The sequence below is a fragment of the Chamaea fasciata genome, unplaced genomic scaffold, assembly GCF_029207755.1.
Source record: "Chamaea fasciata isolate MVZ Bird 193981 ecotype frontalis unplaced genomic scaffold, bChaFas1.0.hap1 SCAF_2, whole genome shotgun sequence".
Lineage (NCBI taxonomy): Eukaryota > Metazoa > Chordata > Aves > Passeriformes > Sylviidae > Chamaea > Chamaea fasciata.
The window spans coordinates 117,009,914-117,079,815 of record NW_027094087.1 but is presented as its reverse complement, the minus strand read 5'-3'; the positions used below and the strand labels follow the sequence as shown (position 1 = coordinate 117,079,815).

The window sequence follows — 69,902 nt, the reverse complement described above, 5'->3', positions numbered from 1 at the left end:
GACCTCCTCCCGCAGGCCCTTTCCAGTGACGATACCTGAGGTGTGAACGCAAGAAACAAACTTCACATCGGTCCATCTGCCTGAGACTTCAGAACATTCCTGTTTTAGGGTTTAGAACACAACTGTGAGACAAGCTGGCAATTCACAGATCTTCATGTCATGGGATCCCCAGACACACTGCAGCGAAGGCTGGCCAACCCAAGGCGGGAATCCAGCCCTCAGAGGGAGATTTCATCACCTAACCCCAGCACAAAGCACTGGTCGTGCATGGAAATATAAAATCTCTTCTATCAGTCTCAGCAACCTTGAAAAGCTGTGACCTACAGGCAGGACAAAGGACAAACTGGAGAGCAAAATACAGAATTTAACTCAACAAATGCTTACACCACGACAATACTTGCTCCAGACAATGGAACTTCACACTCATGTCTCTCCCTGCATCCCTGCTATCACCAGCTCATGAATAACCTCACTTATTCTTGTGACAGGTCAGGGAGCTCTCGCAGTGCAATCAGAACCTGAGCTGCCCCCATCTGACCTGACATCAGCAGCACAAAGCACTGGTGTCTGAGCCTCTCGGAGCCTGGGTAGGATCTTTGTGGCCCTCATCAGAGAAACAACAACACATTTTAAAAAGTCACCACCCAGGCAATCCAACAGTAAGACCAAACAACAAAAACTTAACAAATAATAAAAACAGAACAGAGAAACTAAAATGGGCTACTTTTAGAAAACAGTTCCTTTATCTCCACAGAAAAGCAAACCTTCCCTTCTGCTGTGGACTTTGTAGACAGCCAGAGAAAACACTGGAGGAAATACAAACCCCCATCACATACCTTTTAGCAGCTTGCTAAAATCAAAGTTGCTTTGTGCTACCAAGTGGGGCACAACCTTCTGATAAAGACATGACCTGAAGCAGTGCAGCTTTCAGAAGCAGCATCTCAGCATCATCTGAACCTAAACAAAATATTTCCATAATTGGCTTCTCCTTCCTTCACAGCAAGAGTGGAGTGTCGCACCTCCATTACCCAGCACAAGCATTAGCAACTTTATTTCCAGCACGCTTGCCTAGGAAATGACCTGCCGTCTTCCCAACAGGAATGAGAAAAACACCCACAGAATCCCCAGTTTCCTTCCCCACACCTTCCTGTATGAATACTTTCAAAACTAAATCCACTTATTCGGTGCTTAGATCGAGAGCTGCCGTTTCTAATTTGACTCACAAGTGCTCACACATATAAAGCACAACCTGAGCATCTGAATACTCCCTGTAAGAACCCCACCAGTCCCACTGCTGTTCAGTGCAGGGCTGAACAACAGGAAAAAGCGAAGGAAAGGATATGGTCGTGCTGCCGATTTCTGGGCGCGCTACTTTTAGCTAATGTCAGGTAGGTTTGGCTGGGGAAGTGCACGAGACAGTACACTACAGTTTGTGGCAAATTTATTATTTCACTTAAAAATTTCTCTCTTTCCCTTTCCCCTTTCAAAATAAGACTTGTGAGCGTAAGCTTTTGGCAAGAGGCAGACAACAAATACCTGTCTGAGAGAAACAGCAGTAGCACTTAATGCAACTGTTCACTTCCTAGGAAAAGCCATCTCAGGTTTCAGTTGTAACAGGAGGAGGCATAAAAGCTACTTGTTATCCAGCCATGAATGAAAGCAAGCAAAGCACATGGACCAAAACAATCAGCACCTAACTCTTCCCTGTTAACTTCATCTCCCTCAGGGAGCTAGAAAGAACTGGATGAAAGCCACAAATAAACTTTGTTTGCCTGAGTCTCAGCTCCCATTAGAAAGGAATTCTCTAGAGGCCACAATGCAAATAAAGCTGTTAAAGGTGAACTGGGAGTAAGTGACAGCATGATGACCACAGAATGCTGAGGAACTACAGCTGCAGTCCTACAGAACCTAGCTGCCCCACTGGTTTCCAAGACTTGGACTGTCAGTGCTGACATTTTGCTGCCCCATTAGTGCTCTCTACCTGGTTTGCATTTTAATTAGGTCATGTAAATGACCGTGCCTTAGAAAACAAAAACCCAAATGCAATTATGAAGTACCTTTTAATTCCAGCACCTGTGCCAAGACTGCATTGCCACCAGCAATGAGAAAGGAGAGAGCAAACTGAATACAGGCCATGCGGGCATCTGTTCTCCCCTGGAAACATAAAAATGTAAATATAAAATTTAAAAAAAAGCTGTCAGCACACAGGCGGTACCCAACTGCAGAATCAATACTGCAACTGCTGATTACCTGTACCAGTGCCACAAATGGGTAAATGAAACAACTTCTGTAAACATGCTGCATGCAGCCACAGAGCCACATTTACATGCAATACATCCACAGTGTATTCAGCTAAAACGCTTCTGGCATGAAGCAGATCACTTTTACCTAAAAAGGAAAATGTGCTAGTTCACGTGCTCTTCAATTCCAGAGATATGAGACCAGGCCACAGATCTAAAGAAAAAGGAAACATTAACAGCAGTTTCATGCCAAACCCTGCGTCACTGAACTTCCTCCCTTGTGCCCTGCTTAGTCAGGTCACAAAAATGCCCATTAAAAGGGGCAAGTATAAAACTACCAACTCAGGCACAGTGGAAGCAGCGACACCCTGACCTGTAACAGCACCACAGGATATGAACAACGGATCACGGAATGGTTCGAGTTGGAAAGGATCCTAAGGATCACCTCATTCACCTCCTGCCATGGGCAGAGATGGCTTCCACTATCCCAGGGTGCTCCAAGCCCTGTCCAACCTGACCTTGGACACTTCCAGGGACAGGGCAGTGACAGCTTCTCTGGGCAACCTGTGCTGGACAGCGTCTCACCACCCTCATGGCCAAGAATCTCCCCCCAATATCCTATGTAAATACACCCTCTTTTAAAAAAAACCTCATCCCTCATCCTATCACTACACTCCCTGACAGAGTCCCCCCATGGTTTACAATTTTTTTTAAACCTGCTGTGCAAAATAATCTGCATGTAAAGATGATTCTGTGTATGCAAAAGATAAGGCAGCAGGGACTCATGAAAAGGCTGAAAGAAGAAATATAGAAACAAACAAAATTTTGCTGGAAGCTTTGGGCCTGGTATTTTTGTGTTAAAAACTCACCTCTGATAACCAGCTGTGACACAATTTCATGGAAAGCTGTACAAGAGTAAGACCTTTTGGATGCTTGTTTCCTTGTACCTTACTGGAGCACTTGAGCAGCTTGTGGTCAAAAGACTACACCCAAGCACTCAAAATTAAGGGTGGAGGTACTCCTGCAGACAACTCCTGCAGTGAGGTCAAAACTCGAGGAATCTGACAGTTCCAGAACTATAAAAGGTGGTTCCAGGGAAAAAGGGATGTTTGGTTTTTTGCCTTCCATTTGACTGCTTAATAAAGAAAACGTCTGAATTTTCACCTCAGATGGCACAAACCTAACACAAACTTACACATTCACTCTGCAAGTAATCTTTAAAATCCAGAAACAATATGTCAACATTGCAAACAATACTGGATTAATTTTATACTTGCATTTGGAATGACACTTAGATATTCTTGTTCTGGTTTGTGTCAATCCTGACTATTTTTAGCAAACAGGGAGGAAACAAGAGATAGTTTCTTCAGGAAAAAGAGGAGTGACTTCTTCCCCTCACTCACATATTCCTCTTAAGGATTTCCAGTTAGAGATAATTTGGATTATTCTGTTTATGCTTTCAAACACAATTACCCTGTATTAGTACTGAGCAATATCCCCTCTCCAACTTCCATTTATTTCAGTGGGACCAAACCACAAAATGACTGACTAGTTTCCAGGGGTGTACTATCGCTTTCACTCTGTTTTAGACACCAGAAGGACAGTTCACAGAAACTGTACATTTATGTTTCTCCACAGCTCGTTGGCAACACGTAAGGCATTTTCATGTGTCCAGTTAGGCACAGTCAAGGACTTCAGCCTGACACAGGACAGGAAGGGAGAGTTAAGCTCTTGCAGATGAAAATACAACAAACATTGGCAACAGTTTGTTCCCAACAGTTAGCTAAAAATGCTGGTGGAGCCATGGCATAGCATTTCATTGCATGCAGGACCTTAATTTACCTTCTTGCATCTTCTTTCCAACAATCCAGGCAGGTATTTCATTGAAATCGAAATGACTATATAGATCCCTTGCTGAACCCGGGCCCTGAGCCACCATTGCTGACAGCAGTGTAAGGCACCCCTGGCTCATCCTAAAAAGACAAAGCAGAGGGAAAACCTGCAGGTTATTTCCAGGATCATGGTTATACTAATCACCAAACCAACAGATTAAAACTTCAAGAGAAAATAGAAGGGAAGTTAAATAATCAAAGCAATTATTTTAGGTAGTAATAACAGCAGCTGGGAAAGAGGGGTGAGGGAGGAAGGGAGAAGGAAATGCCTTTTCATATTCTTCCCCAAAATTAGGCCATAAGGTGAGGCTGGATGTTCCCTTTATCAAGTAGTTTAAAAGGGTGAAAGTGCCAAAACGAACAACTCTAAGATGACCTGTTCATGGCAGTGGGGCTGGACTACGCAAGCCTTAATTATGATTCTATGAACTCCTAAATTCATAGAGGTCTGCCATTTATTTCAACAGGAATACATAAGAGGACAGCAGACCTCCATCATCTGAACAGCCACTACCATGAACAGATTTGTAACCTGTCCATCGTGCATCTGTCATGGACAATCTGTAAAAAGCCGTGTGGTTCAAGCAGAGATCCCATCTAGACATGCAATAAAGAAAATCCCTCTGCACAGCAAAGAGGTTGCACAGAAAATGCAGAGCATCTCCCACCAGAAATCTGCAGCCCCCTCTGTGCAGGTTCTAGAAGGATTCCTCCAGAACCTGCAATCTTTAAACATTTCATCAGAAGTGCACATCTTGCACAGCCTCAAAATTTGTTTCCAGTTTACACATTTGAGATTCTTTGTCAGGTTAAAAAGCCTGCTGCAATAAGATCAACTGCACAGCTCAGGAAGCACAGCTGTGCCTATGAACTAGGCAAGCAGAGAAAAGGTTTTCCAGTTCTGCTCAAAGACTGAAAGATGAGTCATTTGCCTCGGCCAAGTCAATTTCAGTCTGATTTTTTCTCTGCTTCCCTCTTCCTCCCAGGTCTGTACTGAAATGTCTCTGGCATTTGCAACTTTTTTCCCCATCCACAGGAGCATGAGAAATTGTTTGGTCTGGACTAAATAACAACAGTTATTGAGCAACCTAAAATGACCTCAGTTTTAGGAGACTGAAAAAATTACAGAAAAAGCCAGTCTGAAAGAGAAAAATCTATTATAAACATGGCAACCTGACTCCAAAAAAAATACAGGAAAACAAAGAACTCAAGAGCAGCTCTTTTTGCTGTCACAGGAAGACTGCCCAGCCCTGTTCCACGCAGTACATTCCACCCCACAAATCAAGCAGCAATAAAGTAAGAGGACTCAAGGTACCACCAGTGTTAGCTCTCACCAGGGCAGGCCCAACCGATGAAAACTACACCTTCAGGAAATTATCCTACAGCACTGGATTGTATGATGCATCAGAGCTTTCACTTTGCAAAGACTTCCACAGGCAATTATTTTATGACAAGTGGAAAAGGATTATTAAATAAAGGTGGATTATTAGCAATAACTCAAGATGAATTTTGAAACGTCCCGTACAGTCCCTCCAGATCAACTGACAGAGATTCTCCAGCAGAGCACCAAGAAGACTTACTTGTGATTTTCAGAATACAAAGCAGCATAGACCAGTCTCATATAGGAATGAATCAACTTTCTGACGATGTTCATTCCCACAAATGTGAGCGGTCGCTGGCTGTCCTCAGTAAAATGGCTTCTAGGGCTTGAAAGACTAACAGCATCTGCCGGATAAAAAAGTATGTTAGTATCTGACAATATCAGGTAAGACTTGAAATTATTAGCTGAGCAAATAGTAATAACCACCATCGATAAAGGGTAACCCCACCCCAAGAGGAAAGCTTCCACACACGAAAGTGACATTAACTTTTAGATTCTCTCCCAAATTAATGCTTCCTCTCGGAAAAGATCACTTTGGAGAGCATGTAGTTTCAAGGAATCATTGCTTTAAGAGACGGCTGCTCCTAAGTGGACGACGAAAAACAAAATGTCCCCGAGAAAAACACTGGGGCTGTTCCGGTCTTGCAATTATTTCCCTGCAGAGGAATCCAGAAACCACACAGCACTGGGCTGCGCCCATTACAAACACCAGCCCCTGTGAGCAACGGGATATTGAGGGAAGGCTGTCACTGAACACGACACAGATAAAAATGATACTGGAAGACAAAGAATAGCAGGCGATGGTTAAAAAGCCACACAATACAGTACTATGTTGTAAGCAGTCAGCAATGCTGCACCAGCATTCAGAGTGAAAAATTATTGAACTCTTTGTTCATTCGTCATATTCTGATGAGGATAAATTGTGTCCAGCTAAAATAAGAAAAATGAGGTCAACTTTACCAGCGGCTTCCTAGAAATACTGATATATCAGGGAGATACCTAAGAACATTTACTTTCACCAGACTATTGTTTTGCTTACTTAACTGCTTTTATTGATCCCCTTATTTCCTAAAAGATCTTTTGATAACATTTAAAGAACCTTAACAGCTTGATTTGGACGGGACGATTGGCTGTGTGTGTCATTAAATCCAGGAACATCTATGAACTGAAAAGAGCATCTCCCACTCGGTAGGTGCTTCTGCCACTGCTACTTCCAGAAAAAAAAGAAAAAAACCAAACCAAAGCCATAATCAATTATCAGAGTTATCTACACCACAAAGCATTTATTCACAGAACCACAGAGTATCTTGAGCTGGACCCACAAGGATCATCCAGTCCAACTCCTGGTCCTGCACAGCCACCCCAACAGTCCCACGCCTGACAGCGCTGCCCAAACCTTCCTGGAGCTCTGGCAGCCTTGGCCACTGTGACCATTTTCTGGCAACCTTTTGTCGCTTCTTCTCCAGGGTGGGATTGTTGGGACTGCAGCCGCCAGTCCCTGAATTACAAGCCCCCTGTCCAACTTACTTCACTTTCAGGCTTCCTTTCTCCATCGAGAAGCTTGAATATCTCAGCACACTCCATGGAAATTTTCACGTATCTCTCCACGACATCGTACACTTGGGCCGATGGCAGCGTCCTGGCGACGGACACGAACGTCTCCAGCCCTGCAAAGGAGCAGCGTCAACCCGGGGCACCGGCGCCCCCTGCAGGGCCCGCTCCGGCCCGGCCGCGACCCTGAGGGGCCGAGCGGTGCCATGTGCGCCAGCCCCGCCAGCAGCAGCACCGGTGCCACCCACCCCCTGCGACGTGCCCCGGGACAGCCGCCTCCGCCCGGGACGGCGCGGCGCGGCCGCCTCAGCCCGGGACGGCGCGGCGCGGCCGCCTCTGCCCAGCGCAGCCGCCTCCGCCCGGGACGGCGCGGCGCGGCGCGGCCGCCTCCGCCCGGGACGGCGCGGCGCGGCGCGGCCGCCTCCGCCCGGGACGGCGCGGCGCGGCGCGGCCGCCTCCGCCCGGGACGGCGCGGCGCGGCGCGGCCGCCTCCGCCCGGGACGGCGCGGCGCGGCGCGGCCGCCTCCGCCCAGCGCAGCCTCCTCCGCCCGGGACGGCGCGGCGCGGCGCGGCCGCCTCCGCCCGGGACGGCGCGGCCGCCTCCGCCCGGGACGGCGCGGCCGCCTCCGCCCGGGACGGCGCGGCCGCCTCTGCCCGGGACGGCGCGGCGCGGCCGCCTCAGCCCGGGACGGCGCGGCCCCCGCAGCCCGGGACGGCGCGGCCCCCGCAGCCCGGGACGGCGCGGCCCCCGCAGCCCGGGACGGCGCGGCCCCCGCAGCCCGGGACGGCGCGGCCGCCTTTGTCCAGCGCAGCCGCCTCAGCCCGGGACGGCGCGGCCGCCTCAGCCCGGGACGGCGCGGCCGCCTTTGTGCAGCGCGGCCGCCTCCGCCCGGGACGGCGCGGCCGCCTCAGCCCGGGACGGCGCGGCCGCCTCAGCCCCGGGACGGCGCGGCCGCCTTTGTCCAGCGCGGCCGCCTCAGGGCGCGCCTTTCCCGCCACGCAGAGCCCCTCACCTTTGGCGGCGGCCGCGGGGTCCCGCAGCAGCGCCGTGAGGCGGGCGCCATCGAACTCCTCGTCCCGCGGGCCGCAGGCTCCCCGCTCCGCTTCCCGGCCATGCCCGGTTCGGAGCCGGCACGGCGGCACCCCGGAATCGCCGCTGCTCCCGCAGGCAGGGGCGGGCGGAGCGGGAGCGGCAGCGGCCCGGAGATATCGCGGCCCGGGCAGGGTGGTGCTCCCGCGGTCCCGCCCCGGCCGAGTTGTCGGGCCTGCCCAGCGACCGGTGCTCAGGTGAGCAAAAAGAGTTAAAAATAGTTACCATGGAACGGCACAGAGTCCCCCTCCGGTTCACAAATTCAGAGTGTGCAGAGCCCGTTTTTATACAGTTTTTGGGCTTGGGCAACCGATTACGTCATGGGTTCTTTGTGTGTATGATTCTTGATTCATATTCATCTAGGGTCTTTTACGGTTGCAAGTCAGGTGAATAGTTTTTTCCGGGGAGACAGAAGCTTTTGTCCGGGTTTGCTGGAACCGGGTATTGAGATGTATGTCCTTGACGACAGTCGGGATGATGGCTGTGGGGCGCTGAGCACTCGGCTGACGGTGGCTGATGGCGGTGCTCAGCTCCATCAGCCAGGGGTCACACCCTCCTTTCTCTCCGCGATGGGTGATTATCTTCCCTCTCGGCAGAGGAATGTCTTCCAGGAACCCCGCATTCCTTTACGCTTAAGAAAGTGATGTTATCCAGTAAAACACAAACTAACTCTAAAATATCTACTACACAGGCTTATAAAGTATATTATTAAAAAACCCACGAATTAATCTCAAAACATTCACCTCAATCTCGTTCCACCATCCCTTCCCACCCCCTGCCGTGGGCAGGACACCCAGGCGGCTTTACCTCTAGTTCAGTCAGGCCACAGGGATCCGGGGCAGCCACAGCTTCTCTGGGCCCTGTGCCAGGGCCTCGGCACCCTCACAGACGAGAATTCCTTCCCAGTATCCCATCTGCAGCGGTCTCTCTCTTTTGTTTCAGCCTTACAGTTTTCTTGAAACTTAAATTTATGCAGGTATCCAAATACATTGGCAATTCCAGAAATCGGTAAGCACATAATATGGAAAGTAAATAACATCCTCAAGAGGGAGTTGCTCTGTTTTTGAGGGGGTGAAAAGAAAGGCTAGTGCTAGCAGAACTAGGGGAAAAAAAATTGATTTAACTCTGTTTTAAAAGGCTTAAAGTACCCATACTGAGATCTTCAAGGTAAAAGTCCTAGTTACCAGGCTTACAAGCCTGATAGTTATCATCACACCATATTTCACGGTTCTAGTATTTTAAAAGTACTGCAGAATGCTACTGAAAATTATTTTTATTTCAACTTGAAGTGAAATTATTCTCTCCCCTCACTGCCTGTGGAGCTGTTAGAGGCTTCCAGGAGGCTGGGGAAGCAGACTACGGGTTTCATTTCCAGCCAGGTCACTTCCATGTTCTGCTGGAGTGGACTTTGAAGCCCGTGTCCTTTTCTTTCTCTATTATATCTGACAACTTTCCTCCCCCGAGTCTGCTTTTTGGCAAGACGCATTTACGGAGGGTCAGTCGAAGACCTCAGGCTCAGAAAAAAATCATCTGTTCTGCTGTGCTTACGTGTGCAACAGATGGGAGCAGCAATGAGTCGAGTAGTAACTTCTGAGCTGCCCGGTTTTTCAGTAAATCAAAATATTCTGTGATTCTTGCCAGATGAACTTATCATCATATCCAAGTTACACACACCCCTCTGGCATTTTCCAGGCTAAAAAGCAATTCCTGGTTCCTTGCATGAACCTCAGCTCCCCCCCTTGTTCAAGGAACAGTTCTAGATACAAGACTAACTGAGCCAAGCGACCCTTTCCTGCCTCAGTTACGTCCTCTGAGGCCTTTACTGTCCTGAACAGAAGGTAAACAGCCGAGCCCCAGCCCCGCAGTCCTGCCCAACTTGCCTTTGCTCCCAAACCTGAACCTTTTTCTTTGCTGTGGGATTCCTTACTCGTGCAATCCTGAAGACAAATATCTGATTTGGCAGATGAGACCATTTCTAACACAAAATCTTCACCGAGGTTTCTCTTCTGATTTCAGCCTTAAGCACTCCCGTCCTTCTCAGGCAGCCCCTATCTCCAGCCGTTAGCCATGGATCCTTGCTGTTCTATAGCTGACATTGCCACCCCTCAAGTCTCTTGATACGCATTTACATCACTCCGTAACCGTGTCCTCCTGACCCTTCCCAAACTCAGCCTGATCTCCAGGCCTACAGCCTCTCCCTGCAGATGAGGGACTATGAGAAGGGCTGCAGACAGACCTTTGCATGACCCCAGCTATACAGCCCATGCTAATCCCAGCCCAAACCTGTCCTGCTGTTGGGATACCCCACTTACAGTTACAGTAACCCCTGTGGTGGTTTCACTTCACTTCATCTGTGAGTTGCAATCTCCCACCCTTCACTCCTTTGGTAAGAAACGCATTAGTGTCTTAAAATAAATGTTTCTTTTTATGTATAAATTAAGTATAGAAAGCATTCAGAGGGAATACATTTAATCCAAAATCGCACCTTAAAACTGTAGCTCTCAGTGTTCGCTCTCAGTTTACACAACTATTACACAGAAAAGTTTCCTTCAGTTTTTCCCCAAATTTCAAGTGTGATATAGAGCTCTTTGTCAAATCTTCCTGCTTTCCAGCCTTTGGCACCCTGAGGCATGGGATGACAGAAGGAGAGAGGGTGACGCTGCCCAGGGATGGGCTGACAGGACCACCTCCTCGGCACAGCCTCCCAAGAAGGGAATGCTCCCAACACTATCTCTTCTTTGTCATCACATGTCCAAATGCCCTGTGCCCTGCACCTCCATGATCCTTGCTGGGATCAGCCCAGTGCCAGCTCACACACTTGGACACAGTCATTGCAGAGCTTGAATTCCAGGAGTTCGGCATCGAGGAGTCCAGGGTATGTGCAAGGTCCGTGTATGGACCCAGGAGACGAGTGGGCTGGCAAGGCTGAGGTAAAACCACAACTTTTTTTACTCTAGATGCTGTAAAACAAAATCATCTCTCCTCCTCTTCTTCCTCCTCCTCCAATCCCGTAGTTATTTCAGCTGGAGTGCAAGGAGTGCATTTTAAGCCTGACTAATGGCAATTTATCTTCCTCCCACGAGGAATATTAGAGCCTGTCGATATGGGAGGATCTGCCGACCAGGCATTATGAGCATCAGGGGTTTGAGTCAGAGCATGGTGAGACTCTGGAACTGGGCCGCATGCCCAGGTGCTGAAGATGGGTGGAAAGACCAGAAAAAGAGGGAAGAGGACAGAAAAGTGTCAATGAGCAGGCTGTGCATAGCCAGAGGAGGCATTTGCTGAGAGCACCTCTGAGTATCTACTGCGATTCTCGGGTATTTCTGTGTACTGAAATCCTTCCCACCTTATACACATGGAATAATCTTCAAGCATCATCCAGTCTGAGTTTGACAAAGTCACTGAGTCACAGAATTTACCAGGGAGCCCTTACAGTCTTGATGGGAAAAGCAGGCACTTATAAGCACTGCAATATCATTTTAAATTTTTGTTATATGCTTCTAATTTCACTGTGCTCAGGTCGAATTAGCCTGAGGTCTGGATCTCAAAACTATTAACTCTCACTGATTAGATATTGATACGGGCTATTCTTTTCTGAAACACCATCAGTTTTGCATGCCTTTGCATACCTAACTTGAGACATCTGGAAGCCCGATTTTTTCAAGGCTCTTGGAAAAGCCACAGTTTTTTCAGTGTTTTGACATTGATTCTGTGGCTTTGAAAAGCTTCTGTCTTGAATTTCAAGTACGTAGTCATTGGTCATTTTGGAAAATCTTGTCTTAAATACTTACGGAAGGGGAACAGTGTCATGATAACGACCCATCAGAGGCAGGCTCATAAAACCGTAGTAAAGCACTTTGACAAAGAGGGTGATTTCCCTGACCGTGCTCCACCCAGTAACTGTGGCCTAATGTCCTTCCTAACTGAGGGGCAGGACACACAGTCTTTCCTAGTGTGTCTTTGAAACATCATGTCGGGAAGTGACCAGGGACATTCTCTTGTTTGCAGCAGTAAGCTCTCTGAGATGGGCCATGCCTCTCACTTCATGTCTATACAAGTGCCAGGTGCACTGCTAGAAAAAACAATCTGCGTACAGGAGAAGTGCCAGCAAGACTGGCAGCATTCAGGGGGGTGGGGAGCGGGGACCTTCTGCTGCCTCTCCTGAGGAAATGGAGTGAGGTTTCATTCCAAATGAAACGTGAGGAGACTGGCTTTGCAAACTTCATGGGTCACATCTTCTGTCTCGTGAAGTGGTGGGGGTCTCTATGGTGTTATGGCTAGTTTGGCCAAGGAGCAGCTCATGATCACCAAACTCAGAACTTGCTTAGCTCAGCTCACTCTCTCTGAAGCAAGTCAAAAAATAGCAGAAAACAGCAAATCATTCCCCTCCTTCTAAACCTGCTGGGTGGAGTACTTCACTCAGTATTCATTCCAATTTCTATTTACACACACAAGAATGTTTCCTAACTCTGGCTCACAGAATTGGTCCTCTCCAGTTCAAATTACAGCACACTTGAAGCTCTTGTTAGATCGTATCATCCATAGCGCCTTGTGAGAACTTACAGCATCCAAAACAAATTCAGAATTGGAAAAAACTATGGAACAGGCTTCTCTACAACGATTTTCAGCTTGTATCCATAGAAATAGAGGTTGGATTGGGAAAACTGCGCTCTGTTATTTTAAATAATCAAAATATAGTGATTACTGTAAGGTATGTGCTTTGTTTTAAGTGGTCTGACACTCATTTCCATAGAAACAGAGAGAGGATAACAGCCCACTTGTTTGAACTGTCCTGTGGATTCTGTCTGTGTCAGAATGCAGGAATATAAAGCTTTTAAAAATGTGGGAAAGGCCTGGGGTTTTGTTCTTAATTATGGGGGTTTTTTTGTTTGTTTTTTTTGTTTTTTTTTTTTTCTTTGTTTTAATTCTCAAAAGCCAAAAAGAACATTAGGGAACTTCTTGGAAATTTTATTCTGGGCGAATAGAATGAAAATGACAAATACCAGCTCTTAAAAAATTACAGGGGAGAAAGCAGGAAGAAAAAGCAGTAGGATGGGGAGAAGTGTACACACACACACAGAGGAATGTGTGTGTGTGTGTGTGAGAAAAAGTATTTCTGAGATATTTTTCTGACAACTCTTGTTATTCTACATTAGATCTAGTGATTTTTTTTCACTAATAGAAGATTTTAGACCATCTAACTGAACTATTTTATTTCAAATTACTATTTTCACATTCACTTTCTTTATTTCACATTGTTTTCTTCTTAACTGACACACTAATTTTATCGGAATTTCCATACACTAAGCAATGATATGAGTTTTGAATTGGCAGTTTGGCTGAAATTCATGGGAAAATGAATATCAAGGAGAAAAAGAAGTGAAGTGCTCAAATTTTGTCTTTGCTTTTTTAAAGCTTCCATGTAACAACACAATTCCTGCATTTCTGGCACAGTAAAATGATTCCAAGTTCAAAAGAGAGAAACTCACTGAAGCAGATGTGATATCTTTCTTGGATTCTAACCCCTGGACTTTCAAGTGATTTTTTTCTTTGGGGAAAAAATGAATCCAATTCCTGTTGCTCGTGAGGGAAGGACAAGACTGAGATTCTGGAATTCTACATGCTGAACATGTCTGGATTAGTTATATTGTCTTCCAGCAACTGAACATTGCCAGTTTGGAGAAGCAGCTTTCAAGGCTGTAGCAGAGAGGTGCATTCTGCACATCATGATAAACATTTGCTCCCTTCCTGCCTTTGTGTTTTATGCTACTGTCTCCAAGTTTTCTATTCACACACTACCCATCACGGGGGATAGCAGAGATTCGCAAAAATACTTTTTATATTTTAGGGTACTTGGTTTTTAGGTTAATGTTGAATAGCAAAGTAGCCCCCATTCAGCGGGAAAAGAAAAAGAAAGTGTATACATATATCTCAGTGCCATTCTACTGAAATCATGTCTTCAGTTCCTGTCAGCCACAGTGTCCGTGAGTTTTCCTTCTCCACAGGAAGGCTTCCCTGGAAGATGTGTACAAGCCGGAGCACCCAGCTGCCTCTTGCGCTGTGCTGTCCTTCAGCCCTCCCCGCTTCACCTCCCTGGAGGTTACCTGCATTTCAAACCTCTCCCAGTTCAGTCATTCCACTTGGAAACTGCCTTTGCCTTCGGGTTATACTTGCACACTGCCAAAAGAATGCCAGGCTCATTCCTGCGCTTTGGGATGGTCTTTTGCTTTCAGCATCACCAGGCTAGAAAAAGTTACGTTATCTCACTGGGAAGATTCACAAATACTCATCAGGCAACAGCCCTGGCAGACCTTCTGATTCAAAGCCTTTCAAGCACAAAAATGGGATACTTCCCAGTGATTTTGGATGCTGTCTATATTCTTCTGCATTGATTGCGCTTCAATGACCCCCAACAAAATTTGTTTGAATTTTAAAACCCCGCTGTGTTAAGAGAATCTTCCCCCACAAAACCGGGGGACAGACAGTAGAAAAGGTTTGACTGCAGCAATTTGCATTAAGTGTCCTTTGCAGGCTTTGACTATTTCCACCCACCCCTGAAAGAGCCTGGGAGACGGGCATTAACGGCCAATCATTAGGCAATGGCTTTTTGAGATAACAATCAGGCTTGCCTAGTATCAATGAGACCTGTTAAAATTAAGTCTTTGCCTTGCAGAGTCACTTTGTGTTGTCATGTGGGATACTGAGATGTGATACAGCACGTCCTCTTCCCCTAAGCAGGTTTAATCCCATCTTCTCATAATCTCAAAATTCTGTTTGTCCCTGCCATGGCATCCTGGTTATCAAACCAGCTGTGCTAATTAGAGATGTCTTCCTCTCTGTCTTGCGTATTCCCACACCCCGGCATTCATTTCTGCCTTTGGTGGGACTGACCTGAGACAGCAAGTGCAGGAAGTGTCCAACTGAATGATCACCCTGAAGGCAAGGTCCGGGGGAAAAAGGAGGAGAGTAGGGGGAGACAACCACAAGTCTCCTTCCCCAGGTGGAAGGCAGAGGGTAACTGGCTGAGTTCAAAGGCAAACACTGTCCTTACCTGAGGCAAGGGTTTCACCTGCAGACCTACTGTTTTCTCTGCCCATCTGTGTTTGCAGTTGCAGATGTTTCAGAGTGATTTTATACTGTTATTTGGGAATCTTTGATCCCATTTATCTGAGTTCAGTAACACTTGATTGAACGTCCCTGACCTCAGACAGGTTCATGTGAAACCTGTTTTGCTCTTATCTGCCCAAGACTACGGAGGCATAGTCTGATATATGTGATACCCCGTTGTTTTTCTGGGTGTTAAGAGGGACAAGGTGAGGAATAAAAGTGGGTTCAGATTCAAACATGATGACCAAGTTGGTCAAAGTTCAGTGTAACCTCTGAAAAGAGGGGCCAGACTTTGGAAATTCAAATCTGGATGCATTCCAACTTCAGTTGGAACAGGAGGAGAGGAATAGTTTTAACACAATTAGTTTGGTTCCATCATCTTTCACTTACTCACTCATGGGGTTTTGTCTTTTTTTTTTTTTTTTTTTTTTTTTTTTTTTTTTTTTTTTTTTTTTTTTTTCAGGAGAAAGATCAGTGTGAACATGCATAGCAGGATGTAAACAGTTGGATATTCATGTTTACCCGCTGTATATCGCAGCACAGCCCCAGGAAGAAAAGATGCTTTCATTCCCCATTTCCAGAGTTGGTTCTAAGCTCTCTTTCCTGAGGACAGCTCTTACAGGAACTGGGAAATGAGTGTCCTGATTTATCCCCTTGAGTCCCTCATACCTTAAAAGAAGCACCAAATGACATTTGAAGGTAGTTTAGCAGGTAGCAATGACAATTTGTTGGAACTTCTCACCGGTTCACTTTTCTGTATCACAAAAGATTACAGGGAACAACTTGAACTCTCTCAAAGTAACTTCAAGATGTTTCCCCACTTTGCAGTGAAGGTTTTAAGCCAAGCCTACACACTTCAAACTCAAGACCCGCTGGAGTCGGAACGCTGCGGGGATGAGGCAAGGAGGTGCCACCGGTGTGAGGAAAGAGAGAAGGTCCTTTCGCAGCCTGGAAGAGTCAGTGCTGTTTGCCCACTGAAATCCCTCACCCAGAGATCCTGCCAGGCGTAGGTCCCAGCTGGGTCCCCTCAGAGACCCGTGAGCCGAGGTGTAAGGGCTGCAGCGGCAGACTTGGCAGGGTCGGGCACGAGGGCCGAGGGCGCCTGGAGCAGGCAAGGCAGGGAAGTTGGGCTGCGGGGGACGGGGAGTGATGGGGAGCACCTGGCACCTGCCTCGGGAAAAACACAAGCGGGGAAACGCGGTCACGGTCACGAGTCGCGGTGCGTGCAAGTCCGTGACAGTCTTCCAACCATTGCCAGGCGAGAACGATGGGGGAGACGGTGAGATGGAGCCTCTAGAGCAGAGGGAGGCGCGAACTGCTCGGAGAGGGGTGGGGAGAGCCGGGGAGGGCGGGCGAGGTGCAGCCGGCTCTGAGTCAGCCCGGCCGCGCGATGTGCGCGGAGAGCAGCGCCCGGCACGGCGCCGCCGGGAGTCCGCGTCCCTTCCCGTCCCCTCCCCGCCGCCCCCGCGTCCCGAGCGCCCGCGCCCGCCGGACCCGCTCCCGCCGCGGCCGCTGGCAGGGCTGCTCCGCCCTCGCCCTCCTTCTGCCCCTTCTCATAAAATATTTCTTTATTTTCTCCGTGACCACTAGTAGCTTCCACATTTTGGATCAGGTTCCATTCCAGGGGCTGCTGTGAGTTTTGCTGGTTCTCCAGTCTGAGGGTACTCTGGGCTCCCAGGACACTGTCAGAAGAGCCATTTTTCAGGGCATCAGGGCCTCATGACAGCCATTTCTTCACAACTCTCCTGTGTTCAAGGACTAGTTCCCAAAACAGGTGAAACAAGGAGCTGGCCAAACCAGCCAACTCCTCTCCAGTATTTCACACTGTAGGTGTGCTGGTGCTATAGAAAGCCCAGGTGCTGAGGGACAGCTGGCTTGGCTGGGGATAGAAGCACTTTGTGGGTGCCTTCCCAACAGCAAGGATCACTGCCCCTCACCTCCTCATCCCCTTGCTTCTCCAGTGGGAAAGGCCTTAGCTCTCCATCCCATCCCCACTCCTTCTCCCACCTTTTCCCTGTCTTGAGAATTTCTGTGCCTTAATTTCCCACAGCTGACGAAGCGAACTGACCCCTTGTCCAAATGGGAACAAACTCCTCCTCTCTGGCAACACTGAGGAACACCCACTTACCCCCTTTTTAGTGCTCCTTCCTTCTTTTTATGTTCTCCTTGCTGCTCTGAGCCCAGGCTTGACCTCGCCTCCTTGGCTCACTCACCAGTCAGTCTCCCTTTCTTTACCGAGTCCCAGCCAGGTTTTCTGGGCAGCTTTCAAGAAATGTGGCTGTAACAGAAGATCAAAAATGAAGTAATTGTGATTGCATAACTGGGGTGAGGAATGACTTTCTGGATGTGAACAGAAAGCAGCCGCTGCTTAGGGCTCGAACCGTTTAATCTTGCTACTGGATTTCTGTCTTTTCTTGCAAAACAGTTCAGACAGAATTGAGCATCACTTTAACTCCACAGACTTGGTCTCCTGACCCAACCACAGAAACAAGGGGGTCTAATGAAAAAGCAAACCAGTTCACCCCAGAAATACAATCTGCTCCTGTGACCTTTCTACATTAAAAGTTTCCATTAAGTTCTGTGGCATTCACCCATCCAAGATTCCCCCAGGTAAAAGGAAAGCAAACAAACGCTTTGAGCAAATGCTTTGTTTGTAGTAACGCGGGAGGATGAATCACTACCGACCACAACGATGCAGAGGTTTTTCTGTAGGCTTTGTGTTGGTCAGATAAAATCCTATATAAATTTTCTTGAGTCAGTTCTGTTGACTCACCGTGGCAATTGCAGCGTGTCCTTCAACCAGGATATTTAAAGAAGTGCTAGAAGGAGTGATGCAATGATGCATCTTCTCAACACTGCCTTGTAAAAGGCAGATGTTCATTGCATTATTTAAAGAAAAACATTTCATTTTAGAAATGTGTTGCATTTCAATAATGTGTGAGTTAAAGCTCAAAGTCCGGTTTAAAGCTTCTCCGAGTGAAGTGGGCTTTGGTCTGGGATTTGTTCTGTGGAATAAAGAGGTGTGTGTCAGAAGTGAGATTTTTAGTTTAGATCATGGTGCTGAGAGCCCAGGTTTTGTTTCAGGCTTGTCCCCGCAGTTCTTTTTGCCTTCCTGCAGGTGTAATTTATGAAACCACATTTTAAATGTGCTAATATGTTTTGCTAAATCCACTGATGAGATTTAGTTATCTTGTTAGAGATGTAAAAGCTTTGGTCCTGTCAGGTTGTAACACATTTTTGAGGCCTTTACAGTAAGCTAGGTCTTCATCCCCAAGAAGAGATGCTGCCCCCAAAGTTCGTGTCCCCGTGTCCTTGTGAGAAATCCCTCTCCCTTAGGCCACAAGCGGCTCGCACACACCACTCCAAATAAACGCTCCGGGGGCTCTCGGGGCACACGAGCACTCCGGGCCCTTTACCGGGCTCCTCCTCGGCGCCTGCCCCGGGAACCCCCGACTCCCCCGGGGCTGTGCGCAGCCAGGACCGGCGCCCCCAGCCGCACTGTCCGGGGAGGCCGGGAGGGAGGGAAGGAGGGATGGCGGGAGGGACCGCGGGGGCGCTGGCAGGGACGGGACTCATGGCGCAGCAGGACGCGGCCGCTCTCCTCGCCATCGAACGCCCGGCTCCGTGTTGCCGCCCGCCCCCGGGCCGCCCGCAGCCGGCGCACACGAACGCCACGGGCACGGGGGCCGCGTCCGCCCCGCCGCTCTCGCTGCTGCTGCTGCTGCTGCTGGTCGGGCCGGCCGCCGCCCGGCTCCAGCAGCGACAGCGAGCGCTCCCGCTCCGGGCACAGCGACCCCCGACATCGCCTTCCAATCGCCGGCCGAGGAAGCGGCGGTGAGCGCGGGCGCCGGTCCGGGGCCGCCCGGGAGCTGCCCTCAGCTGGGTTCGGCGCGGCTCGTTCGGTTCGGCTTGACGCAGTGAAAGTCGGCTGAACTCGACAGACTTCGGCTGCTGGCCTAAAGTCGGCGATTTTCGTCAGGCCTCGGCAATTTTCGGCTGTTCGGCTGCACTCGGTTATTATCGGTTGCCAGCAGCGCGCCAAGACTTCCGCCCTTCTTCGCCGCCATGCTGGTTGTGGCTGAAGCCACTTCCGGTCGAACCGCCACATTTTGTGTGGGCACTCACTAAAGTGCCCCCCCCCCCCCCCCCCCCCCGCTGCTGGCACAGGCGCCTGGCTCAATGGACCGCCGGCAGCGGCGCGGTTGAACCCCCATCCCGTGTCCGCACACCCGCAAACGCCGCGTAAAATCGCGTCCGGACGGCTCCGTGGTCCGGGTGGCGCGCGCAGGCAGCCGGCTGCCACGCGCCCGGGCTCCTTGCCTTTTTCCCTCCCTTTCGGCCCCGAGCTGCGGGCGGGCGGCAGCGCCGCCCCCGAGCTCACAATGCGGGGCTTCCACGCGCGTCGGGGACGGGCGGGGGGGACGGCTGCACTACCGCTCTTTGCCCACAGGGTGGCAGCACTGCCGCACGGCTCCGGCGGGACGGGCGGGAGGGACAGCTGCACTACCGCTCTCTGCCCACAGGGTGGCAGCACTGCCGCGCGGCGGCGCGGAGCGGAGCCATAAACGAACGTGCCCAGGAATGCCCTGGCGAACAGCCTCCGGAATAAATGGCCCAAAAGACCCCCGAGCACACCTGCGAGAGCCCTGCCAGCAACCAGACCGAAACAAAAAAGCCTTTCGTTCAGGCTCTATTTCAATATTTTTTATCTTTGTGATTCTGATATTTACATTAATCATTACGATTTATCTTCTATATTATGTACATTATACATAAGGTGTTGTATTATTTATATTGTGGTATGTATATTATTATATATAGGGTTATGTATTATGTACATTATTATACATAATGTTTATATTATGTATATTGTACATATTATATGCAAGATGTAATAATATATTGTGTATTTATTGATATTACTGATATTATGTTTCATTTTTATATTTCTCTTTTTGCTACTTATATTTTTCTTTTTCTGTTATTTTTTAATTCGTGTTTATTTGTTTATATTCTAAATGATATTTTAAACTAGATGAATTCATTTACCTAACACATCAGAAACACAATTAATTTGAATTAAATGAGCCTGGTTTTCTAAGGGGTAAAGTTTTAATCTTTATTTAAATAATATGGGCATATTTTCTCTATCTGTATGGGGGTTTTTTTGTGGGTTGCGGGGGATTTTATTTTGGGGTTTTTTTTTTTTTTGTTCGCTTTGTTTTGGATTTCTTTGCTAATAAACAAGCAGGGTCGGAGAGTTACAAAATAAAACGTCTACTTTGTTTTTATTGCTCCCTCTGAAATGCGCCTCGACAGCCTGGACAGCAGGCTGCTGCTGGTAACACTGTGCACGGGTAGGAGGAGACCTGGTCGGGGCTGGGAAGGAAAAAACGGCACCACGGTGGTCACAGCTTTCTCCCTTCAGGAGTTTTATGGAGCAGAAAATACAGAGCTTTTGCCAACTGCGCTTCCAATTACGTCCAGACGTCCAGCGGGCACGGAGGTCATTTTTCGTCTTTCTTGCCAACAGCCAAACTTCTGCATAGTGGGGGGAAGAAAGAGTATGGGGGGAAAAAAGGAACAAAAACATGAAAAAATGAAATGAACCAAAAAAAAAATATAAAATAAGAAATAAAATTAAAATATAAATTAAAAAATATTTTAAAGTAATAAAAAAGTGAAAAATAAATAAAATTAAATAAAAAATAAAAATAAAAGTAATTAAATGTAAAATAAAAAATAACAAAAGAAATAAAAAACTAAAATAAAAATTTAAAAAAAACAAAGAAAAAATCTTTTTAAAACCACAAAACTTACAAAAAACAACATGAAAAACCACAATAAAAGAACATAAAAACCATAAAAATAAAAAGTAAAAAATAAAATAATAACAATAAATACAAAATTAAATAAATGCAGCTGTCACCTCATGCCACTGCCTAACAGAGCTCCAGGAGTTTCCTCGTTTATGCAGCACATGGACCTTTGGCCCCTTTAAGGTGCACGTGACCTTTCTTTGGCCACTGAGCAAATCTGGATTTTGTAACTCCGGCACCCAAAGGCACCATTCTAAATGGAAATCCGTGTCTCTGTGCAGACACCTGCTGGCTGCCCAAAGGAGTTCTCCATGCTGCTGAGGCTGGATCCTGTGAGTGCTGTCCATCACTGCACAGCACCAGCTGGATATTGGCAGCTGCTGGTTCTTGTTAGTTTTTAAAAAATAAAACTCCTTGTTAATTGTAATGTGTGCCATTCCTTTAATGACTGAGACCAGACCATTAGTGCACAAGTTATTCATTGTTCCATTTTTTCAGTTTCCCTCTGTATTGTTTAGTACTGGCATTGTCTTTCTGTTGGACAGAAATTAGCTCTTTCCCGATTTTCAGGAAAGCATTTTAAGTTTAATGTGCTCTTCTTGTTGTTATTGTTTCCCCAGCATCATCTTTTCGCCACAACATCTTTTTGGTGGAAAAACATGACCTGGAAGTACTAATTGTTGTGGAGAGGTAAATTTGTAGTATGAATATTGGGTCGCATTGTTTCTTCTGTAATTCAGGTTTTCACGTTGTTTGTCTCAGCTATTAAATGCTTTAAATTAAATTCTACTTTGCTAAAGTTTTCAAAGTAACATTCTAAAGATGTTGGGTTAGAACAACATTAGGTTTTTCTTCAAACCTTAGAGATTTTGGAATAGAGCAAGAAACTTTAAGATTTTCATCCTTAAGTGTCATAAATTGTGAATTTCACGTTATGTGGTATTCTAATAAAACAAGCATCAGCTTGGAACTCTGTGTTATTTTAATCAGACTTACCCATGAAGAAGATACTCTTTCTCTTCAAGAAGAAGCAGCAGTTTCTAGTATTAGATGGATTCCAGTACTATGCCTCACAGCATTGAAAAGGTCAAAATGCTGGATAAATATTTTGTACTAGATATTGCCACTACACTGCATCTTGGGCAATTATTTACGCATTCAATATGTAATGGGATGAGGTTGGAATTGAAGATTTCAGACACGCCAAGGCCACACTCAGGCAGCTTCTTGCCACCATGCTTATCTTTTTAAAATGATCTATCATTCTTGAACCACTCCCTGAACTGGGCAGCTGGCTGTAGGTGACTCTGCTTGGGCAAGGGCTTGGGCGGGCCCAGTGTTGTCCAGAGCTCCCTGCCAGCCTTGGCCACAGTGTGAGGTCATGAAGTGTTTCCTGGGAGAGTTTCTTTCCCTTGTGTAACTGTCTGTATCTTGACCCATGAGTGTTTTCTCACATTTGCCTTTCTCCCCTGTCCCCCTGAGGGAGTGGGAGTGGGCAGCAGGATGGGGGGTCACCTGCCAGCCAGGGCCAGCCCCTCCCACCCCTGAAGGGGCTGAAATCTGCAGAGGAGCCGGGTGGGAGCACAGGCAAGGCAAGAGGCCACACTGCACAGACCCTGTACCCTGCGCTTGGCTAGTGGCATCGAGTGTGACTAGCAGCTGTAATGAGCAGGAGGAGAGAAGTCTGAGGGGAAGCTGAGCCTGGGAAAGGGCAGGAAGGAAGACAAATCGGTCTACTTCAAATGAGCATGTGTCCCGGCTAACCCAAGATGTTACAGTAGTCCATTTCTATCTGTGTCCAAAATTGTTACTGTCTCTTTAAGATCCAGCGCCATGGCTGGAAGGTGACACTCAGGGGACAGGGGTTGCTGGGGTTCCTCTTCAAAGCCAGGGGACTCTCAGGCAGACCCCTCTCACGCTGTGGTCTTTGCTCAAGGCAGAATCTTTGCCTTGGGTTTTGCTGTTGTTTTTTCTTTTTCCCCCTCCCTTTTGTTCCTCCTTTGCATCTTGGACTGCCTCAATGCGAGTTCCAGGAGTGCCTGTCGGCAGCACTATGCCAGAAAGGACCGGCCTTGCTCCAGGCCGAGCTGCCCATAGCTTGGCAGCAATGCCCAGCTGAGGCAAGAAGGCACCAAGTCAGCCCAGCCCAGCTGCTTTGCCTTGCCTTGCCTTGCCGTGCCTTGCCTTGCCTTGCCTTGCCGTGCCTTGCCTTGCCGTGCCTTGCCTTGCCGTGCCTTGCCGTGCCTTGCCTTGCCGTGCCTTGCCTTGCTGTGCCTTGCCTTGCCGTGCCTTGCCTTGCCTTGCCTTGCCTTGCCTTGCCTTGCCGTGCCTTGCCTTGCCTTGCCTTGCCGTGCCTTGCCTTGCCGTGCCTTGCCTTGCCTCGCCGTGCCTTGCCGTGCCTTGCCGTGCCTTGCCTTGCCGTGCCTTGCCTTGCCGTGCCTTGCCTTGCCTCGCCGTGCCTTGCCTCGCCGTGCCTTGCCTCGCCGTGCCTTGCCTCTCCTCGCCGTGCCTTGCCTCGCCGTGCCTTGCCTCGCCGTGCCTCGCCTCACCGTGCCTTGCCTCGCCCTGCCTTACCTTGCCGTGCCTTGCCTCGCCGTGCCTTGCCTTGCCTCGCCGTGCCTTGCCTCGCCTCGTCGTGCCTTGCCTTGCCTTGCCGTGCCTTGCCTCGCCGTGCCTTGCCTCGCCCTGCCTTGCCTTGCCGTGCCTCGCCTCGCCGTGCCTTGCCGTGCCTCGCCGTGCCTTGCCTCGTCGTGCCTTGCCTCGCCGTGCCTTGCCTCGCCGTGCCTTGCCTTGCCTTGCCTTGCCGTGCCTTGCCTCGCCGTGCCTTGCCTTGCCTTGCCGTGCCTTGCCTCGCCGTGCCTTGCCGTGCCTTGCCTCGCCGTGCCTTGCCTTGCCTCGCCGTGCCTTGCCTCGTCGTGCCTTGCCTCGTCGTGCCTTGCCTCGCCGTGCCTTGCCTTGCCTTGCCTTGCCTTGCCGTGCCTCGCCTCGCCGTGCCTTGCCTCGCCGTGCCTTGCCTCGCCTCGCCGTGCCTTGCCTCGCCTCGTCGTGCCTTGCCTTGCCTCGCCGTGCCTTGCCTCGCCTCGTCGTGCCTTGCCTTGCCTCGCCGTGCCTTGCCTCGCCTCGTCGTGCCTTGCCTTGCCTCGCCGTGCCTCGCCTCACCGTGCCTTGCCTCGACCTGCCTTGCCTTGCCGTGCCTTGCCTCGCCGTGCCTTGCCTCGCCGTGCCTTGCCTTGCCTCGCCGTGCCTTGCCGTGCCTTGCCTTGCCTCGCCATGCCTTGCCGTGCCTTGCCTTGCCTCGCCGTGCCTTGCCTCGCCGTGCATTGCCTTGCCTCGCCGTGCCTTGCCTCGCCTCGCCGTGCCTTGCCTTGCCTCGCCGTGCCTTGCCTCGCCTCGCCGTGCCTTGCCTCGCCTCGCCGTGCCTTGCCTTGCCTCGCCGTGCCTTGCCGTGCCTTGCCTTGCCTCGCCATGCCTTGCCTTGCCTCGCCATGCCTTGCCTCGCCGTGCCTTGCCTCGCCGTGCCTTGCCTCGCCGTGCCTTGCCTTGCCGTGCCTTGCCTCGCCCTGCCTTGCCTTGCCTTGCCTTGCCGTGCCTTGCCTTGCCTCGCCGTGCCTCGCCTCACCGTGCCTTGCCTCGCCCTGCCTTGCCTTGCCGTGCCTTGCCTCGCCGTGCCTTGCCTTGCCTCGCCGTGCCTTGCCTTGCCTCGCCTCGTCGTGCCTTGCCTCGCCGTGCCTTGCCGTGCCTTGCCTTGCCTCGCCATGCCTTGCCTCGCCGTGCCTTGCCTCGCCGTGCCTTGCCTTGCCTTGCCTTGCCGTGCCTTGCCTTGCCTTGCCGTGCCTCGCCTTGCCTTGCCTTGCCTTGCCGTGCCTTGCCTTGCCTCGCCGTGCCTTGCCTCACCGTGCCTTGGCTCGCCGTGCCTTGCCTTGCCTTGCCTTGCCTTGCCTTGCCTTGCTGTGCCTTGCCGTGCCTTGCCGTGCCTCGCCGTGCCTTGCCTTGCTTTGCCTTGCCGTGCCTTGCCTCGCCGTGCCTCGCCTCGCCGTGCCTTGCCTTGCCTCGCCGTGCATTGCCGTGCCTTGCCTTGCCTCGCCATGCCTGTGCCTTGCCTTGCCTCGCCGTGCCTTGCCGTGCCTTGCCTTGCCTCGCCATGCCTTGCCTCGCCGTGCCTTGCCTCGCCGTGCCTTTCCTTGCCGTGCCTTTCCTTGCCTTGCCGTGCCGTGCCTTGCCTCGCCCTGCCTTGCCTTGCCGTGCCTTGCCTCGCCGTGCCTTGCCTCGCCTCGCCGTGCCTTGCCTTGCCTCGCCGTGCCTTGCCTCGCCTCGCCGTGCCTTGCCTTGCCTCGCCGTGCCTTGCCGTGCCTTGCCTTGCCTCGCCATGCCTTGCCTTGCCTCGCCATGCCTTGCCTCGCCGTGCCTTGCCTCGCCGTGCCTTGCCTCGCCGTGCCTTGCCTTGCCGTGCCTTGCCTTGCCCTGCCTTGCCTTGCCTTGCCTTGCCGTGCCTTGCCTTGCCTCGCCGTGCCTCGCCTCACCGTGCCTTGCCTCGCCCTGCCTTGCCTTGCCGTGCCTTGCCTCGCCGTGCCTTGCCTTGCCTCGCCGTGCCTTGCCTCGCCTCGTCGTGCCTTGCCTCGCCGTGCCTTGCCGTGCCTTGCCTTGCCTCGCCATGCCTTGCCTCGCCGTGCCTTGCCTCGCCGTGCCTTGCCTTGCCTTGCCTTGCCTTGCCGTGCCTTGCCTTGCCTTGCCGTGCCTTGCCTTGCCTTGCCTTGCCTTGCCGTGCCTTGCCTTGCCTCGCCGTGCCTTGCCTCACCGTGCCTTGGCTCGCCGTGCCTTGCCTTGCCTTGCCTTGCCTTGCCTCGCCTTGCTGTGCCTTGCCGTGCCTTGCCGTGCCTTGCCTCGCCTCGCCATGCCTTGCCTCGCCGTGCCTCGCCTCGCCGTGCCTTGCCTCACCGTGCCTTGCCTTGCCTTGCCTCGCCGTGCCTTGCCTCGCCGTGCCTTGCCTCGCCGTGCCTTGCCTTGCCTTGCCGTGCCTTGCCTCGCCGTGCCTTGCCTCGCCGTGCCTCGCCGTGCCTTGCCTTGCCGTGCCTTGCCTTGCCGTGCCTTGCCTCGCTGTGCCTTGCCGTGCCTTGCCTCGCCGTGCCTTGCCTCGCCTTGCCTCGCCGTGCCTTGCCTCGCCTTGCCTCGCCGTGCCTTGCCTCGCCGTGCCTCGCCGTGCCTTGCCTTGCCGTGCCTTGCCGTGCCTTGCCTCGCCGTGCCTTGCCTTGCCGTGCCTTGCCGTGCCTTGCCTTGCCTCGCCGTGCCTTGCCTTGCTTTGCCTTGCCGTGCCTTGCCTCGCCGTGCCTCGCCTCGCCGTGCCTTGCCTTGCCTCGCCGTGCCTTGCCGTGCCTTGCCTTGCCTCGCCATGCCTGTGCCTTGCCTTGCCTCGCCGTGCCTTGCCGTGCCTTGCCTTGCCTCGCCATGCCTTGCCTCGCCGTGCCTTGCCTCGCCGTGCCTTTCCTTGCCGTGCCTTTCCTTGCCTTGCCGTGCCGTGCCTTGCCTTGCCGTGCCTTGCCTTGCCTCGCCGTGCCTCGCCTCACCGTGCCTTGCCTCGCCGTGCCTTGCCTTGCCTTGCCTTGCCGTGCCTTGCCTCGCCGTGCCTTGCCGTGCCTTGCCTCGCCGTGCCTTGCCGTGCCTTGCCTCGCCGTGCCTTGCCGTGCCTTGCCTCGCCTTGCCGTGCCTTGCCTTACCATTCTCTGCCACAATGAAGGCAAATCTCCCCATGAGTTGTAGCTGTTTGCTGAGTATCACCTGTGGGATGTGCCAGCTGCCTTTGCTGAGGGCGGGATAAGAAGGCTGACTCTATTTTCCCTTTGTCTCCCTAAACATGGTTGTGCCGTCTTGAAAGGGGGGGGTACCCCTCCACTTTGGGTTTGTCTTTGTTCCTGACGAGTTTGTGGGATTTAACAATTTTGTGTCTAGTGATGATTTCCACCAGCAAGGAAAAATGAAATATGAGTAGATAGAAGTGGATTGTGTACACTGGACCTCATCCTGACCTAGAGGGGACTGCATGTTGAGTTTTGTCACATGCACCTTCACAGGACAAATGGCCTCTCAGCTGCTCAACAAGAAGTGACCAGCAGTCATCTCAGAGGAGACCATGGGGACAAGTGACCACCTCACAGGATTGCGGAGACAGAAGCCCCCTTGTCTCTTCCCTCCCTGGCTGCCCCATGGCTGCGCTTTGCCATCCTGACAGCCAAACACTCTCCTCTGGGTCTAGGAGTAGTGGGAGGGATGTGGACCTTGTGGTGGCATAGCTGGACATCCCGTGTGTCATGCTGCTGGGGAAGTTGGTGTCATTTCTGGGCCTACCAGGCCACCACAGCATCCCTACTTCTCTCTTGGACAGCTCCATGGAAAGGAAGGGGTTTGGAGTCCCTTTGTCCCTGTGTCTGACTCAGTGTCACGGGGTGCTGGAGCTCAGCCTGCAGCAGCCCTGTATGGGCCTTCCCCATGTCCCTACAGCTGGAGACACCAAAAGTGGTGACATGGAGTGGTGACACCTGGTCCCAGCTGTGCTCAGAAGGGTCAAGTACCAACATGGATACCTCTGCCCCTCTTGTGTTTGGTTGTTATCACAGCTCCACACCTCAGTCTTGCCGCAGCTGTGGTTTCAGCTCTGCCTTTGCCCTCAACATGGGCACCCCCAGGGAAGGGGCAGAGACACTGCAGCTGAGGGAGGAGCAGTGGATATGGGATGTTGTGTGGTGGGGCTGGCTCTGGTCACCACATTGTCCCTGAGCACTGGACACCGCTGCCAGTTCAAACAGAGCAGGAGGATGGCTCGCACCATTTCTGTTCCCATGCCCAGGGGGCTCCTGGGGAGGGGGACCCGATTCCTCACCAAAGCTGGTGGGAAGGAAAGGGGAGTTGCCAGGCTGGAGCTGATCCTCAGGCCCTCCCCTGTGGGGGTGTTCAGGGCAGAGTTCGGGCTCCCCTACACTGTGGGGTGCAGGGAATGGAGAGGCAGCTCCCAGGCCCCATGGCATGGACAGAGCTCTGTGGAAAGGGGGAAGTTGCATATCCACTGCAACTCCCTGGGATGGGCTTGATGGTGGGGCCCCATCCCCATCCCAGCTTGAAGATCCTGTCCAGCCAACTGCCACTGCTGCAGGAGCCTGATGAACAGTCCTTCCCAGGCCCTGCAGCCTGTCTTTCCCCTTGGGGACCACCATGATATAGCTGCTCTAGTCCCTTCACTTCCTGCACCCCAAGAGGAGCTCCTGGAGAACTGCTTCCTCCAGCTGTTCCTGCAGCCATCCCTGACCCCATAGCTGTGGTCCAGGTGATGGAAGTGCTCATCACCTCAGCTCTGAGAAGTCCCTTCCCCAGGATGATACCAGCAGTGCTGAGGGGTCAAGGGATACTACCATGAGCTTTTCTCCTTCACTCTCTTACCCGTCAGAACTTTCCAAGGCCATGGCCCAGCTCTCCTGTGGGCTTGCCACATCCCTGGCTTATGTACCTGTGGCCCATCAGAGTGGCCTGGCTATGGGATGGTTGGGAGGTGACAAAGAGGCACGGGACCAGTGCACAGGCTGGGGGCACAGAGAGGCCAGGCATGAGGCCCTGTGGTGGGCAGAGGGCTTGCCTGCCCTGTGGGGAAAACAGCCGTGTTGTTGTGAGCCCACCTGGCAGCTCAGAGCAGGTGGCAATGTGTGCACTGTGCAGGGCCAGATGTGCCAGGCACAAGTAAGGGACATTCCTATCAGGGCAATGGATGCAGCGCATGGCCAAGTGACACGTCCACCTGACACGGGGTTAGATCAGAGGAGACACCATGGAGACATCACCCTGATTGTCAAGGTGCTGCTGCAGCCATGAGGGACCGCTCCTGCATGCAGTGGAATGACCTTGCTCACAGTCAAATTCCCCCAGCACCCACAGCCACACTCAGGATGCTCCAGCTCACTCCATGGGGGAACCTCAGAGCCCTCCCCAAAACCTCAGTGCCAGCTCCATTGGCTGCCAGGGCAGAGCCGGCCTGAGGAGCTATCTGAGGCCACATCTCTCAACAGTCAGTTCTTCTTGCTGCTGCACCCACTGCTGCACACTCTGGGCCTCACTGCTGGAACCATGCAGTCCCCTTGCTGCTACCTCCTCTCCCTGCTCCTCCTCTCGGGGACACAGGCAAACCTGGAGGGTAAGTGTGACCCCTGGCTCACACACATCTACCTCCACGGGACTCCATAGGAGGGAGGCTTCCTGCTCCCCACCACCCTGGGCACTTGCTTCCTCACTCCTCCTTGTCCCCTGGCTCCATACCTCCTCCCCAGCAGGGATGCAGTCACCCCAGGTGGGTGCAGGGGATGGGAACTGCAAAGGCTGTAAGGAGCTTCTGGGGGCCCATGGATCCCTGCAACCTCAAGGACCCACCCCTCAGCTCCTCCACTTTCCTCAGCCCTCTTCTCCCAGTCTCATCTCCTCCCTGTCAATCCTTGTCTCATGTAGGGACCTTCACTATCCGGCTGCTCCAGACCACCACCTTCCAAAACACCTCATTTGTGGAAACAGAAGGGCTGGGCCTGCTGGAAGACATTGAACTTCTTTCTCTTGATAAGCAGACATGGTCCATCCACTTCTGCCGGCCCTGGGTGCGCCCAGCCCTGCCCCGAGCTGACTGGGACACCATTGAGAACATGATTATGATCCATTTGCACGAGTTCAACCGTGTGATTAATGCAGGGGCTATGCAAATGGACATCCCCTGTGAGTACCCAGTCTTCCCTGCATGCCCTTTCTGAAAAGCAGCTGGGAAGTGGGGAAGGATCTGACAGTGCTGGTGCGGTACAGGAGACACTGACCACGGCTGCAGGAAGGCAATCCCAGCCCCTCATGCAGCCTCTGTCTCGTCTCTGTTCCACCAGACCCTTTTGTGGCTCAGTGCAGGGCAGGCTGTGTGCTGTACCTAAACAGAACCTCCCAGGCCTTTGCCTATATGGGTTACAATGGTCAGGATTTCCTCAGCCTCAACACAAAGAATGTCACCTGGACCCTCTCCCAGGACACGAAGTTTTCACGGTACGTCCAGTCTGTTCTCCAGAACTCCACTGCCTTCACTGAGGTGGTGGAAATCATGTTCAATGAAACTTGTGTTGATGAGATGAAGATGTTCCTGCAGTATGGGAGGGCAGCTCTGGAGAGACAAGGTGAGCCCACCCTGACCCTGCAACAGCCACCCCCACACCGGGGCCCAGCCGTGCCCCACCGGACTTGCCCCACGCCTTTGCTCTCATTCCCCAGAGCCGCCTGTGGCCACGGTCTTCGCCCGCACCCCCAGCCCAGAGCAGCTGCTGCTGGTTTGCCACGTCACCGGCTTCTACCCCCGTCCCATCAGCGTGGCCTGGCTGCGGGACGGCCAGGAGGTGCCTCCGAGCCCGGCGCTCACCAGCAGCCCCATCCTGCCCAACGCTGACCTGACGTACCAGCTCCGCAGCGTCCTGGCCGTGGCCCCCCGGGATGGGCACAGCTACGTCTGCCGTGTGCGCCACCAGAGCCTGGGCAGCCGCAGCCTGCTCATCCCATGGGGTAGGTGCCACCCGTGGGGATGAGATGGGGGTCCTGAGCCACGCTGCCCCACAAGATGGAGCAAACCCCAGAGAGTTCATGGCAGCTTCTCCCTCTGTTTCCCAGGGAACTCAGAAGTGGTGCTGATCGCAGGGCTCACGGTCGGGCTGCTTGCAGCCGTGGCCATAGCTGCCACGTTGGTGCTTTGGGTGTGGAGACAAAGGTGAGTCCCTGTCTGCCCCATGGAGCAGCAGTGAGAGAGGAGGGGAGGAAATGCCCAGGGGATTTCTGCACTGAGCACCAAAGCTCTTGCTTTGGCCCTGACAGTTGCTGTCTGCACTCCCGCAAGGGCTCTGCCATGGAGCACCCAGCTGTCCTCTCATTTCAGAAAGCACCAGCAGATGGAGGAATCAGAGTCCAGGACCTCCATCCTGAGCGAAGAGGCTTAGCTCAGAAGGGAGCCAACAGTCCCCATTCCCTCCCACTGCCTTCACAGCAACTATTCTGCTTCAGCTAAGTCCTGGGCATTGCCAAGTGCAAGACTAACTCGATTCAGAGATGCACAAGAGAAACCTGAGCTTTTGACTGACTTGAATTTCCTAAACAGACACAAATTCAAGTCTGAGACCTCCTCACTTGTTACACATGATCATCTCTTAGCTTGTGGCACTGCCCAGTCCACCCACTGATGCTCTAGGGTGCCTCAATGCCCACTGGCAAATTCTCCTGGTTCTGCTTCAGTAACAGTTTTGTCAGAAGCTGGAAAGCTGTCCCCTTCTACTGTCACTCTCTGGTATATCTTTTTCTTAAAAATTGCCTTTATTAACCATATTCCAGAAATATTTGTGGGGAGACTGAACTGTTCCACACAGAATAACAGAACCTGGCCAGAAATGGCTTTACAAAGTGCTGAGTAATGCTGAAACTCTGGTGTGATGTGTGGGAGCTGCAGATGTGTATGAAATGAAAATAAACCATTCATATTTTCACTAAGATCACATGCCTTTCCTTAGCAGTTGAATGGGCTTGGACAGGTTTTGATCAGCCACAGATAGAAGCTGAAACACTGCTGAATTATTGGCACTAATTGCAGACAGCACCAAGGCATGGGGGGGAAAACAGTACGTGTGTGCCTGTGCACATATGAACAGTTTCTCACATTTTGCATGGAAACAAGCAACTGTGCACATGGGGGTAAAGTGACCCCAAGGCTCCTAATAAAGGAGAAAAAAGAACCCATGTCCCATCAAAGACAGCAGAGTTCACACACACACAGGAAGGCTTGTAGTTCCTGCTCCCAATCAACTTGAACATGTAGCTTCAACAGGTTTGGTTTCACCGGACAACTTCCAGGACAAAGTTTCCCAGGATAAGTCTGGCAGCCATATGCAAGCTAGAAAACCTGGCTGGCTTGCGGCCATGTCCACCACAAATCCAATAGTGCTTGTTCTCCCCTAGCCAGAACCTGGAAACCACAATGTTGAGGTGAGGACTGCATTTCCCTAGCAGCCAGAGTCACCTGCGGGCATCACAGGACTCAAACACCTCGCTGCAGGAGGAGTGACACCAAGCTTCTCCCAGCCCCTGCTGAACTGGGGCAGACAGATAAAACTCTGAGGCGTGGGCATGCCTCCCTGCATCCCTGCGCACCCCACCCCAGCTCACCCGGCCACAGCTTGTGGGTTGCAGCCTTCACCTCAGGGGAGATTGCAAGGACCAATGTCACCTGTGGGGTCATTGAGGACCAGTGGCCACATGAGAATTTCAAAGTCCTATAGTCCTCTAGGGCAGGGGGAAAGTGAGGATCAGTAATCACTTGAGAGAACTGCAAGGACCAATGCCACCTGAGGGAACTGTGGGGACCAGTGGTAATCTGGGGGTGACTCTGAGGACCATGGTCACTTGAGAGGACTCTGGGGACCAGTGGTCTGTGTGGACCAACAGCCCCCTCTCCCCTTGGGTCATTTTCAGGCCAGAGAACTGACAATATGGAGGAGGAAGAAGTTGTGAGCAAAAAAAGGAAGTGAAAAAAACTCCAAATGTGAGAAGTACATTCAAGAGAGAAGTGGAAGGGCTAAGGCAGAACTTTAAAGCAGATCCACTGCATCAGTGGGAGACATCTGGAGGAATTTCCGAGGAGGCTGAACACATTGTGACCACCCGCACAAGCCAGGTGCCTGGTCCTGTCCTGTGAACTCAGACACCGGTAGTGTCACATGCCCCTTCACAGGACAGAGGGCTGCAAACGGCCTCTCAGCTGCTCAGCACAAAGTGACCAGCAGTCATCTCAGGGGAGACCATGGGGACAAGTGATCACCTCACAGGATTGCGGAGACAGAAGCCCCCTTGTCTCTTCCCTCCCTGGCTGCCCCATGGCTGCGCTTTGCCATCCTGACAGCCAAACACTCTCCTCTGGGTCTAGGAGTAGTGGGAGGGATGTGGACCTTGTGGTGGCATAGCTGGACATCCCGTGTGTCATGCTGCTGGGGAAGTTGGTGTCATTTCTGGGCCTACCAGGCCACCACAGCATCCCTATTTCTCTCTGGGACAGCTCCATGGAAGCAAAAGTATTCAGTATTGGGATGGTACCGAGGTGCGCCCCTCAGAGTCGTCCTTGGTTGTGGTTTTGGTTCTGCCTTCACCCCCAATGCTGGCACCACCCAAAAAAAGGGGAAGAGAAACTGCAGGTTGAGGGGAGGAGCCAGGGAGGAGTGGTGGACTGGGGACATCGTGGGGGAGAGGCTGACTCTGGTCACCCCATGATCCCTCCAGCACTGGACACTGGTGTCAGTGGGGACAGAGCAGGGGGATGGCTCCCACCATTTCTGTTCCCATGCACAGGGGGCTCCTGGGGAGGGGGACCGGAATCCTCACCAAAGCTGGAGGGAAGAAGACTTGCCACGCCCAGTCCCAGGTGTTTAGAGCAGAGCTGGGGCTCCCCAGCTGTGCCCTACAGCTTGGGACTAGGTGGAACAGCTTGTCACCTCCTCCCCGGGAGCCCCATTCCCAGGATTAGGTAGTGATGCAGGAGCAGCCTGAGCTGGAGGTGACAGGAGTGGGAGGGGATGACCCAAAGTATCCTTTCTCCCTGTGCAGGGGTTGAGAGGACAGAAACCATCTTTCTCTGGTCAGGTCTGAAATCCAGAAGCCGTCGTCACCTGCACTGGTGCTGATGCATCCCACAAGAACAGGGATAGGACAGTGTAATATTGGTGGGGAGGGGCCATCAGGAAAACCCAGCCTGAATATCTTTTTTCCTAGTGCTGTTTCCTGGGTCTCTTTTCCCCTGTCTTCTTCTTCTGGGCTTTTCCCAGACCCAGCCTGTCACGGTGCCTCATGCTCAAGATCTTATTTCAGTTTTTGTCCCTCCCACGTGTCCCCAGCCTTCACCTTGGGGCCTCTGGGCCCCTCCCTGACACATCTATTCTCCAATCGGTGGAGAGCAGCCGCAGCGACTGCTGGGCTGGGTTGAAGCTTGGGATCCCACGGTCAGTGCTGCTGCTTCTTCCGCCTTGCCGCATGCACCATGCAGCCCCCTCGCCTCCTCCTCTTTCTCCCGATCCTCCTCCCTGGGATGCGGGCAGACCCAGAGGGTAAGTGGGAGCCCTGGCTCACCCCAGCCATTCTCACCCCCGCCCTGTCAGAGGACCCCACAAGTTCTGCTCAGGGGAGGCACGGCCAGGCCACTGTGCCCTATGGGGGAGCGGATGATTCCCAGCATCAGAGGGCACCTCCCACCGGGCACCACCCAGGCATGCCTTATCCCTACCCACCCTCTCTGTTCCTGCCTCCAGCTCAGGACTTCTGCCCCACCTGCTCCAGCACAGAGCCTTGTTGGAGAAACACAAGCAGGAGAAACAACAGTGGTCCCAAAACAGGCCTTGGGTGTTGAGTTTCCCTGCCAGATGTCCTCCCCTGCAGGGAGCCCATGGGTGCCAGGCAGATCTCAGCTCCACATGGTGCTGAGGGCCCCTAACAGCAGCCCCTCGTTCGTTAGGGAGCTGCACCTGCCAGAGGGTGTTTCGGGCACTGCTGTCACACAATTTTACCACAGCCCCATGAGACCTTATGCTTCCAGGGCAGGCAGCATCAGACACGGAAAGGTGGGACTGATCTCTGGGCTGGGCTGGTGTTTTGGCTCTATCAGAGAGCCCCAAGCCTGGACAAAATGCCCTTTCCTATCAACCATCCTCTATCCTCTGTACCATGTCCAGGTCTTTGGCAGATACAGGTCCTGGCACAGGGGCTTCTCCTGGGGGGAAGCATCACCCCAAATGAGCAGCAAGGTGCCTCTTCATCTGCTCTGCACACACAGCAGCTCTAGCTGGGAGGGAGGCATGGAAGGGAGGGGATAAAATGCCTAAAATCTTCTGCAGCAGGCAACCACTGCTGAAAGTAAAATAGAGAAGGAAAAAGAGCAGTGAAGTCAGAGGAAGTTCAGACAGGAAAGCAACCCTGAGCAGGATGAAGAGCATAGAATCATAGAAGCGCAGAATGATTTGGGGTGAAAAGGACCTTTAAAGGCCGTTCAGCCCAACCCCTCTGCCATGGGCAGGGACACCTTCCCTGCTCAGAGCCCCAAACAACCTGGCCTTGAATGTTTCCAGGGATGAGGCATCCACCGTGTGTCTGGGTAACAGATGCCAGTGTCTCACTACTCACATAAAAAATTTTGTACTATCTGGTCTGAATCTCCTGTTCCCCCTCCAGAACCTCCACTTCCTGTTTCCCCTTTAGTACCTCCAGTCACCTCCTTCCTGCACTCTTTCCTGTCTCCATCCTCTCTCCTAGCAGAGCCACAGGTTATCCAGTACCTCCTGACTGGCCTCTTTGCCAACATCAGCACTGCTGAGGTGTCATGCGTGGCACTCATAGGGGACATACCCATCCTAACACTGCATCCTGCCAACTGGAGCATCCACTTCTACTGGCCCTGGGTCAGCCAGGCTGCAGCTCAAGGTGACGCAGAAAAGATCATGTCCCAGTACAAAATCGCTCTGCGCAATATCGTCCGATTTGTGCACGACACGGTTCAGCAGACAGAACAGCACTGTGAGTACAGGAATGAGCCCTGCCAGAGCCCTTCTCCCCAGGTTCTGGCTGTGGCCTCCTCCCCAGCAGGATGGCATCTGGGGGGCATCTCACAGGGTGCAACAGCTTCTGAAACACTGCAGCTGCTGGGGCATATGACTAGCAGGAGTGGGGAGGGCAGCAGACCAAAAATGCCCCTCGGGGCTTCAGCCATCTGGCACAAGGAACCCCTCTGTCAGAGAGCTGCCACCAAATTTACTGGAGCTCCAGGACTGACACAGAAGAGATCATGGAAGGGAAAATTGGGGGCAGATATTTTGGAGGACAGAATTCCTTTTACGCAAGCATCCCACACCAGTATCCACTGCACACTTACAGGGGCCTGAGGGCTTGCAGGGTGTCTGGGGCCTCCTGAAGCATGGCCTTACTCCTTGCTGCCCATTGCACCCTGCTTTCCACTGCATCCCTGTATGTGCCCTCAGCCACACCCCACCTCATGCCACGCGTGTCCCACACACTCATGGACCTCTCCACTTGCTTTGCCCTAGACAGACCCACTGGTGGTCCAGTTCCGTACAGGCTGTGTGCTGTACCCCAATACGACAACCCAGGGCTTCCTGAATTTTGGCTGGAGCGGCAGAGACCTCGTAGCTTTTGAGGTAGATAAACACCGCTGGGAGGCCCGGCAGCCATCCCAGGTGGCAGAGCTGGTCAGCAAGAGCCTCAACAAGGAGAGGTCTGTCAGAGTGCTCCTGGAGCATCTTCTCTCCATCTGGATATGCCAGAGCAACTTCATCGCCCTGAAGAGGTATGGGAGGGCAGCTCTGGAGAGACAAGGTGAGCCCACCCTGACCCTGCAACAGCCACTCCCACACCGGGGCCCAGCCGTGCCCCACCGGACTTGCCCCACGCCTTTGCTCTCATTCCCCAGAGCCGCCTGTGGCCACGGTCTTCGCCCGCACCCCCAGCCCAGAGCAGCTGCTGCTGGTTTGCCACGTCACCGGCTTCTACCCCCGTCCCATCAGCGTGGCCTGGCTGCGGGACGGCCAGGAGGTGCCTCCGGGCCCGGCGCTCACCAGCAGCCCCATCCTGCCCAACGCTGACCTGACGTACCAGCTCCGCAGCGTCCTGGCCGTGGCCCCCCGGGATGGGCACAGCTACGTCTGCCGTGTGCGCCACCAGAGCCTGGGCAGCCGCAGCCTGCTCATCCCATGGGGTAGGTGCCACCTGTAGGGATGGGGTGCAGGCTGCAGACAGCAGCCACTGGCCCCATGAGGGGCAGCTCCTGACTAGCGCTGCCACCTTCACACAGTCACTCTCTTCCCTCCATCCCAGAAAACCGCAGCACAGCTCCAACCATCAGCATCACCATTGTGGTGCTGCTTCTTTTGGCCACAGCCTCTGCTGGGGGATTTTGGTGGTGGAAGCACAGGTGAGCTCTCCCTCCCATCACCTGCTGTAAGATTTATGGGCATGTAGGTCAGTCCAGGGGTTGCAGCAGGAGCAGCTGCTCTGTAGGGGTGTACTCCCTGACTGCCATCACAGCTCACACGTACCCTTTGCAGGAAGGGTAATGAGGCTGCATGGGAGACCCAAGAATTCATCATTTGAGGCCTGGCTGCCCACACAGCAACAACTGTTTGCTCTCCTGTGGAGTCCCTGGAACCCCTTGGGGCAATTCCCAGGGTCCTGCCTTGGAAGGATGGACCATAGAGTCTTCCCTGCCTAGGCTGAAAGAAAGTCCTTCCCTGTGGTGCTTCACAGTGTGCTCTGCCCCAGTCTCTTCTCTCCCTCTGCCCCTGGTTCTCATGGTTTCTCCTTTCCCTGATTCCCTATTGGTGGTGGTATCCCAGTGTCCAGTCCTGTCCCTCTAGATCACTGACCCCTGCCCTGCTCTTTGTACCACCCCCGTACCCTCAGACCACTGGTTCCTGGCCCCTGTTTAGGCCTGTGCACACCATGTGGCCAGGTCTTTTTGTCCCTGATCCCTTTGGCGTGCTAGAATAAACCTTGCTGGACATTATCATAAAAAAGGTCCTTCTTGCCTGTCTTTGCTGAGCCTAGCCACGGCATGTGTGATGTGAGCTTGACTGCTCTACCTGAATCCTCCCCAAGCAGCTTTTCCACAGGAGATGTTTATGGGGATATAGGTAGCAGCTGCACCATCTAAAAAGCACACTGCTACAGATCTGTCTTGGCTCCAGCTCTGCAACAATTCAGCACCCCCTCCCCCCCATCACTAAGCCCACCCCAGTGGGCAATATCCCAGCCCCACAGTCCTTTTCAGCTCCAGCCCTACAGTCCCCATCCCTGCTCCATAGTTGCTACACCAGCCCTTCCATCATTTCACCATGCACCTCTGTCCCTTTCTCAACTCTGCAATTTCTTTCAATTTTCACTCCCAATCCCAGCCCCACAGGCAATATCCCAGCCCCATAGTGATTTCAGCTCCAGCCCTACAGTGGCTACCACAGACCTAGGCAATAGCCCTGCAACCCTGGGATTTCTGGTGCAATCTTACAGTCAGTCCCCTTTTCAGCTCTACAGATCCTGTTCCATTTTCAATCACAATATGCAGCACAAACATCAGTGTCACAGGCCTACAGTGATTTCAGCACATGAATCCTACAGTCTCTACCTCCGCCCTACACTTTCTATGCCATTAAGTCTCTATCCCACCCCTCTGGTGATTTCAGGTTGAGCGCTAGAGTGCCCTTCCCAGGCCCAGTGATTTCAGCTCTTGGCCCACAAGCTTTATTTCACTGCCAGTTCAGTTTTTCCAGCTCCAGATCCTCTTTTCTCCCAGTCCGCCATGTGTAGCTGCTCCAGGTTGACACAACAGGGTCCTTTTTTAGCTCCAGTTGTGAGGTTTCAGCTTCAACTCTAGAAACGCCATTCCACCCCCATCCCAGTAATCTTTATTCTATTTTCAGTCCCTCGGTTTGGGTCCCATTTCATGGTCACTTCCCAGGTCTACACTCACTATCCCCTTTTAACAGTGATTGCAATTGCAGCACTGCAGTCCCGCTTCCCGGCCCCAGTGATTTCAGCTTCAGTCCCACAAGCTTTATTTCACTGCCAGCTCTTCTGTTCCACTTTTGTCTCCACATCTTCCCAGCAGTGGCACATAATGCTGCTTTTTGTTCCGATTTTGGGTTTAGCTCTAGCTCTGTGTTGTTTCAGCACAGCTCTTGTACCCACATTCCAGCCTCAACCTACTAATCCTTACTGCAGCAACAGCTCTACCATCCCTATCCCCCCCTTACAGTGATTTCAGCTCCAGTCACGCAGTTCCCGTCCCGGCTCCATATTCCCTAGACCAGCCCCACAGGGGTTTCACCCCAAACCCTACCATCTTTGTGTCTCCTCCAGCTCTGCTGTCTCAGCTCCAGCTCCTCAGCGTCCCACTGCTTGCCGCTAAAAGCCGCTACTGCTTCTCCCTACAGCCCGGGACTGTTGATAAGGCCACAAGTCAGTTATTATCATCGCTTCAATGTCCTTAGGAGCTCTACCACCCACCCTCCTGGGTTCCCAGCCCCGGGAACACTTGGCACCTGAAGCTGAACATCTGTCTTCCCCCTCCCCCTGGGTCTCAGCCCAGCTCTTGCCCCAAGGCCCCCCTCACCTCCCCCAGCCAGCACCGGGGGTTGGGAAGAGCCACTGGGCCCCTGCTCCCCCATCCCAAAAAGTGCCCTTGTGTTGGTTCTCGGGCCCTGGTGCCCTCCGAGCCCCCACACCCTCAGCCTCTGCTTGGTACCACAGGGCAAGGGCTGGCAACCCCCCAGGCATCTCCTGCAGGCCCTGAGCTGCAGCTCCATCCCCTTCTCCCGTGGCATTTATCCACTCCAGCCCCAGCATTCCCATTGCTCCACATTGTTTTGGGCCGGCCTCTAGTGCCAAGGTCCTTATTCCACACCCTGGGGCCTTATGCCTCCACTGGCCTCACAACCGGTGTTTCAGCCCTAGCCCTACAACCTTTACTGAAGTAACAACAACTATCTAGCAAAAGAAAACAAAAATAAACCAAAATAATGTAATAGAACGAGCAAAATAATGAAGCGGTGCAATAAGGAAGAAAATCATAGTTATTTCCAATAAGAGCAAAATAAAATATTAAAACGGCAAAAAACGCAGCTTTATTCCCGGTATTCTAAACGTTACTTGAAATCCAGAAACCACAGAAGCGCTTCCCCCTGGCAGCCCCAGCCGGTCCCCCTGCGCCGCGCCAGGCCCCGCGCCAGCCTCGGCCGCCCTGGGCACGGCCGGCAGCGCTGCCCCAGGACACCGCCGGCCCCCACACGCCGGCGCAGGCAGACGCGGGACTCGTGTCTCTGCTCACCGGCGCTCTCCGCACCGGCAGCTGTGGGGTCCCTTCCCGGCGCAGCCGCGCTCCTCCGACCCCTCAGCCCCGCCGGCCGCTCTCCGCGCCCCCGCCGAACCAACACGGGGACCCCTCAGGGCACGCTATTTATGCCCCAGGGCCGGGCCGGCCCAGCCAATCACAACCTGAGGCAGCGCCGGCCGGGCCGGCCCGGCCAATCACAGCCTGAAGCAACGAGGCTCGGGAGCTGAGAGGCTGCAGCCAATGGGACAGGCAGTTTCAATGGAACAAAAGAGCCACAACTGCTGAAATAACAAAATTCCACTTGGCAAAAGTCAGGAATTCGATTTACAAATTCATGGAGGAGGAGGACACCAGGAACACACTCCGGCTGAAAGCAAGGATTTATTGGAAAAGGCAGGAAATCAAAGGGACAGTCTCTGTCCAGTTAGGGCCAGGCAATTACCCAGGAGTCAGAGAGAAAAGTGGGAACCTCGGACTGGGATAAGGCCTTCCAGTGGCTTCACTTCCTACTGGCTCTCTCCTTATCGCCAACAACCTGGAAGAGGAAAAACAACAGGAATAAAGTCTCAAACAGGATGGCCTTGGTCCAGGCAGACTGAGGTGCAGCTCCCAGGGAGGGAGGCCAGGCTGTGCCTCGGGGAGCTCCAGGAATCTGGGATTGCCCGTGGGATTCAAGGGCTGGAAAAGCACACCCACCTGCCAGGTTCAGTGCTGGGACAGAGCAAGGCCGGGGCTCGGGGGCAGCAGTTAGAGCTGGGACTGCAGGAGAACACCCCAAACCCGGGTTAAACATCCGGCATGACACGCAGCACGCTCCAGGAGAAACTCGGGTGGGAGAAAGCCCAGGATGCTCCACGTTCCTTGCCCTTGGCAGCTGTGCCAGGGCCTCCCTCAGAATACTGACAAAATAGGAGAGTCTATGGGAATCATCCAGCAACCCATGGAATTCCAGTTATTAAGAACCAAAGCTACAGCAAAATGTGTCCAAACTCTACTGCAAACCAGCAGGTCTGAGGAGACACAGGGATTTATTCCCGAGGGGACACAAGGATCCCTCAGCCAGCCAGGATTTCTCTCAGGCTCTTCCCATTGCTCTCTGAGGACACAAACAGAAGTTTTTTCTCTGGTTTTCCCCTTTCCACCAATGCCAAGACTTCTGTTCTCCTCCAACTCCAGGTTCAGGAAGGAAAGTAGGAATATTATCACTGCACAGACTGTCCAGGAGGGTGTGACTGAGGCAGCATCACCAGCTCCCACTCCACGGCTGCTTCTGGATTTCTGAGCAGCTCCTTTCCATCCTGCCCTTCCCAACAACATTCCTTGGGTGCCACGTCCACGGACACCTTTCTCCGTGCACCTTAAAACCCATAGAAACCAAAAGAAACAACATAAAAAATCAATTCACATGTTTCTAGTTTGAAGAGAATGAGGGAGGTCTAAAATCTGTATTTATTTTAGAACTGTACAGCAATTTTTCATGACCTTGAGTATCGGTAAAGGGGAGCAAAAGCTGAGAAACTCCTTCATTAACTTATTAGCAGCAGAAAAATGAAGTTTTAAGTTTAGTTAAGATTGAGTGTTGCTGCTAAAAATTAAGAGGTGCCATGTTAGTGCTAGTGCTTTTAGCTTTCTGACATTAGAGGGTATTTGTACCGTAAATTCATTATTGAAGTAGCTGACTTTAAAATACGACTTTTTACAATACAGTTGGCCAAAAAAGAGATTCTCAAAATCAACATGTAAATCTCACAGCTATTTAAAAAATGTTGTCTTTGGAGCCTATAACTTGCCAGCCCGTCATGTTTTCAGTCCTTACCACATCAGACACCCAGAAGACACGGAGTGCACAACTGACAAGTTGACACGACACGCCCTGGGACTGCTCTGCCCTGCACACCTCAGCATTGTGAGACCTTCCCTTTATGTGGCCTCAGGGGTCACATCTTGGACAGCCCCATCTTCAAATGTGACTCAGGAATTCCTCCCGGGGACCCCTGACCCCACAGCCCGCTTCCATCCCCTCCGTGAGCCACAGCCCTCCACGTATCTCTGGGACGTCTGGGGATGCAAATCCACACCGGTTGTCAAAGAAGGCGCCTCTCCCTCAGGGAAACTCCTGCCGTTGCCAGGATGTTGTCTCTTAGTCAGCTACAACAAAGAAAACCAAACATGAATGCCTGACCTTAGCAGCCCATCGCCCAAAACCCGACAATTCTGCTTCTCACCGTTTCCCAACCGTGCCTGTGTCCTCAGGCAGCATGCTCCTGCTGCGCTCAGAGGCTGACACTGGCACAGCCGAGGTCTTAGCAGCACCATTGGCACAGAGCCCACCCACCACGGCCTCTCTTAGGACTGTGAGCACCCCCAGTTGTACCCGGACAGGGATCGCAGGGAGGGCGTCCCTCACTTATCCACAACCCTGTGGATCCTGGCGCCCACTATCGCTTCCTGCCTAGCCCTAGCCCTGGGGTTAATGCCTGCATGTGTCAGGGGTTCTGGCACTGTCCCGCATTAGGGTTGCTGCCGGCAGCTGCTCTCAGGGAAACAGGGATGCTGTTTAGGGTTCGGGTTCGGGGTGGGGTGAGGGCTGGTACACCTGTACTCTAATTTGTATCCTACCTGTACCCCTCATTTTCACTTTATGCTCTTTATCGCTTGAACCCTTTACCTCTCAAGGCTTCCCTCAGCCTCTCTGAGTCGCTGTCAAGCGCACCCGCTGTTTGTTCCTCTCTTCTCAGCCTCTATATTCCGATTTCTGGCCCCTAGCATCTGTGTGTCACCCCCGAGCCTCTGCGTTGCTGTTCAAGATGCCTCTCTGTCTCTTAGTTGCTTGGGAGGAGGGAGGGCTGGCTCTACTCTACCTTGTAACCTAACCTGCACCCCTTAGTTTCACTGAGTGCCCTCTAGCCCTAAACCTCGCTCCCTTTTCCTCAGTCTGTATGTGACACTCTCGAGACCCTCTCCGTAGCACCGCCGCTCTTTGTGCCGCCCTGCCACCCCCGAACGTTGTCTCTACTTTTTCCTTCCGGTGCCGTCCTTTTCGGAAAGCCGCAGCACCGCCCCATCGACCCGCCTACTGCCACGAGAACGGCTGAAGCGCCGCGACGGCCATTTGCACAGCGCCGGCAGGGGCGCGGTCGGTGACGTCGAACGGGGGCGGGGCAGAGCGGCGCGGGGGCGGAGCGATAACGCAACGGGGGGCGGCGCGATGTGACGACGCGATGATGCGTCGGGGGCGCGTCGGGGGCGGGGTTCGCGCGAGGGGTGGGCCTTAGGATGAGTGACAGGTGGCGCTGGGTGGGGTCGGGAGCGGCGGGGACGGCGCGGGGCGGAGCGGCGCGGGACGGGGCGGCGCGGGGTCCGCTCACAGGAGGGGAGGGTACGGGGGCGGCGGGGCGCGGGCGGTGCCGAGGCAACCCCGCCGCTGCCCGTCGGCGGCCGCCCGGACTCCCCCCGCCCGCAGAGCCGCCGCGCCCGCAGCCCCGGTCCGCGCATCTGGAAACGCCGCGGAAAATCGCGCTGGGTCCCGTCGGCATCGCGCGCAGGCGGCCGAATGGACGGAGAGGGATCCTTCCTTCCTTCCTTCCTTCCTTCCTTCCTTCCTTCCTTCCTTCCTTCCTTCCTTCCTTCCTTCCTTCCTTCCTTCCTTCCTTCCTTCCTTCCTTCCTTCCTTCCTTCCTTCCTTCCTTCCTTCCTTCCTTCCTTCCTTCCTTCCTTCCTTCCTTCCTTCCTTCCTTCCTTCCTTCCTTCCTTCCTTCCTTCCTTCCTTCCTTCCTTCCTTCCTTCCTTCCTTCCTTCCTTCCTTCCTTCCTTCCTTCCTTCCTTCCTTCCTTCCTTCCTTCCTTCCTTCCTTCCTTCCTTCCTTCCTTCCTTCCTTCCTTCCTTCCTTCCTTCCTTCCTTCCTTCCTTCCTTCCTTCCTTCCTTCCTTCCTTCCTTCCTTCCTTCCTTCCTTCCTTCCTTCCTTCCTTCCTTCCTTCCTTCCCTCCCTCCCTCCCTCCCTCCCTCCCTCCCTCCCTCCCTCCCTCCCTCCCTCCCTCCCTCCCTCCCTCCCTCCCTCCCTCCCTCCCTCCCTCCCTCCCTCCCTCCCTCCCCCCCCCCCCCTCCCTCCCTCCCTCCCTCCCTCCCTCCCTCCCTCCCTCCCTCCCTTCCTTCCTTCCTTCCTTCCTTCCTTCCTTCCTTCCCCTTCTTCGTCCCTAGCCAAGGCGCGCGCACGCTTTGCCGCCATCCTTGGAATGTTAGCAATTCTTAGCTCATTACTTACTCCCATCTGGAGCATTAATTAGCGTGCCTATATACGATATATGAAAAGAAGGAAAACAATAAATCTGATGCAGCAGTAGAAATGGTAGGCTCCCTAGGAATAAAAACAAAAATATGTGTTGTATTTAATTTTCAAGGTTTTTTTACTCTACTGCATTGCCACCTCCACTCCAAGGCACTGGGGAGGCTCTTTGGCCCCCAGCAGCCTTGGCGAAACACGTGGATTGGCATTGGCACTGGCACTGACATTGACCACCGTGATGCTCCCCCTGCCCCACCGCAACTGGTTGAGCTGCGCCTCCATCTTCTTGCGGTGCTCCTTGAAGACCGCCTGGCAGTCCTGGCAGCTCCGGATGAACCTCGGGAAACGCCTCCTCCCGGAGCTCGTGGAACTGACTGAGGACCTGTCACGGGGCGGTTCCATGCCTGCTGATCTCCGGGTCCTGTCCACGTTGCTCTGCACACCCAACCGGCCTCTCGCTGCGCTTGGATGCTTTGAGTCCACACGGATTCTCTGCAAGAACCACAAATGGGTGAGACAAGAGCAGCTCCCCAGAACGCTGCACACTGTCCTGCCACACGTGTCACACCAACACACCCCAAACCCAACGCGGCCCGGCCCAGCCCACACAGCAGATCAGAGGCCACTTGCCCATAGACGCTTGTCCCGTAGCACGACAGAGATCAGGATGAGCTGCAGCATCGCCACTGTGATCGCCACCAGTTCACCCGGGGTGAATGTGTCGAGGAGCCCCATGGCAGCATCTGTAGCACTCCACCAGCACAGGCCGGTGAAGAGGCTCCAGACAGACTTGCAGGGTTCCAGTGAGGGGAATCCAGCCCCGGTGGCTTGGCAGAGGCTGAGGCTGTTGTCTGCCAGGGCAGACTGTTGTGCCCAGCAGTGTCTGCTCCTGTCTGCTCAGGCCCCTTTTATAGCCTGGCAGTGACATCACGGGGCAGCCAGAACCCTCTTTGTGACAGCGTGGGGCAGTCAGAAATCCCTTTGTGACAGTGTGGAGCAGGCAGAGCCCCCCCTGTGTGTCATCCCAGGGCAGTCAGTACCCCCCTTTTGGGTACCCCCTTTGGGGCCCACAGGAGCCCAAGGGAGAGCCCTTGCTGCCTTGGGCACAATGACCATGAATTCCACATTGCCCTGCTGAAACCTTCAGGATTCTTTAAGTCAGTCAGGTCTTAATTTCATTTGACATCATGAACCTGTTTTCAGTTGTTGTTGGATCTGTAATTGCTGGAAGCAGGAGGAGGTTAACTGCTTCATAAAAAAGTCTCTTTGAATACATGATTTATCTCAATTTCATGAACCTCCATGACACGAGGGCAGTGATCACGCCCTCGTGCTGGGCACTGGTGGGTTGGACCTCGAACCCTGTATTCAGTTTTGGGCCCCGCACAACAACAGAGACATGGAAGTTTCTGGAGTGTGTCTAGAGAAGGGTAATGGAGCCGGGGAAGGGTCTTGTGCTTTAACCCCAGCTGGCAATTCAGTAAGGAAAAAAAAGCGAGAAAGCAACTCGTAAAGTCAGGTAATTTAATAAATAGAAACAAATTCCAAAAATATTGGATGAGAGAAAAGAAACAGAGAAGAAAAACAAATGAATACGTGTTAACAATTTCTCTGCACTCAACAACTGATGTGGAGTCAGTCAGACACTCATCATGGAGTCATTAACTGGTTTGGGTTGGAAGGGACCTTAAAGATCATCAAGCACCACCACCTTGCCATGGGCAAGGACACCTTCCTCTGCACCACGCTGCTCCAAGCCCCATGCAACCTGGCAATGAACACTTCCAGACAAAGGGCAGCCACAGCTTCTCTGGGAAACCTGTGCGGGGCCTCACGACCCTCACAGGGAACAATTCCTTCCCAATATCCCATCTACCCCTGCCATCTGGCAGAGGGAAGCCATTCCCCCTTGTTCTGGCACTCCAGGCCCTTGTCCAAAGTCTGTTTCCAGCTCTCCTGAAGTCAGGGGCTCTAAGGTCTCCCTGGAACCTTTTCCTCCCCAGGCTGAACACCTCCAGCGCTCTCAGCCTGTCTCCAGAACAGAGACTCCAGCCTTCGAGCATCTCTGGACTCATTTCAGCAGCTCCACATCCTGAAGGACCAAATGCCATCCAGAGGGACCTGGACAAGCTCAAGAAGAGGGCCCATGGGAAGCTCATGAGGTTTAACAAGACCAAGGGCTAGTACTGCATGTGGATCAGGACAAATCCCAGGGTCAAACCAGGCTGGGGGATGAAGAGACCAAGAACAGCCCTGGCCAAGAAGAACTCGGGGATGCTGGTGAATGAGAGGCTGGACCTACCCTGGCCCTGTGCGCTGGCTGATCCCACAGTGTGAACAGCAGGGGAGGGGGCGATTCTCCGCTTCTGCCCTGCTCTGGTAAGATCTCACCTGCAGTGCTGCCTGCAGCTCTGGGGTCCCAGCACAGGAAGGACGTGGAGCTGCTGGAGAGTCTAGAGGAGACCCCAAGATAATCAAAAGGATGGAGCACCTCTATGCTGTAAGAAAAGGCTGAGACAATTGGGATTGTTCAGCCTGGAGGAGAAGCTTTGGAGTGACCTAATTGTGGCCTCGCACTACTTGAAGGGAGTCAACAAAAAAGATGGAGAGAGACTATTTACAAGGGCCTGAAGTTACTGGACAAGGGAGAATGGCTTCTCACTGAGGCAAAGTAGGTTTAGATTAGATATTGGGAAGAAACTGTTCCCTGTGAGGCTGGTGAGGCCCTGGCACAGGTTGCCCCAAGAAGGTGTTGCTGCCCCATCCATGAAAGTGTCCAAGGCCAGACTGGATAGGGCCTGGAGTAACCTGGTCTAGCGGAAGGTTGCCCTACCCACGGCAGGGAGGTGGAAGAGGATAATCTTTACAGCGCCTTCCAACCCAAACCACACTGCTGCCAGTAGTACTGTCCCTCCTAATCCCACCTTCATAAATGCGTTCTGGATGCAAAGCCTTTGTGGATTTCTCCAACTGTGGCAGCTGAAATTTCTCCATCGTCCACAGGGCAGGATCTTCATCTTGGCCCCAGCTGAGCAGCAATTGAGCTCTGACTCTACTGTGTCTATGCCCCACGCGCAGTCAATATCCCAGCCCCAGAGTGATTTCAGCTCTGACCCTATTGTGTCTATGCCCCCCCCCGCAGTCAATATCCCAGCCCTACAGTGGCAGTCCCAGACCCACGCAATATCCCGGCAGCGGCGGCGTTTCAGGAGCAATCTTACAGCAATCCCTTTTCAGCTCTCCACCCTCTCTCCCATTTTCGGGCTCTAGACCCAGCCCCAGCATCAGTATCACAGGCCTACAGTCATTTCTGCACACCAATCCTACAGTCTGTACATCAGCGCTAGAGTTGCTATGGCGCTGGCAGTCTCTCTGCCACCCCTCTAGAGATTTGAGCTCGAGCCCTGGAGTGTCCCCTTTGCGGCCCCAGTGATTTCAGCTCTTGACCCACAAGCTTTATTTCACGGCCAGCTCGGTTCTTCCAGCTCCACGTGTAAGAGACGGTCCGAAGATCCCTCATCTGCCTCACGACCATCGTCAAGGACAGAGACTGAAACCCCTAAAAGGGACTTGAAAATCTCAGCACAGGAGTTCCGGCCTGGCTGAGGCGGGATGTTGGCCAAGTGCTGCCTGCAGGTGTGTTCGATGAAAAAACCCAGCATGCATATTGGAACATCAGAACCTGAGCAGAAACAATGGGCAAGTCACGGTGAAGTGACCGCGCCTGCTGACACTGCACCTGCTGACTTGGACTGGTTGACACTGTACCTGCTGACGACCGACTTGTTCTGGGTTCTCTAAATGAACACACTGCAATGATTTCCCCCACCTGTTTGGCCAACTGCCTGTCGCTTCGGAGAGGACTATAAGAACCCTGGAGACCCCCGCTCATTTTTGTGATCACCCCACTGGAGAAACTCGCGTCTATAGGCATCTTCAAAAGCCTCGAGGACTCGACCCTCCATGTTGGTAGCTATAATCCCCTTCCCCTCTTTTTCTGTCTTTCTTACTATTCTCTTTTCTCTCCCCACTATCGCATTTCTTGGCACTAAATAAAGGTGCGTTTGGGATTGAACAAACTGAGTTTGTCCCCCGCTGTGTCTTTTGCTCTCTGAGATCCCTAAAACGAACCATCACGAACCCCGCTTGTGTGAGCGGATCGTGACATTAAATTGGCGTCACGGACAGGATCTTGATGGACAGAGGGGTTGCGGGTTTTATAGAGTTTGTAACAGGGGAAGGACCCTCGTCTCAGCCGCACCTAGCACGCCACTTCGGTGAGCGCTGTTAGAAAGCAAGGGGGGCGAGGGAAAATTCCCGCAAACTGTATACACCCAGGCGTATAGCACTCCCTGTCATCAGGATTTCACAAAAGGATCTCGTTGTGCAAAAGATGGGACTGTAGTTAGGTTTTGTTTTTGTGTTTTGGGCTGCTTGGTGTAGTTGAGGAGACAACCATTTGTAACTAAGGTGAACCTCCCAGGCAGTTTTGGTCTCCTCGCCCATTCCAGGGAAGCGAAGGGAAACACAGTTTTAGCTGTGCCTTTGGTGTAACTTGAAGCGTACCTCCCTGAGAGTGGTTTTGGTCCCTGCACAAAATGAGTGAAAAAGATAAGAATGCATTTCATGCTTTGCTAGCAAAACATAGTGCTAGACCTTCTCCAGACGGAGAAAGGTGGGCACAGAATAATTGGTTTAACTTTGAAAACATTGTAGATAGAATATATTCTTTGCAACATGATGCTAGATACAGACTGGGCAGAAATAAAACCATTCTTTGCTCAGTTTTGGGGGCCTGCCTTTCGGCAGCCATAGAAACCCGTTCTGAACGGGTAAGTGAACAAAAAGCAGTAATAGAATCCCTGCAGAATTTGGTAGAAGCTTTGCAAAAACAGTTAGAACAGGAAAGAAATCAGAATTATTTGCTGCAGATTTCCCTTGCAGAAGGGCGAAGTAAAAACTTAAAATCTGCAGATTCATCCACAGAAAGAGAAGGAAAGGAGACATACAACATTAAACAAATATACCCTCAGAAAGAATTAGTACACATGCAAAATTGTGGGGAACACTGTTGCTCCAACTTGAGACCTCTCATTAAAACAGAATATAATTCTATAAATGAAGAGGATCATGATCCCCACATAACCACCAAAGAAATACCATACACGGCCACTGAATTAGCTAAATTAAAGAAAGAATACTCCCGCCTCCCTAGTGAATCAGAGACGGAGTATGTTTTTAGAGTTTCCCTCACAGGGGGCGACCAAATTAAATTAAGTGAACAAGAAGCAAGTGGCTACTGGGGACATGGAGTTTTCTTAACAACAGGAAACACGCGTGCTCCATGGTCCCTGACGCAGCGTGCAGCTTACTGGGCAGGGGGGTTAAACCCCCTTGAGAGGGGCGACCCTCTGGCAATAGTCGGCACCTCAGACCAACTCCTAGAAAACATACACAAAGCTGCATGCTTGCAAATGATACGTGAGAGAAAATTAATCTCTGGCTGTGAGTCACCAATGCAACAGCCTGTCAAACCTGAGATTATGACCCCTTTAATTCGAGGTCTGCCAGAGTCTCTTAAACCAACAGCAATTCTTCTTCAAAAACAATAGCATCTATCACTCCGGTAGATAGACTTGAAAGATTTCTTGGCCATACAAGAGATCAAACTGGTTCCACTGACTCCTCACCTTTCACAACTCCTAGCACACAATCTAACAGCAGTCATAAACTTTGGACATGGAGTGAGGTAGCAGAGGAGCTAATAAGTTACAGTAGAAAATATGGACCAGTGAAGTACTCAGAGGACACACCAGAAAAACCCAGAGGAGTCAGGCACATTGCTTCTCCTAATGAAAACCCAGAAAAGGGAAAACAAATTTCCAACCGGCAGCAACTGTGGTCACTAGGACTGAAAAGGGGAGTGCCGCAAAAAATTATGGATAAATTGCCTTATGATAAATTGGCTAAAATAATTTCCAATTGGCACTGTCCCAAACCCATTGTGTTGGAATCATCCAACCGACAACCCAGCGCACCTCCTCTTCCACAAACCTTGGGCAACAAGCCACAGCACTCCCTAGCACAAGTTTTAAACAATGAGACACAGCAAGTGGGGGGTGTTCAACAGAAAATAACTTCCCACTTAGAAAGCCTTGTTTTGCAAATCCCCTCAGAAAAAATACAAAAACCTTCTCAAGAAGTAAAATTTTTGGGTATCTGGTGGAAAGGAGGTATGACATGCATCCCACCTGACACCCTAACCTCCTTAGATCAAATTAAAGTGCCTGAGTCCAGGAAAGATCTACAGCATGCCTTGGGATTATTAGTGTTTTGGGGAAAACACATTGCAGATTTTTCAGTTTTTGCCAAGCCTCTTTATGATTTGTTGAGAAAGGGAGTAAAATGGGACTGGAGCCCTTCTCAGGAAGAAGCATTACAACTGTTGATTTTTGGAGCCACAGCTCATCAGGCCCTAGGCCCTATCCAGCCAACAGATCCTTTTCAGGTAGAATGGGGATTTGCTTCCTCACGGTTGTCAGTACACATATGGCAGTGGGGTCCTGAGGGTCCGACATGGCCTGCTGGTTTTTATTCCCGTGGTTTCAGAGATGCTGAAAAGAGGTATATTATCTGGGAAAAAGGCTTGTTTGTGGTTAGCCTAGTTCTCATAGAAGTAGAGAAGATTGTACCACAACAACCAGTTGTTTGGAGAGGGCCTTTCCAAGTTTTTAAGTCAGTCACTACTGGGACTCCTCCTCCAACGGGGTGGCCCAGACAGCCTCAGTAAGAAAGTGGTGTGCTCAGATTGAGTATTATTGTAACATCTTCTCAATAACCGAAGGAGCTGTGAAAAAACTGGCAGTACAAGAAGCAGAAAACTTGGATAGCATCCAAGACAAACCTGCCTCAGTCATTACCCCTCCCTTTTCCCCCGAACAGTCAGCAAGTCCTTGGTTTTACTGATGCTTTTCCCTTTGGCCCAGCAGCTCCAAGCATAGTTCCCTCACTACAGGGACCAAGTGATTCCAAGAATCCAGCACGTTACCCTGGACAACCTGTCTTGGTGGACCTCCCCACGGTGGGAGAGGTACCACAAGTGCTAAAACCCCCTCTGAATAAATACACATGGGTAACCTTTGATGCTCTAGGGAAAGAGTATCGAATAAATGCCCACTGGAGAATTTCCATCATTCTAACTTTCTGCCTTTTGGTGGCAGATTCTGTTGTGCTTACTTTTTACAGGAGAACTCCGAGGGACATGAAGGTCATATAAACCATGATAAATATTTTAAATTGGGAATTTTTAGAAGTATTAATGAAAAAATTGGCTGCCAAAACTAGAGATTTGACCAAATTACAACAACCATTGTAGTTATCCTTATTGGCTTTGGGGACACATCAGTGGTTGCTATCAAACATATTACCAAATTGGGAAAAAGTGAATGTGAATGATCACAAAATGATAATTGATGCTCTTGGTGCTACACAAAACAATGTTTCTTTGGCTCTTAGCTGCATCCAGACACAGCTTTGGATGCAGACAGTTGTTGCCTCAATCATAAGGGGAGAAGAAGGCACTTTTCCTACTGAAATTTGGAAAATAATTTGGGACAATGCAAATGATTTTGAAAAGTAATTCCAATCCTGGTAGAAATTGGTCAACTTTACCTATAACCCCAATACCAACACAGTTACAGCTTTTGTAATAACCATATGTAATGTTTTGGTGCACTTGATATTGTTAATGCAATCATAGCTCAAGACATTTGTTTGAACACAGAGCAAAATATCTGCCACTTTGAAATTCACCATAACCAGACTTTTGAAACAGTGCTAATATATATAGGCAATGGGTGTGCATGCTTTAGAAATGGTAGTGAATCTTAAGAATCACTCGAATTTTTGTATTTGTAACTTTACCACAATTACAGGATGTGACTTTTCTTACTCAGCCCCAGTTACCTCTTATCACCTTTTACAATCTGATTATACAGTGATGCACAAATTATTGCCTCCCCCTATTGGGATGAATCTTACTTTGGTGAAGCAATTGTTGCTTCATCAGGACTTAATTGAGATTTTGGAAAAGATCAAGAAAAACAGACGGAAAACCCTGGTAACTATTCATCACAAAGTGAGAAAAATACATCACGTCATGGAAAGGGTAAGAAAAGATGCTGAACACAGGTGGTGGGATACCCTTTTTGGGTGGTCACCTACGGCTACAGGTATCCTGAACAAAGTGTGTCATCCCACTGCTGTTCTTTTGATTTTGGTTTTGATTGGTTTTGTCTTATCAGTCATTTTATACATCCTAAATTGGAAAATGATGAAGAGTTAAGACCTCTTTTGAGACACTCCCAAAGTTATTGACACGAGACGTACTACCCAAACAGTGAAAATTAGACCTCCAATAGCAGATTAATTTGAAATTGTTGGTTGCTTGTTTTGATTATTGTTGTTTGTTTTAATTATGTTATATTGTAATCAAAATTAAGCTGTTGTTTGAAAATTGTTATAACTTTGAGAAATTTTATGATTTGTTTTGATTATTTTGAAGAAATTGCTATAATCAATATTGATTGATTTTGTTTTGTTTTTATTTCCTTTTTCTACTTTTTCCTCTTTCTCCCTCTTTCTTTCACACACACTCTCTATTGTCTCTTTTTTCCGGCATATGCTACTAACATGGACGAGTCCTGAAGACTTCGCAAGACTACGGAACCCTGCAGAAGGGGCTCTCTTGACGACAATCGTGAGTCACGGGGTGGTGTAAGAGATGGTCCGAAGATCCCTCATCTGCCTCACCACCATGGTCAAGGACAGAGACTGAAACCCCTAAAAGGGACTTGAAAATCTCAACACAGGAGTTCTGGCCTGGCTGAGGCGGGATGTTGGCCAAGTGCTGCCGGCAGGTGTGTTTGATGGAAAACACCCAGCATGCATATTGGAACATCAGAACCTGAGCAGAAACAATGGGCAAGTCACGGTGAAGTGACCGCGCGCACGCTTTGCCGCCATCCTTGGAATGTTAGCAATTCTTAGCTCATTACTTACTCCCATCTGGAGCATTAATTAGCGTGCCTATATACGATATATGAAAAGAAGGAAAACAATAAATCTGATGCAGCAGTAGAAATGGTAGGCTCCCTAGGAATAAAAACAAAAATATGTGTTGTATTTAATTTTCAAGGTTTTTTTACTCTACTGCATTGCCACCTCCACTCCAAGGCACTGGGGAGGCTCTTTGGCCCCCAGCAGCCTTGGCGAAACACGTGGATTGGCATTGGCACTGGCACTGACATTGACCACCGTGATGCTCCCCCTGCCCCACCGCAACTGGTTGAGCTGCGCCTCCATCTTCTTGCGGTGCTCCTTGAAGACCGCCTGGCAGTCCTGGCAGCTCCGGATGAACCTCGGGAAACGCCTCCTCCCGGAGCTCGTGGAACTGACTGAGGACCTGTCACGGGGCGGTTCCATGCCTGCTGATCTCCGGGTCCTGTCCACGTTGCTCTGCACACCCAACCGGCCTCTCGCTGCGCTTGGATGCTTTGAGTCCACACGGATTCTCTGCAAGAACCACAAATGGGTGAGACAAGAGCAGCTCCCCAGAACGCTGCACACTGTCCTGCCACACGTGTCACACCAACACACCCCAAACCCAACGCGGCCCGGCCCAGCCCACACAGCAGATCAGAGGCCACTTGCCCATAGACGCTTGTCCCGTAGCACGACAGAGATCAGGATGAGCTGCAGCATCGCCACTGTGATCGCCACCAGTTCACCCGGGGTGAATGTGTCGAGGAGCCCCATGGCAGCATCTGTAGCACTCCACCAGCACAGGCCGGTGAAGAGGCTCCAGACAGACTTGCAGGGTTCCAGTGAGGGGAATCCAGCCCCGGTGGCTTGGCAGAGGCTGAGGCTGTTGTCTGCCAGGGCAGACTGTTGTGCCCAGCAGTGTCTGCTCCTGTCTGCTCAGGCCCCTTTTATAGCCTGGCAGTGACATCACGGGGCAGCCAGAACCCTCTTTGTGACAGCGTGGGGCAGTCAGAAATCCCTTTGTGACAGTGTGGAGCAGGCAGAGCCCCCCCTGTGTGTCATCCCAGGGCAGTCAGTACCCCCCTTTTGGGTACCCCCTTTGGGGCCCACAGGAGCCCAAGGGAGAGCCCTTGCTGCCTTGGGCACAATGACCATGAATTCCACATTGCCCTGCTGAAACCTTCAGGATTCTTTAAGTCAGTCAGGTCTTAATTTCATTTGACATCATGAACCTGTTTTCAGTTGTTGTTGGATCTGTAATTGCTGGAAGCAGGAGGAGGTTAACTGCTTCATAAAAAAGTCTCTTTGAATACATGATTTATCTCAATTTCATGAACCTCCATGACACGAGGGCAGTGATCACGCCCTCGTGCTGGGCACTGGTGGGTTGGACCTCGAACCCTGTATTCAGTTTTGGGCCCCGCACAACAACAGAGACATGGAAGTTTCTGGAGTGTGTCTAGAGAAGGGTAATGGAGCCGGGGAAGGGTCTTGTGCTTTAACCCCAGCTGGCAATTCAGTAAGGAAAAAAAAGCGAGAAAGCAACTCGTAAAGTCAGGTAATTTAATAAATAGAAACAAATTCCAAAAATATTGGATGAGAGAAAAGAAACAGAGAAGAAAAACAAATGAATACGTGTTAACAGTTTCTCTGCACTCAACAACTGATGTGGAGTCAGTCAGACACTCATCATGGAGTCATTAACTGGTTTGGGTTGGAAGGGACCTTAAAGATCATCAAGCACCACCACCTTGCCATGGGCAAGGACACCTTCCTCTGCACCACGCTGCTCCAAGCCCCATGCAACCTGGCAATGAACACTTCCAGACAAAGGGCAGCCACAGCTTCTCTGGGAAACCTGTGCGGGGCCTCACGACCCTCACAGGGAACAATTCCTTCCCAATATCCCATCTACCCCTGCCATCTGGCAGAGGGAAGCCATTCCCCCTTGTTCTGGCACTCCAGGCCCTTGTCCAAAGTCTGTTTCCAGCTCTCCTGAAGTCAGGGGCTCTAAGGTCTCCCTGGAACCTTTTCCTCCCCAGGCTGAACACCTCCAGCGCTCTCAGCCTGTCTCCAGAACAGAGACTCCAGCCTTCGAGCATCTCTGGACTCATTTCAGCAGCTCCACATCCTGAAGGACCAAATGCCATCCAGAGGGACCTGGACAAGCTCAAGAAGAGGGCCCATGGGAAGCTCATGAGGTTTAACAAGACCAAGGGCTAGTACTGCATGTGGATCAGGACAAATCCCAGGGTCAAACCAGGCTGGGGGATGAAGAGACCAAGAACAGCCCTGGCCAAGAAGAACTCGGGGATGCTGGTGAATGAGAGGCTGGACCTACCCTGGCCCTGTGCGCTGGCTGATCCCACAGTGTGAACAGCAGGGGAGGGGGCGATTCTCCGCTTCTGCCCTGCTCTGGTAAGATCTCACCTGCAGTGCTGCCTGCAGCTCTGGGGTCCCAGCACAGGAAGGACGTGGAGCTGCTGGAGAGTCTAGAGGAGACCCCAAGATAATCAAAAGGATGGAGCACCTCTATGCTGTAAGAAAAGGCTGAGACAATTGGGATTGTTCAGCCTGGAGGAGAAGCTTTGGAGTGACCTAATTGTGGCCTCGCACTACTTGAAGGGAGTCAACAAAAAAGATGGAGAGAGACTATTTACAAGGGCCTGAAGTTACTGGACAAGGGAGAATGGCTTCTCACTGAGGCAAAGTAGGTTTAGATTAGATATTGGGAAGAAACTGTTCCCTGTGAGGCTGGTGAGGCCCTGGCACAGGTTGCCCCAAGAAGGTGTTGCTGCCCCATCCATGAAAGTGTCCAAGGCCAGACTGGATAGGGCCTGGAGTAACCTGGTCTAGCGGAAGGTTGCCCTACCCACGGCAGGGAGGTGGAAGAGGATAATCTTTACAGCGCCTTCCAACCCAAACCACACTGCTGCCAGTAGTACTGTCCCTCCTAATCCCACCTTCATAAATGCGTTCTGGATGCAAAGCCTTTGTGGATTTCTCCAACTGTGGCAGCTGAAATTTCTCCATCGTCCACAGGGCAGGATCTTCATCTTGGCCCCAGCTGAGCAGCAATTGAGCTCTGACTCTACTGTGTCTATGCCCCACGCGCAGTCAATATCCCAGCCCCAGAGTGATTTCAGCTCTGACCCTATTGTGTCTATGCCCCCCCCCGCAGTCAATATCCCAGCCCTACAGTGGCAGTCCCAGACCCACGCAATATCCCGGCAGCGGCGGCGTTTCAGGAGCAATCTTACAGCAATCCCTTTTCAGCTCTCCACCCTCTCTCCCATTTTCGGGCTCTAGACCCAGCCCCAGCATCAGTATCACAGGCCTACAGTCATTTCTGCACACCAATCCTACAGTCTGTACATCAGCGCTAGAGTTGCTATGGCGCTGGCAGTCTCTCTGCCACCCCTCTAGAGATTTGAGCTCGAGCCCTGGAGTGTCCCCTTTGCGGCCCCAGTGATTTCAGCTCTTGACCCACAAGCTTTATTTCACGGCCAGCTCGGTTCTTCCAGCTCCACGTGTAAGAGACGGTCCGAAGATCCCTCATCTGCCTCACGACCATCGTCAAGGACAGAGACTGAAACCCCTAAAAGGGACTTGAAAATCTCAGCACAGGAGTTCCGGCCTGGCTGAGGCGGGATGTTGGCCAAGTGCTGCCTGCAGGTGTGTTCGATGAAAAAACCCAGCATGCATATTGGAACATCAGAACCTGAGCAGAAACAATGGGCAAGTCACGGTGAAGTGACCGCGCCTGCTGACACTGCACCTGCTGACTTGGACTGGTTGACACTGTACCTGCTGACGACCGACTTGTTCTGGGTTCTCTAAATGAACACACTGCAATGATTTCCCCCACCTGTTTGGCCAACTGCCTGTCGCTTCGGAGAGGACTATAAGAACCCTGGAGACCCCCGCTCATTTTTGTGATCACCCCACTGGAGAAACTCGCGTCTATAGGCATCTTCAAAAGCCTCGAGGACTCGACCCTCCATGTTGGTAGCTATAATCCCCTTCCCCTCTTTTTCTGTCTTTCTTACTATTCTCTTTTCTCTCCCCACTATCGCATTTCTTGGCACTAAATAAAGGTGCGTTTGGGATTGAACAAACTGAGTTTGTCCCCCGCTGTGTCTTTTGCGCTCTGAGATCCCTAAAACGAACCATCACGAACCCCGCTTGTGTGAGCGGATCGTGACATTAAATTGGCGTCACGGACAGGATCTTGATGGACAGAGGGGTTGCGGGTTTTATAGAGTTTGTAACAGGGGAAGGACCCTCGTCTCAGCCGCACCTAGCACGCCACTTCGGTGAGCGCTGTTAGAAAGCAAGGGGGGCGAGGGAAAATTCCCGCAAACTGTATACACCCAGGCGTATAGCACTCCCTGTCATCAGGATTTCACAAAAGGATCTCGTTGTGCAAAAGATGGGACTGTAGTTAGGTTTTGTTTTTGTGTTTTGGGCTGCTTGGTGTAGTTGAAGAGACAACCATTTGTAACTAAGGTGAACCTCCCAGGCAGTTTTGGTCTCCTCGCCCATTCCAGGGAAGCGAAGGGAAACACAGTTTTAGCTGTGCCTTTGGTGTAACTTGAAGCGTACCTCCCTGAGAGTGGTTTTGGTCCCTTCGCAAAATGAGTGAAAAAGATAAGAATGCATTTCATGCTTTGCTAGCAAAACATAGTGCTAGACCTTCTCCAGACGGAGAAAGGTGGGCACAGAATAATTGGTTTAACTTTGAAAACATTGTAGATAGAATATATTCTTTGCAACATGATGCTAGATACAGACTGGGCAGAAATAAAACCATTCTTTGCTCAGTTTTGGGGGCCTGCCTTTCGGCAGCCATAGAAACCCGTTCTGAACGGGTAAGTGAACAAAAAGCAGTAATAGAATCCCTGCAGAATTTGGTAGAAGCTTTGCAAAAACAGTTAGAACAGGAAAGAAATCAGAATTATTTGCTGCAGATTTCCCTTGCAGAAGGGCGAAGTAAAAACTTAAAATCTGCAGATTCATCCACAGAAAGAGAAGGAAAGGAGACATACAACATTAAACAAATATACCCTCAGAAAGAATTAGTACACATGCAAAATTGTGGGGAACACTGTTGCTCCAACTTGAGACCTCTCATTAAAACAGAATATAATTCTATAAATGAAGAGGATCATGATCCCCACATAACCACCAAAGAAATACCATACACGGCCACTGAATTAGCTAAATTAAAGAAAGAATACTCCCGCCTCCCTAGTGAATCAGAGACGGAGTATGTTTTTAGAGTTTCCCTCACAGGGGGCGACCAAATTAAATTAAGTGAACAAGAAGCAAGTGGCTACTGGGGACATGGAGTTTTCTTAACAACAGGAAACACGCGTGCTCCATGGTCCCTGACGCAGCGTGCAGCTTACTGGGCAGGGGGGTTAAACCCCCTTGAGAGGGGCGACCCTCTGGCAATAGTCGGCACCTCAGACCAACTCCTAGAAAACATACACAAAGCTGCATGCTTGCAAATGATACGTGAGAGAAAATTAATCTCTGGCTGTGAGTCACCAATGCAACAGCCTGTCAAACCTGAGATTATGACCCCTTTAATTCGAGGTCTGCCAGAGTCTCTTAAACCAACAGCAATTCTTCTTCAAAAACAATAGCATCTATCACTCCGGTAGATAGACTTGAAAGATTTCTTGGCCATACAAGAGATCAAACTGGTTCCACTGACTCCTCACCTTTCACAACTCCTAGCACACAATCTAACAGCAGTCATAAACTTTGGACATGGAGTGAGGTAGCAGAGGAGCTAATAAGTTACAGTAGAAAATATGGACCAGTGAAGTACTCAGAGGACACACCAGAAAAACCCAGAGGAGTCAGGCACATTGCTTCTCCTAATGAAAACCCAGAAAAGGGAAAACAAATTTCCAACCGGCAGCAACTGTGGTCACTAGGACTGAAAAGGGGAGTGCCGCAAAAAATTATGGATAAATTGCCTTATGATAAATTGGCTAAAATAATTTCCAATTGGCACTGTCCCAAACCCATTGTGTTGGAATCATCCAACCGACAACCCAGCGCACCTCCTCTTCCACAAACCTTGGGCAACAAGCCACAGCACTCCCTAGCACAAGTTTTAAACAATGAGACACAGCAAGTGGGGGGTGTTCAACAGAAAATAACTTCCCACTTAGAAAGCCTTGTTTTGCAAATCCCCTCAGAAAAAATACAAAAACCTTCTCAAGAAGTAAAATTTTTGGGTATCTGGTGGAAAGGAGGTATGACATGCATCCCACCTGACACCCTAACCTCCTTAGATCAAATTAAAGTGCCTGAGTCCAGGAAAGATCTACAGCATGCCTTGGGATTATTAGTGTTTTGGGGAAAACACATTGCAGATTTTTCAGTTTTTGCCAAGCCTCTTTATGATTTGTTGAGAAAGGGAGTAAAATGGGACTGGAGCCCTTCTCAGGAAGAAGCATTACAACTGTTGATTTTTGGAGCCACAGCTCATCAGGCCCTAGGCCCTATCCAGCCAACAGATCCTTTTCAGGTAGAATGGGGATTTGCTTCCTCACGGTTGTCAGTACACATATGGCAGTGGGGTCCTGAGGGTCCGACATGGCCTGCTGGTTTTTATTCCCGTGGTTTCAGAGATGCTGAAAAGAGGTATATTATCTGGGAAAAAGGCTTGTTTGTGGTTAGCCTAGTTCTCATAGAAGTAGAGAAGATTGTACCACAACAACCAGTTGTTTGGAGAGGGCCTTTCCAAGTTTTTAAGTCAGTCACTACTGGGACTCCTCCTCCAACGGGGTGGCCCAGACAGCCTCAGTAAGAAAGTGGTGTGCTCAGATTGAGTATTATTGTAACATCTTCTCAATAACCGAAGGAGCTGTGAAAAAACTGGCAGTACAAGAAGCAGAAAACTTGGATAGCATCCAAGACAAACCTGCCTCAGTCATTACCCCTCCCTTTTCCCCCGAACAGTCAGCAAGTCCTTGGTTTTACTGATGCTTTTCCCTTTGGCCCAGCAGCTCCAAGCATAGTTCCCTCACTACAGGGACCAAGTGATTCCAAGAATCCAGCACGTTACCCTGGACAACCTGTCTTGGTGGACCTCCCCACGGTGGGAGAGGTACCACAAGTGCTAAAACCCCCTCTGAATAAATACACATGGGTAACCTTTGATGCTCTAGGGAAAGAGTATCGAATAAATGCCCACTGGAGAATTTCCATCATTCTAACTTTCTGCCTTTTGGTGGCAGATTCTGTTGTGCTTACTTTTTACAGGAGAACTCCGAGGGACATGAAGGTCATATAAACCATGATAAATATTTTAAATTGGGAATTTTTAGAAGTATTAATGAAAAAATTGGCTGCCAAAACTAGAGATTTGACCAAATTACAACAACCATTGTAGTTATCCTTATTGGCTTTGGGGACACATCAGTGGTTGCTATCAAACATATTACCAAATTGGGAAAAAGTGAATGTGAATGATCACAAAATGATAATTGATGCTCTTGGTGCTACACAAAACAATGTTTCTTTGGCTCTTAGCTGCATCCAGACACAGCTTTGGATGCAGACAGTTGTTGCCTCAATCATAAGGGGAGAAGAAGGCACTTTTCCTACTGAAATTTGGAAAATAATTTGGGACAATGCAAATGATTTTGAAAAGTAATTCCAATCCTGGTAGAAATTGGTCAACTTTACCTATAACCCCAATACCAACACAGTTACAGCTTTTGTAATAACCATATGTAATGTTTTGGTGCACTTGATATTGTTAATGCAATCATAGCTCAAGACATTTGTTTGAACACAGAGCAAAATATCTGCCACTTTGAAATTCACCATAACCAGACTTTTGAAACAGTGCTAATATATATAGGCAATGGGTGTGCATGCTTTAGAAATGGTAGTGAATCTTAAGAATCACTCGAATTTTTGTATTTGTAACTTTACCACAATTACAGGATGTGACTTTTCTTACTCAGCCCCAGTTACCTCTTATCACCTTTTACAATCTGATTATACAGTGATGCACAAATTATTGCCTCCCCCTATTGGGATGAATCTTACTTTGGTGAAGCAATTGTTGCTTCATCAGGACTTAATTGAGATTTTGGAAAAGATCAAGAAAAACAGACGGAAAACCCTGGTAACTATTCATCACAAAGTGAGAAAAATACATCACGTCATGGAAAGGGTAAGAAAAGATGCTGAACACAGGTGGTGGGATACCCTTTTTGGGTGGTCACCTACGGCTACAGGTATCCTGAACAAAGTGTGTCATCCCACTGCTGTTCTTTTGATTTTGGTTTTGATTGGTTTTGTCTTATCAGTCATTTTATACATCCTAAATTGGAAAATGATGAAGAGTTAAGACCTCTTTTGAGACACTCCCAAAGTTATTGACACGAGACGTACTACCCAAACAGTGAAAATTAGACCTCCAATAGCAGATTAATTTGAAATTGTTGGTTGCTTGTTTTGATTATTGTTGTTTGTTTTAATTATGTTATATTGTAATCAAAATTAAGCTGTTGTTTGAAAATTGTTATAACTTTGAGAAATTTTATGATTTGTTTTGATTATTTTGAAGAAATTGCTATAATCAATATTGATTGATTTTGTTTTGTTTTTATTTCCTTTTTCTACTTTTTCCTCTTTCTCCCTCTTTCTTTCACACACACTCTCTATTGTCTCTTTTTTCCGGCATATGCTACTAACATGGACGAGTCCTGAAGACTTCACAAGACTACGGAACCCTGCAGAAGGGGCTCTCTTGACGACAATCGTGAGTCACGGGGTGGTGTAAGAGATGGTCCGAAGATCCCTCATCTGCCTCACCACCATGGTCAAGGACAGAGACTGAAACCCCTAAAAGGGACCTGAAAATCTCAACACAGGAGTTCTGGCCTGGCTGAGGCGGGATGTTGGCCAAGTGCTGCCGGCAGGTGTGTTTGATGGAAAACACCCAGCATGCATATTGGAACATCAGAACCTGAGCAGAAACAATGGGCAAGTCACGGTGAAGTGACCGCGCGCACGCTTTGCCGCCATCCTTGGAATGTTAGCAATTCTTAGCTCATTACTTACTCCCATCTGGAGCATTAATTAGCGTGCCTATATACGATATATGAAAAGAAGGAAAACAATAAATCTGATGCAGCAGTAGAAATGGTAGGCTCCCTAGGAATAAAAACAAAAATATGTGTTGTTTTTAATTTTCAAGGTTTTTTTACTCTACTGCTGCTGTTTAAATTTAAGCTAAAGAGAAAAACAATTTTTTTTTCTAGCATAAAGTGAGAAACTAAGTGAGAAAGAAACAGAAATAGAGAAACACAGAACTGCAGCGAGACAGAGAGAACTGAAGCGAGAAGGCAACGCTCATCCACGACGCACACCTTCCTTAGCTTACACACAAACCCACCTTCACACTCGTCTCAACCGCTCCGACACTCCCTGGCCCCCACGGGCCATGGGCACACATTTGCAGCAGTCCACGGGAACACAGACAGCAAAATGGTCAGATCACGTATATGTCAATTTAAATCCAGAATAGCAGCACCTTAAACTGTCAAAAACTTCCGGGTTTTGAGGATGGTGCTGCTACTTTTTAGACTACTTAAAAAAAAAAACTGACTTCAAAACTGTTAATTTTTTTTCCAAATACTTTAATAAATACTGGAGATAAAATAAGGTGTTTAGCCTAAATGTAAACACAGAATAGAAAAGGAGTGTTTCTCCTCGATTTAAACTCTTTTCCCCCACAAAACCTCCATTATCTGGGGTCAGTGGGATGGACTAGGAAGACCAAATCAAAAGATGAAAGGAAAAAAAACTTCCTTGTGCCCCCACAATAAAAGAGAACAAAAGAGAACACTGGCAATAGCCAACAAGTGAAAACGAAAGCAGAATATTGCAGAGACATGGTGGGATAGTTCCTATGACTAGAGCACTGGAATGGAAGGGTTTACGGTTTTCAGAAGAGACGGGCTAAGAAGATGAGGAGGGGATGTAGCTCTCTATGGATATGAAATTCTACCTGGGGAAGTACGAGGAAACAGCTAAGAGCTAGTGGGTGAGGATTATGGGAAGGGCAGGAACAGGGCTATGAAGGATAACAGGAAGGGCTTCTATAGATATGTTGCAAGCAAGAGAGTTGGGATAATATGGACCCTCTCCAGAAGGCAACAGGAGACCTGAGTACCCTGGACAAAGGGAAGGCTGAGGTTCTCAAGAACTTCTGTGCCTCAGTCTTCAATGTCAAGTGCTCCAGCCATGCGGCCCAAGTTGAGAAAGGCAAATGCAGGGACTGGGAAAATGAAGACCCTGCGCCCACTGAGAGGATCAGATTCAAGACCATCTCAGAAACCTGAATGTGCTCAAGTCCATGGGACCTGAAGAGATATATCCCCAGGTCCAGATACCAAAGTGGGACTCTTCCCAGTCACAGAGGGAAGACTGGTAGGCAGACAGGCAGTTCCCAGGGTCCTTGATTCTACCCTTAAAGTAGGGTGCAACAAAGTTTCCTGAATTGTCCACAGCTTCCCTTCTATGACAAAGTGACCTGCTTGGTGGGAGAGGCAAAGGCTGGGGATGATGTTTTCCTAGGCTTTTCTTAAGCCTTTGACACCATTCCCCAAAGCATTCTTGTGGAAAAACTGGCTGCCCATGGCTTGGACAGTCCACTATTCACTGTAAAAAATGGCCAGACCCAGAGAGTGGTATGGGACAGTTTAATTCAGCTGGTAGCCAGTCACCAGTGGGGCTCCCCTGGGCAACACCGAGACCAGTCCTGTTTCTATCGGTGACCTGGAGGAGGGGATCCTTAGCCAATTTGTAGAGGACAGGATCTGCCAGAGGACAGGAAGACTCTACAGAGAGATCTGTAGAGGCCCAGGGATTGGGCTGTCCCAGGCAGTTCCTGAAGCCCCCTACTCCCCTACCCCTCCCCGACTACTAATTCTTACTGCGCCCGTTTTCTCAGCCGGGCCAAGCATCGCCGGCACCACTGGGACTTGAAGCGGATGCGGAAGGACCGGCGGTGCTGAGCATGGCGTGTCTGCCTGGCTTCCAGGTGTCTCCAAAGGCGGGCACGAAGCTGCCCAAAGAACCTTCCAGCAGCAGTGCTGGTGCTGGATTCCAGCCCCACTGAGCTGCTGCTGCTCCTGCTCCTGCTGTTGCTGTTGCTGCTGCTGCTGCTGCTGCTGCTGCTGCTTTCAAATGCACTGGGATTCACAATCACCACTAGTCTAGGAAGCAGCCTGGCTATCTCCATAGATCTTCTGCGTTCCAGCTCAGTGGAGCTGTTGCTGCTGCAATGTCTTATGTTCTTCCGTTTGTCCTCTTCTGTCACCTTGTTCACGTCTGGCCTTGCCACCTCCACTCCAAGGCACTGGGGAGGCTCTTTGGCCCCCAGCAGCCTTGGCGAAACACGTGGATTGGCATTGACATTGGCATTGACATTGACCACCGTGATGCTCCCCCTGCCCCACCGCAACTGGTTGAGCTGCGCCTCCATCTTCTTGCGGTGCTCCTCGAAGACCGCCTGGCAGTCCTGGTAGCTCCGGATGAACCTCGGGAAACGCCTCCTCCCGGAGCTCGTGGAACTGACTGAGGACCTGTCACGGGGCGGTTCCATGCCTGCTGATCTCCGGGTCCTGTCCACGTTGCTCTGCACACCCAGCCGGCCTCTCGCTGCGCTTGGATGCTTTGAGTCCACACGGATCCTCTGCAAGAACCACAAATGGGTGAGACAAGAGCAGCTCCCCAGAACGCTGCACACTGTCCTGCCACACGTGTCACACCAACACACCCCAAACCCAACGCGGCCCGGCCCAGCCCACACAGCAGATCAGAGGCCACTTGCCCATAGACGCTTGTCCCGTAGCACGACAGAGATCAGGATGAGCTGCAGCATCGCCACTGTGATCGCCACCAGTTCACCCGGGGTGAATGTGTCGAGGAGCCCCATGGCAGCATCTGTAGCACTCCACCAGCACAGGCCGGTGAAGAGGCTCCAGACAGACTTGCAGGGTTCCAGTGAGGGGAATCCAGCCCCGGTGGCTTGGCAGAGGCTGAGGCTGTTGTCTGCCAGGGCAGACTGTTGTGCCCAGCAGTGTCTGCTCCTGTCTGCTCAGGCCCCTTTTATAGCCTGGCAGTGACATCACGGGGCAGCCAGAACCCTCTTTGTGACAGCGTGGGGCAGTCAGAAATCCCTTTGTGACAGTGTGGAGCAGGCAGAGCCCCCCCTGTGTGTCATCCCAGGGCAGTCAGTACCCCCCTTTTGGGTACCCCCTTTGGGGCCCACAGGAGCCCAAGGGAGAGCCCTTGCTGCCTTGGGCACAATGACCATGAATTCCACATTGCCCTGCTGAAACCTTCAGGATTCTTTAAGTCAGTCAGGTCTTAATTTCATTTGACATCATGAACCTGTTTTCAGTTGTTGTTGGATCTGTAATTGCTGGAAGCAGGAGGAGGTTAACTGCTTCATAAAAAAGTCTCTTTGAATACATGATTTATCTCAATTTCATGAACCTCCATGACACGAGGGCAGTGATCACGCCCTCGTGCTGGGCACTGGTGGGTTGGACCTCGAACCCTGTATTCAGTTTTGGGCCCCGCACAACAACAGAGACATGGAAGTTTCTGGAGTGTGTCTAGAGAAGGGTAATGGAGCCGGGGAAGGGTCTTGTGCTTTAACCCCAGCTGGCAATTCAGTAAGGAAAAAAAAGCGAGAAAGCAACTCGTAAAGTCAGGTAATTTAATAAATAGAAACAAATTCCAAAAATATTGGATGAGAGAAAAGAAACAGAGAAGAAAAACAAATGAATACGTGTTAACAATTTCTCTGCACTCAACAACTGATGTGGAGTCAGTCAGACACTCATCATGGAGTCATTAACTGGTTTGGGTTGGAAGGGACCTTAAAGATCATCAAGCACCACCACCTTGCCATGGGCAAGGACACCTTCCTCTGCACCACGCTGCTCCAAGCCCCATGCAACCTGGCAATGAACACTTCCAGACAAAGGGCAGCCACAGCTTCTCTGGGAAACCTGTGCGGGGCCTCACAACCCTCACAGGGAACAATTCCTTCCCAATATCCCATCTACCCCTGCCATCTGGCAGAGGGAAGCCATTCCCCCTTGTTCTGGCACTCCAGGCCCTTGTCCAAAGTCTGTTTCCAGCTCCCCTGAAGTCAGGGGCTCTAAGGTCTCCCTGGAACCTTTTCCTCCCCAGGCTGAACACCTCCAGCGCTCTCAGCCTGTCTCCAGAACAGAGACTCCAGCCTTCGAGCATCTCTGGACTCATTTCAGCAGCTCCACATCCTGAAGGACCAAATGCCATCCAGAGGGACCTGGACAAGCTCAAGAAGAGGGCCCATGGGAAGCTCATGAGGTTTAACAAGACCAAGGGCTAGTACTGCATGTGGATCAGGACAAATCCCAGGGTCAAACCAGGCTGGGGGATGAAGAGACCAAGAACAGCCCTGGCCAAGAAGAACTCGGGGATGCTGGTGAATGAGAGGCTGGACCTACCCTGGCCCTGTGCGCTGGCTGATCCCACAGTGTGAACAGCAGGGGAGGGGGCGATTCTCCGCTTCTGCCCTGCTCTGGTAAGATCTCACCTGCAGTGCTGCCTGCAGCTCTGGGGTCCCAGCACAGGAAGGACGTGGAGCTGCTGGAGAGTCTAGAGGAGACCCCAAGATAATCAAAAGGATGGAGCACCTCTATGCTGTAAGAAAAGGCTGAGACAATTGGGATTGTTCAGCCTGGAGGAGAAGCTTTGGAGTGACCTAATTGTGGCCTCGCACTACTTGAAGGGAGTCAACAAAAAAGATGGAGAGAGACTATTTACAAGGGCCTGAAGTTACTGGACAAGGGAGAATGGCTTCTCACTGAGGCAAAGTAGGTTTAGATTAGATATTGGGAAGAAACTGTTCCCTGTGAGGCTGGTGAGGCCCTGGCACAGGTTGCCCCAAGAAGGTGTTGCTGCCCCATCCATGAAAGTGTCCAAGGCCAGACTGGATAGGGCCTGGAGTAACCTGGTCTAGCGGAAGGTTGCCCTACCCACGGCAGGGAGGTGGAAGAGGATAATCTTTACAGCGCCTTCCAACCCAAACCACACTGCTGCCAGTAGTACTGTCCCTCCTAATCCCACCTTCATAAATGCGTTCTGGATGCAAAGCCTTTGTGGATTTCTCCAACTGTGGCAGCTGAAATTTCTCCATCGTCCACAGGGCAGGATCTTCATCTTGGCCCCAGCTGAGCAGCAATTGAGCTCTGACTCTACTGTGTCTATGCCCCACGCGCAGTCAATATCCCAGCCCCAGAGTGATTTCAGCTCTGACCCTATTGTGTCTATGCCCCCACGCGCAGTCAATATCCCAGCCCTACAGTGGCAGTCCCAGACCCACGCAATATCCCGGCAGCGGCGGCGTTTCAGGAGCAATCTTACAGCAATCCCTTTTCAGCTCTCCACCCTCTCTCCCATTTTCGGGCTCTAGACCCAGCCCCAGCATCAGTATCACAGGCCTACAGTCATTTCAGCACACCAATCCTACAGTCTGTACATCAGCGCTAGAGTTGCTATGGCGCTGGCAGTCTCTCTGCCACCCCTCTAGAGATTTGAGCTCGAGCCCTGGAGTGTCCCCTCTGCGGCCCCAGTGATTTCAGCTCTTGACCCACAAGCTTTATTTCACGGCCAGCTCGGTTCTTCCAGCTCCACGTGTAAGAGACGGTCCGAAGATCCCTCATCTGCCTCACGACCATCGTCAAGGACAGAGACTGAAACCCCTAAAAGGGACTTGAAAATCTCAACACAGGAGTTCCGGCCTGGCTGAGGTGGGATGTTGGCCAAGTGCTGCCTGCAGGTGTGTTCGATGAAAAAACCCAGCATGCATATTGGAACATCAGAACCTGAGCAGAAACAATGGGCAAGTCACGGTGAAGTGACCGCGCCTGCTGACACTGCACCTGCTGACTTGGACTGGTTGACACTGTACCTGCTGACGACCGACTTGTTCTGGGTTCTCTAAATGAACACACTGCAATGATTTCCCCCACCTGTTTGGCCAACTGCCTGTCGCTTCGGAGAGGACTATAAGAACCCTGGAGACCCCCGCTCATTTTTGTGATCACCCCACTGGAGAAACTCGCGTCTATAGGCATCTTCAAAAGCCTCGAGGACTCGACCCTCCATGTTGGTAGCTATAATCCCCTTCCCCTCTTTTTCTGTCTTTCTTACTATTCTCTTTTCTCTCCCCACTATCGCATTTGTTGGCACTAAATAAAGGTGCGTTTGGGATTGAACAAACTGAGTTTGTCCCCCGCTGTGTCTTTTGCGCTCTGAGATCCCTAAAACGAACCATCACGAACCCCGCTTGTGTGAGCGGATCGTGACATTAAATTGGCGTCACGGACAGGATCTTGATGGACAGAGGGGTTGCGGGTTTTATAGAGTTTGTAACAGGGGAAGGACCCTCGTCTCAGCCGCACCTAGCACGCCACTTCGGTGAGCGCTGTTAGAAAGCAAGGGGGGCGAGGGAAAATTCCCGCAAACTGTATACACCCAGGCGTATAGCACTCCCTGTCATCAGGATTTCACAAAAGGATCTCGTTGTGCAAAAGATGGGACTGTAGTTAGGTTTTGTTTTTGTGTTTTGGGCTGCTTGGTGTAGTTGAGGAGACAACCATTTGTAACTAAGGTGAACCTCCCAGGCAGTTTTGGTCTCCTCGCCCATTCCAGGGAAGCGAAGGGAAACACAGTTTTAGCTGTGCCTTTGGTGTAACTTGAAGCGTACCTCCCTGAGAGTGGTTTTGGTCCCTGCACAAAATGAGTGAAAAAGATAAGAATGCATTTCATGCTTTGCTAGCAAAACATAGCGCTAGACCTTCTCCAGACGGAGAAAGGTGGGCACAGAATAATTGGTTTAACTTTGAAAACATTGTAGATAGAATATATTCTTTGCAACATGATGCTAGATACAGACTGGGCAGAAATAAAACCATTCTTTGCTCAGTTTTGGGGGCCTGCCTTTCGGCAGCCATAGAAACCCGTTCTGAACGGGTAAGTGAACAAAAAGCAGTAATAGAATCCCTGCAGAATTTGGTAGAAGCTTTGCAAAAACAGTTAGAACAGGAAAGAAATCAGAATTATTTGCTGCAGATTTCCCTTGCAGAAGGGCGAAGTAAAAACTTAAAATCTGCAGATTCATCCACAGAAAGAGAAGGAAAGGAGACATATAACGTTAAACAAATATACCCTCAGAAAGAATTAGTACACATGCAAAATTGTGGGGAACACTGTTGCTCCAACTTGAGACCTCTCATTAAAACAGAATATAATTCTATAAATGAAGAGGATCATGATCCCCACATAACCACCAAAGAAATACCATACACAGCCACTGAATTAGCTAAATTAAAGAAAGAATACTTCCGCCTCCCTAGTGAATCAGAGACGGAGTATGTTTTTAGAGTTTCCCTCACAGGGGGCGACCAAATTAAATTAAGTGAACAAGAAGCAAGTGGCTACTGGGGACATGGAGTTTTCTTAACAACAGGAAACACGCGTGCT

The 69,902-nt window shown here is 51.1% G+C and overlaps 2 protein-coding genes and 1 long non-coding RNA gene across 5 annotated transcripts; 2 read left to right on the top strand and 1 right to left on the bottom strand.

The window, feature by feature from the left end:
• The first annotated feature begins 29,183 nt into the window (after positions 1–29,183).
• LOC136286158 (T-cell surface glycoprotein CD1b-3-like) lies at positions 29,184–31,063 on the top strand. Its single transcript, XM_066177559.1, has 6 exons — positions 29,184–29,250; positions 29,559–29,816; positions 29,975–30,256; positions 30,351–30,635; positions 30,741–30,837; positions 31,003–31,063. Exons 1-6 carry the CDS (start codon positions 29,184–29,186, stop codon positions 31,061–31,063), a joined length of 1,050 nt encoding a protein of 349 aa, XP_066033656.1.
• Positions 31,064–34,140: 3,077 nt separating this feature from the next.
• Positions 34,141–37,658, top strand: LOC136286157 (T-cell surface glycoprotein CD1b-3-like). Its single transcript, XM_066177558.1, has 6 exons — positions 34,141–34,207; positions 35,406–35,666; positions 36,198–36,482; positions 36,577–36,861; positions 36,981–37,077; positions 37,211–37,658. The coding sequence occupies exons 1-6, from the start codon at positions 34,141–34,143 to the stop codon at positions 37,254–37,256; spliced, it is 1,041 nt and encodes a 346-aa protein (XP_066033655.1). The 3' UTR covers positions 37,257–37,658.
• Positions 37,659–40,352: 2,694 nt separating this feature from the next.
• LOC136285745 (uncharacterized) lies at positions 40,353–43,091 on the bottom strand. Of its 3 annotated transcripts, XR_010719519.1 has the most exons (4): positions 42,659–43,091; positions 42,069–42,138; positions 40,687–41,347; positions 40,353–40,525 (listed from the first exon to the last, which is right to left on the bottom strand). It is a non-coding gene; the product is annotated as an uncharacterized lncRNA (long non-coding RNA). The 3 variants fall into 3 exon arrangements; XR_010719520.1 differs by having other exon boundaries at positions 40,687–42,138; positions 42,216–43,091; XR_010719518.1 differs by having other exon boundaries at positions 40,687–42,138.
• Between the last annotated feature and the right edge of the window lie 26,811 nt (positions 43,092–69,902).

What these genes read in the sequence shown, in the direction of transcription:
- LOC136286158 (XM_066177559.1), top strand. Translation starts at nt 29,184, where the DNA reads ATGCAGTCCCCTTGCTGCTACCTCCTCTCCCTGCTCCTCCTCTCGGGG. An exon ending in GACACAGGCAAACCTGGAGG is followed by an intron (nt 29,251 to 29,558) that starts GTAAGTGTGACC and finishes TGTCTCATGTAG; the next exon opens with GGACCTTCACTATCCGGCTG. An exon ending in CTTTGGGTGTGGAGACAAAG is followed by an intron (nt 30,838 to 31,002) that starts GTGAGTCCCTGT and finishes CTCTCATTTCAG; the next exon opens with AAAGCACCAGCAGATGGAGG.
- LOC136286157 (XM_066177558.1), top strand. Translation starts at nt 34,141, where the DNA reads ATGCAGCCCCCTCGCCTCCTCCTCTTTCTCCCGATCCTCCTCCCTGGG. An exon ending in TCAGCAGACAGAACAGCACT is followed by an intron (nt 35,667 to 36,197) that starts GTGAGTACAGGA and finishes TGCCCTAGACAG; the next exon opens with ACCCACTGGTGGTCCAGTTC. An exon ending in GGCAGCTCTGGAGAGACAAG is followed by an intron (nt 36,483 to 36,576) that starts GTGAGCCCACCC and finishes CTCATTCCCCAG; the next exon opens with AGCCGCCTGTGGCCACGGTC.